Source organism: Cupressus sempervirens, chromosome 1 (assembly GCF_028749045.1).
Source record: "Cupressus sempervirens isolate cs-2001-9-10 chromosome 1, ASM2874904v1, whole genome shotgun sequence".
Taxonomy (NCBI): domain Eukaryota; kingdom Viridiplantae; phylum Streptophyta; class Pinopsida; order Cupressales; family Cupressaceae; genus Cupressus; species Cupressus sempervirens.
The window spans coordinates 439,899,075-439,971,163 of record NC_143118.1 but is presented as its reverse complement, the minus strand read 5'-3'; the positions used below and the strand labels follow the sequence as shown (position 1 = coordinate 439,971,163).

The window sequence follows — 72,089 nt, the reverse complement described above, 5'->3', positions numbered from 1 at the left end:
TCTAATCATATGTATCACTTACGTCCTCGAACTCCTTTCTTGTGTCATCCTCTAACTGATTCTATAATGTATCTCAATTCACAACTCCTTAGCCACCATGAATGCTCTATTTTCAGATGAAAACTTCTCTCTTTTCTCCTTCCACATCCTTTCAATGTTAGGGTTTCTCTTCCTTAAGAAGACTTAGGTGACTTAGGGTTAGGTATGAATCAACAATTATGATTCACCCCTCTTGCCACTTAAAACATCTCTTCAACTAATTGGTTGCATGTACTACATAGGGATCCTCAATATAGATTCATCCTTATTAGCTAGAATTACAAAACAATCCTTAAGTTGGTTGAAAAATGGTTTACATAGAAGTTTGTGCCATTACAAACAACTATGTCCAAAACTATTTACTCAGAACTTGAAGTGTCTGATGCTTGGCACCCACTGTCTCTTCAATGCTATAACTTGGCCTCTAAATGACTCATCATCCATTGATCACTTGACGTCTAAATGATTCAACATCTACTATCTGCTCGACACTTGAGTGACTTGACACTTATTGTATATCTTTATTTTGCATACACTATCTGACATCTTATGCTCAACATACACTACTTATTTGACATGAACTAAGAAAATGACTTAAGTGTATTGTTACTCATATGTCAAAAGCAATCTAAGATTAACACCTCATTCTCTTGGCTACTTTCTATCAACCTTCTTTCTCAACTCTTGTTTGGAACCACTAGTGTTATAAATTCTTGAGCACTTTTGACAAGCTATTCACCTCATTCTATCTTTTTACAAGTGACCATTTTGGCTATAAAAATTTTAACCATAAAAGGCTCTATTTTTTTCTCACTATGCTAAAGGCTTATCCTTACATGCGAATTACAACTAGACTCAAAGTTGATCCAAGAATTTGTCCCTCTTTTACTTTTACACAATTAACTACAACTAGATGTCCTCATAGAAACCTATGAGGAAGATCCTATCCTTGATAGACAGGAAGAAGGTGTTAGAGTTCTTTAGAATAACTAAGAGGGGGGATGAATCAGTTATCTAAGGTCCAATTATGTCCAATCTAAACTTTTTGTCAAATGCTTAATGGCATATAATTGAAATCATCATGCATGCAATTAAACATTAAACAATCATGACAAGTAAACATGCATCACCACATAACATAAAGGATTTTGGTGACCTAGAAACCCTTTAGGAATAGGAGGGTAAAACTAGAGTGGGGATGACACCCACAAAATAATTGAACAATTTATTTCAACCACTTTTGATGGTCTGCCTTATTAAAGGCCTGCCCTGTTAAAGGCTTTACACACTGTAAGATGTGACCCTATTAGGAGTGTGTCCTATTAGAGGACTTAAGAACATTCAACTTGGAATGCCACCCTGTTAAAGGATTTACATAGAGCTATTAGGCCCACCCAAGTCCATGGGATTTATAGTCACCTTGTCAAAAGAATCTTTTATCGCTCTCTAAGGATCTCCTATCCTTCTCTTGAGGATATGTTATCCTTCTCCTAGGGATCTTCTATCCTTTTCCTAAGGCTTATCTACCTAGCTGTTAAGCTAACCTAGCAATGTAGGATTTCAATATCTAATACAATGGTAAGAAAGTATTAGAAAGGTTTTGATCTTATAAAGATTGCAACTTTAACCTTGTAGATTTCAGATGACTCTTTAGTTCCTTTCTTTGCTAGGCTTTTCTTCCTTGCAGTGCTGACAGCTTGTTCACCCTTCAAGATATGTCTCCTTGAGTTCTTCCACTTGTTATGCCAATGTACTCTATGGTCACTAGATCAACTCAAAGTCTTGATGCTTTGTACTTACTCCTCACTGTGTCCTCTTCTTGACACTAGCCTTCTCTTGGCTTCTTCACACAACCACTCTTCTGACCAACTACCTCTCACACATATGCACACTTGATCTCTAACCTATAACTCCTTATAAATAAGTTATGTTCTTCATTTCCTACTCATCAATTTGATTTGATCTTGAGAAAATGGTATTGTTTTCCCTCCAAATTGTTTCTTCCAGAAACTTCATGATAGATCCATCAACATTCACCTTGAATTGGTTTGCATGGTTTACATAAAATTTTGTGACATCTACTCATCATCCTTATCATCCAACTAATTCACAAAATTCAATGTAACAAACTTATTGTCACTAATCTGGTGAATCTTTTGTCTTAAAAAATAATGCAACAACTCGACATCATTGGTTTAATGATGCTTGGCTCCTTCTATGTTACTCAGCTTCAATTGTTGTTTTCCTAGTGCTCAACACCTATAGAATTTATTGTTTTCTTGACACTTGAAGACTTACTCGGCATCCATTACCTTTTTCTGATGCTCGACACTTGAATAATCACTCAGCTCACACTGAAGTTGAACTTGCTTGGCTTCAACTAAGAATCTGCTCGGCTCTAACTAGCTTGCTTGGCTCTCTCAAATGAACTTAGTTAGGCTTTACAAATGACTTAGTTAAACCTTACATCTTTGATGTGTCTTAGTGTGTCCATTCTCTGTGTCTTAGAGTATTTCATCAATATACTATTTTGTCAATGGCTTAGCTGATCCTTATACTTCTTTACAACATCATAACTTCAATCTTTCTCGAGTTGCTCTAGTTACATGTTATTGATTGCCACCTCCTTGTCAATCAACCAATTGATAGTACTTGGATCACTTAAGCAATTGTCATTCCTGCAAGTAGCAAGTTTGACATCAATGACAAAAAAAATGATTGAAAACATTCTTTACTAGTTCCATTATTCTTAATTCATGATCTTTTCAATCATTTCCAATAGAAGGAAACACCACTACTTAGAATAATCCACTTTACCACTTTGATAATTTCTTCAATACCCATTTCAACACTCCTAGAGTTGTTGATAAAATTTCACTCAACATAAATCCTGAAGAGAAGAACTGTTGCTTAGAGGATCTTTTTGCATTTAGAGAAGAACAAACTCAATTGCAAGAGAAAGGCTAGAAAAATCTAGACATATAGCTACCCGAGAAATGTCTCACCCACATGGTAAGACTAAAACTTGCACGCATGAATTTTAAAACCAACATGCTCATGGAAACTACTACAACCATTTATGAACAACCCATATTTTTGCAACAATGGAAATTGTATTGCATAAAAATGTAACCAAAGAATAAAAGCTAAGCAACTAACATCTATTCCTACATGATTATGTAAACCTCAAAATATGTAAGAGAACATGTAACTAAAAATGACATGAAATAAAAATAGCTTAATCTACTAATGCAAACCTCATGAAATCACCAAGTAGAGATGATTTTATTGTTGTGGGATGTGGTTGCTCACTATTCTTGCAGCATAACAATGATGTAGATGGTAGATGTGGAAATGAGGAGAGAGCTCTCCTTTTATAAGAAATGAGATGCAATGGATGGCTAAGATTAAAGGCAAGATGAAGGGCTAGGATCTCTTAGGATTGATGAAGTGTCAATGAGGTGGAGGCCAAGTAGACTCCATGTGGATTAGGGTTTTGACCATTCAAAGGGGGAAATATGCTCACACATGTGTGAGAAATCTTTGATGGTGACATGATCAAGTGGTGTGAGAATAATGGCTTCTCACACACATGTGAGACACCTTGATTCTCATGCAAGAGGACAAGTGTGCAAGAGGTGTGAGAAGGCATGACTTATCACACATGTGTGAGACACCTTGACTCTCATGCAAGAGGACACATATGCAAGAGGCATGGAAGACATGAGGGGTGTGGGAAGTGTGAACATCCATCACACATTTGTGAGGATTTCTCACACATGTGTGAGCACACACTTAGAATTAAAAGGTAGATTAGCAAGGTGATTAGGAAAAGCAAGTGTGATTAAGAAGTAGGTAGGTTTAGGAGGATGGGTTAGGTTAGCCAAGTGAGGTTAGGTGAGGGTTTAAGTTAGGAAACATGTGCTCAAATAGGATTAAATTTAATATTTAATTCGAAGTGGGATTAGCAAAGGATTAATTAAGTAAATAAAGTACTTAATTAAAGTGAATGTGTTAGGATTTAAATAAATCTTAGTTTATTTAAATCAAGGAAAGGCTAGGATTTAGATAAACCTTAGTTTATTTAAATCAAGGCAAGGAAAACATAATTAAACAAATGAAAATTTATTTAATTAAAGGTATGGTAACTAAATAAATAATAAATATTTATTTAATTGGCTACAAAATGGGTTTTGGACAATTTTAGGTTTCTACATTTTTCCCCTCTTTGATATAGCATTAGTAATGTTATATCAAAGAAGAATAAAATATAGTGGCTAGGAGGATAAGACTAGTAGCATGATGCCCCAGTGATGGAAGGATGAGGAATGATGATGAGGTTGGAAAGGTATGCCCCCTCGAGAGGACATGCAGGTTAGGAGAACACAGATGTTCTCTTGAAATGGATGGGAATATGAAAGGGAGGAGAAAAATGACAAGAGTGATAACATTATGCTGCAACATTGTGAACAACCTAAGTTTGATATTGTATTCAACACTATGCACCAAGGTATGAGAAACCAAGATGACAATGTGTCAAGTACATGATAAAAAGGGGTCTAATACAACCATATGCCTTGTGAAACCATGATATGGAAGACCATGATTCCTGGGACAATAGGATGCAAAGACCATGATAAATGCAAAAAATACTAATGCATACAAGTAACAAGAAATCATGCACAAAAACCAAAAAGCAAACCAACATTTTGCCCCTAGTCAAGCTAAAAACCCATGAATGGACTAATTGATGATGATTAATTAAGGATGGCAAAGCTAATGATAAGCATAATGCATATCCAAGGATTGGGAAGGATTCATCCCATGATAATATTTGAATATGGTTAATGGATGATCAGCTGATTGGGTCAAATTGATGAATTGATTAGGGATTGATGTACAAGATTACAAGATTAGATTGATTGAATTAGTATTGATTGCACAGTGATATTTTTAAATTTTTTTTTTTGATTTTATGGCAAATAGATGAAATTGAAATGCAAGTAGAAGAATGAACATGGATAAGATTGGAAGAATGATGTTGATAGGATGAAGAATGATTAAAGTAGAATAGAAATTGATTTGATGTGAAAGGATTAGAAGAAGGGACACTTGATTAAATTAGACAATAAATAAATTTGATTGAAGTGAGTAGAAGAATTAGATTGAATGAAGGTGGGATAGAATGGATAGAATGGATTGGGACGAATGACAAGGGAGAGCCAAGGCATGGTAAATGGAGGAAAAGCAACAAGAGCCAATGGGTGAAAGGAATGGTGAAAGGATGAGTGGCCATATGGTAGTGGAAAAATGGGGAGCCAAGGACCATGTTTTGAAGGAGTCCATATGCCCCATACCAAGGATAAGAAAATGGAAGGAAATATGGTGGCAAAGCATGCATGGAATGGATAGATGGCATGAAAGCTAATGTATGAAGGAAAGGAAGGTATGTATTCTTCCAAAACATATAAGAACCTTTTGTTATTGTGCCTCTAGTATTGATCACAAGCATGAGCATGAAAGGGGAATGAATATGGGATATGGGAGGGAGGGTATGAAAATGGGATAACGATATGAAGGGCATGGATGAAATGTGGGATATGAAATGGATGGGACAGATGGGCTAACCAAGATCAAGGACATATGAAAGAAGGATGAGAGTATATAGGATTATGGATGGAAAATGGATGAATGAACATGACAAGGACTATGGAATGCAAGATATGGATAGGATGTCAAGATCACATATATGGAAGGATTATGGAAGTATATAGCAGAATGTATGGATAAGGTGCAAGGGATATGGAAAGTGCATATGGATGGATCAAAGGAAATTGAAAGTCAAGATCAAAGATAAGAAAGGATGATGAATGGTAGATGGAAGCATGGAAGGTCTATAAGGTAGAGTGGTATGGATGGAGCTTGCCCCAAGTATAGAGTGCAAGTGGAAGAGGAAAAGTGAAAGTGGAAGACATTGGATACATTATAGGAAAATGAAGGGAGGACTCGAGCATCTAGTTACATCAATGGTATCCCTTGATATTTTTATTTTCTTTTTTATTTTCAAGGAATTTTTACTATTTTCTCTTAGATGTTGGTAGGATAGTGAATGGAGGACAATGACTTATGGAAAGGTTTGGATTAAGGGGGTGGAGTGGGTGGGAGGAAGGCATAGTTGATGGATGCTATATTGGAAGACTTGTGAATGAATGGATGAAGGAGGCAGAAAGATCGTCATTGGCACAGACCTTGAAGGGTGATTGAAAGGAGGAAATTGTGGAGGATATGTGTGTTTGGATTTTGGGATATAGGAACCCAAAATGGATGAAGGAGATGATGAATTTAGGATGGTGGATTTGGGTATATAAGGACCCAAAATGGATTTGGAAAATGGAAGCTTGGATGATTTACGAATGAGGGAAGCCTTTGGATTAGCAAAATTGGATGTCATTTTGAATCTTTCTTTGAGATTCATTGCTACATTAAGTAGCTTTGAAATCCACATAATTTTTGCATTTTTGATTTTTAGCCTTTATGGCCTCTTGATTTTGCTTTGGATCAATTTTTTCTTTTCTTGGACATGTCTTTTAGAAGGGAGATGTTGATCCTTGGGATTTTGTGGATTTTTGGCTTGATTCTCTTTTTCTTTGGCATCCAATTTGCTTCCATTGGCCATAGTATGGGTGCATGAAGATAAATGGGGTGGAGAGCGTATGGATGGTGAACATTGGAAGGATTTCAAGGATGTGTGTCTTTGTTGATCTTTACTAGAACTATGAGGGGATGAAGTGGAAAATATGGATATGGTGGATGGATGTATGTAAGGACCTAAAATAAAAGGAAGGGATGAAGGGTTTGACTGTGGAACATAAGGACCTAGAATGGATGGAACTGAGGAAGGAATAGGAATATGGATATAAGGTCCTAAAATGGACTTGAAAGATGGATGATAGAAAGCTTTAGGTTTGGAAGGAGGAATTTTGGATTTGGAAGGAGTGGAAAGCATACCAACATCTTGAGAAATTATTTTGTTAATGGGATATTTATCATTTTCAACACAAGATGTGAGTCCATGTATATGGGGTTCATGAGTGGATTGGATAGGTGTGATAGGGTCATGTAGAGGATTAGGATCACAAGGGGGGTTATGAGGGATAATGGGATCTTGGGATGGGGTGGGATCATGAAATAAAAATGAAGGGGCACTTTGATCTTGACTGAAAAGAGGATCATGTAAAAAAATGAGTGAATCATGAGATGGAATGGAATTATGAGATGTAGTAATTTGATCTTGACATGGAGGAATATTAGTGGATGGAGTGGAAGGAAATTCAGTATGAAGTGAAGGATCTACAGATGCTTACTCATAAGATGGAGTGGAATTGGTAATGTGTGTAGTACATGAAATGCCTTGATATTGATTAGGAAGGCAATCATGACACAGACTAAGAGGGATAAATGAATCTTGAGGGATAAGGCAATTATGGGATGAAGAAATGCTCAGATCTAGAGGAGAAGAGGCATCTATAATGTCATGCTTTGGAGAAAGGTCTTGAGATGGAACTGGGGGTATGACTTTCAGTGATGGGCTCTCTTCATTTTGAATTGTACACTTAGCCAAGAATTTACGTGAGAAAAACCCATTATGAGGTGGGGATGATGTTTTTGGAGGATTAGGATTATGTGAAGGTTGAACTATGGGTAGGGGATTGCATGGAGGGTTGGGGTTAGATGGGACATGAGGACTATGGTCTTTGAAACATGGGGGAAGAGGACACTTGGCATGGAAGCTAGCCTCTTTCTATTGGCTTGCTAAGAGATAATTCTTTAATTGTTCCATTTCCATGGCAAGGGTATTTGTGCCTGAGGAAGTGTGTGGGATATGAATAGAAGCATATGGAGTGTAAGGATAATGAAGTGGATTTCCCTTGTCAAAGGTAGAAGAATAATGAACATGAGATGGATTAGAGTTGGGTATGAAATGTTGAGGATGAATTTGATATGCAGGTTGAATGGGAGGTATAACTCCATGTTGTCTTTGAAGATCATCAACCATTTGATTAAGCCAACTAAGATCCATAGATGTTAGATGAAGAGTGATGAAAGATTTGATGATGGATGGAATATGAACTTGGGACTAGGAGTGATTTCAGACTTTGTGTTGATTTGATTTAAATTGAATTTGACTTGATATTGATTTAATTGAATTTGATTTGATATGATATTGATATTGATGAGGGTTTGATTTTGATTTGATAAAAAACCCTATGATATTGCAAACAAGTGAATGTGAGATTGGGATGAAAGTCCAATGTGTATGACTATGCTCCTATGTCCAAAGTAGAAGATGTGATGCAAAGTTGAATTAGAAGAAGACGTGGATGAAATTAGAAAGATTGATTATGGATGAATATGTAAATGGATTGAATTAAGAATTGATTTGAAATGATTGGATTTGACAAGGGATTAGATTAGAAGGATGATGATGTGGAGGATTGAATTAGGAGTGCATTATGAGATTGGTAGAGGAAATTGAAGCTGGATGATGATGAAGCATGACTAGGATGAAGATTAGGAAGTAGATTGATTGATTAGGAAGACAAAGAAATGATGTGGACAAAGAGCGATGATCAAGGAATGGTTTGAATGATGAAGACAAGAGATGTATGAAGGTGGTGATTTTGATGGAAAGAAGAAGTGCCATGGAATTGATGGAGAGATGACCCTATGACCTACCCATAAAACTTGATTGATGGAGAGATGACCAATGTTTCAATTATTATAGGAATAAGGATCATAATATTGATAATTGCTACAAGCTCAAAGATGCCATTAAAAATCTCATTGATGAGGGAAAAGTTGTCACAAATGGCTTAACTAAAAAATTATGACCATAAGTCTTTTAAACAACCATTGCTCGAATATGAAAAATGAGAGACATATAAACCCAACAAAAAAGGGTAATGACACCAATATTAGCTATGCATAGGCCAACACAAATAATGTGATCAATATGTTGGAACCTATTCGGGATTTCTACATGATGGGTCTCAAATTTGATGGGGAAATTAGTTATGAAATTGATGATAAGAAACCTAAGGTGGTCTTAAGAATGTGAAACTCTCATCAAAATCTCAAAGACACTAGGTCTAGGGTGTCCATTAGGGTTGTGGATTCCTCCTCTTCTCATGGTGAGACCTTGAACACTATCACTATAGGGAAATCTAAGGTTTTTCTCAAAGTGGCTAATAATCCAAAACATGCCTCATTTTCCAAAAAGATTTCTCCACTTGCTATATTTATTTATGACCTTGTGAGTCAATTGCAATAGACTCCCATGAAAATATCCATTTTTGAGTTGCTAGAGTTGTCTCCTTTGCACAAGGAGATTCTAGACAAATCTTTGCACACTGCTAACATTCCTATAGATATTGATGTTGAATGGTTCCAAGCTATGGTAAACCACATTTCCTCACCTCATTATATAATGTTTTCTAAAGAAGATGAAAAATCTCTTAGGCATCCACACAATCTTTCCCTCCATATCAAAGTTCAAATCTATCACACTTGAGTTTGACGAGTTATGATAAACAATGGTATCAAGTGAAATATTGTTTACTTTAGTGTAATTCAACAATTGGGACTGTCAAAATTTATGACTGATCCTAGACATAAATAACCATCAAAGCCTATGATGAATTTGAACAGGTTTCCAAAGGCTTAATTGTGCTTCCTATTTGTGTGGGTCCTATGGAGAAAGATGTGGTCTTCCAAGTTCTAGACATCTCATGTGCTTACAATATTCTTTAGGGTAGACAATGGATCCATGAAATGCAAGTTATACCATCAACATACCATTAGTGTATAAAATTTTTGTTTAATTGTGTAGAAATAGTGATCCTAGGAGATACTTCTATATCTATTAACATGCTTACTATTGTAGAGTCACTAGTGCTACATATTTGACCTCCTAGTGACATTAAATTATCTCTTATAGAATGTGAAAAAAGGATAAATATGATGAGTCTTGGCATCAAGAAGTATACCTTGGACTTCATTATAGTGTTTCTTATTTCATCATGATCCTGTGGGAAAGCCTCTAAAAAGATGAAGCCTTTGGCTTTTTCTATGACTATCTTTAGCACCTTTGTTCGATCCTCAATTTCTATATAGGATGAAAATGAAGGTCAATCTATTAGAAACTATATCCATAAAGAGGAAGAGGATAGTAATGAAGTCATCCTAGCTACCCCTATTTCTCCTAAATGATATGGGAAAGGTTACCAATTTCTGAGAAAAATGCGTTATCATGGTCAAGGACCTTCGAATGACAAAAAGAATGCTCTTGTAGAACCACTATGTCACACCAAGGGATGAAAAACAAAATATACTATAGGTTTAGGGTATGGGGTTGATGATTATTTTCTATTTTTTAACATAGAAGTCCCTATAGCTAGTGATTCTAATGATGAAATTCAACTAAGTACTATTGCTTTAACACACAAAGAGGATTTCACCCCTTCTACCTCCCTCCTTTGGGGAGAGTACATGTTGTTTCATGATAATACCACTAAACCATCCACATCTAGGCATCCCAAATTTTATGAGTCAGATGTTATAAATTCTAATGCAAAGAGAGTCCACAAAAATATTGTTCAACTTGTGGCTCACAATCAAAGTACAAAATCTCAAGAATATTAGTGGGAGTCCCTTTATAATGCTTCTTTTGAATTGGATATAGATGTGATACATTCCTATGTTATCCAACTAAATGTAGTTAATGAGTCTCATGTAGATTCAAATGAATTGGATTCTCAACTTGCCCTAGTGGATAATGCTTATTTCTCTAGGACTCATCTTGATTTGGACTCCTTTGGAGCCTTCTTTATAGGCTTGACCCCTCTTGTCACTAGAGATGATTCCTCTTGCATCAATAATATTGAAGCTTCCACCTCACTACCACTCACACACCCTGATCTCATAGATTGGTCTATTCAAAATCTAAGATTAGAGCCGCCCTCATTTCACAATGATTATGAGATTTCATGTTATCTAAATGTCATTGAACCCATGGTATCATCCACTAGTGAATTGGTAGTCAACATGACTAAAGAAAATATCAAGTACCTCAGTCACAAATTGAAGAGAAAAATGAAAAATAAAAGTTTAGATGGTGCAAAGCACCTTGTGATAATGTTTGAACCAAAGAAAAGTAAAAACAAAGATGTATTTGAAGTTGAAAACATCTTTGAGGTGCCTAAAGATGAGGTATTAGGTAGTCTTCCAAGCTACTTTAAGGATAGATCACCATTTTTGATAGAACCAACATAGCCAATCAACTTGAATACTAAAGAATCTCCCAAGATCATACATGTGGCTAAATCCTTATCAGTAAAAGAAAAAGAACAATTGATGTAGGAACATTCTAGGTTGCATGGTTATCCTAAATGTTTGTTGAGTTCCTTAGTTGTATACTGAGTCATAATACCTTGCATTTTTGAGTTCTCTTTGTTTTCCGAGTTCCTTAGTTGCTGACAAGTTGCAATGCCTTACATTGTTGAGTTCTCTCTAGTTGCTAAGTTCATAGTTGTTGTTGAGTTCTCTTTGGTTATTGAGTTCAATGTGGTTGCTGAGTTCATAATTGTTTCCAAGTCCTCTTTGGTTTTCAAGTCCTCTATAGTTTTATGAGTCTATGTGTGTTCCAAGCTTGTCAAATGAAAATATTAGTTTGGGTGTTCTTTGAGCTAGTTTTATGTATCTAGTTCCAATTTGGGCTGACCTTGCTTATTTAAGTTTGGGATGTGTATTTTTTGAAAGATAACTTTTGGTTGAGTGTGTATTTAATGTAAGGGTTTATTTAGTTGTTATTTTTAATAGGTTGAGTTGTGACAATGTAAGTATTTTAAGGGGTCTTAGGTAGTGATAGTAGAGTAGGAAGAATAGAAGCAAAAATTGAAATATGAAGTTTATCATTGAAGATTGAAATCTGAATTGTAATGTTGGCCATAACCTAGAAGGCCTTATAGTTAGACATGTATATTGATGATTTGATGAATCTATATAGAATCTTGGCTCTTCTATCTCCTTTGGTTACTATTATTTGTGTTATTTTCCATTGTGTTTACTCTCATAGGAAGCTCAGATAGCTGGGTGTTCCTTTGGCCCTAGTCATTTCATAGTCTCCCTATGGCATTAGAGATTAAGGTTCATCCTTGTGGAGATTGGATCATGTATAACCCTAAGTGAATTTGGTTGTATGGTTGAAAATCTATGGATTTGACCTATAACTTGCAAATGGTTATGATCTTGTAGGAACCTAATTGCAAAGATAGCTCAAGGTAGAGGAAATGCTGAAAATGTCATATTGAATACATTGAGACAAATTATAGCTAGATTAGATGTTGTGGAGAAAACCTAGAGAAGAGGAGAACATCTTGATGATGTGAGTGATGATGAAGTAGAAACACCAAACCTAACCTAGAACTTGAAGAAGATTAGGATGAGGCAAGATTGTTGAGAGTACTATCTAGGGAAAATTAAAATAACTACTATATAATTTATTCCTTATGATGGAAAATTGGATACCAATGTTGTATTGGATTGTGTCTCTGAAATGGAGAAGTTCTTTTATGAAAACACTCTTGATAATAGGAAGGTGAAGATTGAAGTTACTAGGTTGAAAGGTCATGCCTCACTATGGTGGGAGCATTTGCAAGCTAATAGACAAAGGAGAGGAAAGGAGAATATAAGGACTTGGACAAAAATGGTTAAAAAGGTAAAGAAAAAGTTCCTTCTTGTTGATTACGAAGTTATATTGTTGAGAAAGATGTAAAATTTGAGACAAAGGGACATGATTGTGAAGGAGTATACTGAAGAATTCTATAGATTGGACATCAGATCTAAACATGTGGATGATCATGTAGAGAAAATTTCAAGGTACATAAATGGATTGAGATCTTAGATTCAAGATGAGATAAGTTTTATGAAATTGGAAAGTGTAGAGGAAGCATATCAATATACCTTGAAAGCTAAGGAGATATTGACAAAGAAGCATGAACAAAGATAAAGAGGTAGAGGTGGTAGATTCTACAGAGGTAGAGGTAGATCTTATGGAAAAGTTGGTAGATATAATGATTCTATGTAGGATAAGGGAAAATATAAATGGAAGAATGATGATAAAGGAAAGACTGAGTGGAAAGGTGGTGATTCTTATTGAGAAGGTACTAGTTCTTACCAAGGAAGAGGTAATTCTAGAGCTAATTTTCATGGTAATTGTTTCAGATGTGGTAAAGCAAGGCACAAATTCTTTGAGTGTAGATCTTCTAAAAGTGGGAAAGGTAGCATAAATTTTGTGATTCAATGAGACACTAAGGGTTCACCAAGTGGACCTATGGCTAGAGACGGTGAGAAGAACCTTACAGAATAAGAGAAGTGATGGGGAAATTGTCCTAAGGAGAAGTCTTTTCAAGACCAAATGTAAGATGGTTGCAAAATGTTGCAAGGTGATCATTGATAGTGGAATTTATACAAATTTGGCATTAGAAGAATTGGTTATAAAAATTCAATTTTAGAGTTTGAAGCATCCTAACCCTATCATGTTTCATGGATCAAAGATGAGCATAAGATATTGGTAAGTGAACAATGTATTATGAAGTTCAAGATTGGACATTATTTTGATGAAGTTCTATATGATATTATGCCTATGGATTGTTGTCATATTCTATTGGGTAGACCTTGGAAATATGATAGATATGCTATACATGATGGAAGATTGACTCACTATACTCTTTGGCTAAATGGGAGAAAGAAAATATTACTACCTTTGATTGAAAGACCTAATGAGGTTAATTGTACTACTATGAGAATTTGCATGGTCAATAGAAAATGATTTGAAAAGGAAAAAAAGAAGGAATAAATCTATTTTTCTATTATTCCTAGGAGACTGAGTGTCAAAAAATAGTGTTAACCAAGTGTCAATCATTAGCGATTGAGTGACAGAAGGTAGTGGTAACCGAGTGACAACAGAAATTGGTAGTATTGACTGAGTGCTAGTGGAAATTACAAAATTATTGAATGAGTATAAATATATTGTTGCAAAAGATATACCTAATGACTTACCTACAATAAGAAGTATAAGTCATTGCATGGATCTAATTCCCGGAGCTAGTTTTTCGAAAAAAAACCATATAGATTGACACCTACTAAAAATGAAGAGCTTAATAGACAAGTGCATGAGTTGTTGAAGAAAGGTTTGATCAGAGAAAGTTTGAGTCCATGAGCTATGATAGCCCTTATTTTCACTATACCAAAATTCTAAAAATCTATGGTGAAAATGTCTTGAATGTGTTGTGCAGTTAGGGTTTGTTATGCATTTATTGTTATTTTTCCAAAAAAAACCCTAACCTAATAAGTTTTTCCCTAAGCATTGGAAATTATAATGTCCTATAAGGTTTATGTCTTTTACCTTATCATTAAGAAAATTCATTAATCCACTGACCTTTACCCTAGGTTTTGTGTTCAATTGGGGGATTGCATGTGATTTTTAATTTCTTCATCTTTTTCCATGATCTTATGATTAGGTTTTCATTGTCTAGCTACAAGTCTAAGTTTTCTTTCTCTTGATGTTACAAAAAAAAGACTTTCTCATGATTGTAAAGGTAAATTTTGGGTCTCCCCATGTTATAATATCTAATGTAATCATAGAATCATGGAAGTGTATTATGAAGGTTTTGATCTTATGATTACCCAAGAATCATATCATCATAACTATCTTGGAGTGAATAAAAAGTGATACAATCTCACGATAAAATGAAGTGTGTATAAGTGTAAAGGATTAAAAGGGAACCCTTGACCATAAGAAAGAAAGGGAATCATGAGATCATAAGACATAAAGTACTAAGGTTATTAAGTTTCATGATATTACAAAGTGGGTCCAAGTGTGCTAGCATAAGGAAATTGAAAGGGTTATGGAAAAGTGAATGTTGGAGTTTCTGAAGCTATGATGAAGAAAGGTCATAGTTAGCATATAATCAGGAGGTAAAAGTAGTGATTAAGAGAAAACTTCCAAAGTTACAAAGAGGCTTAGTTAATTGTGATCAAGAGATTGTAAAGTGAGAAAAGGTGAGGTCCAATGTTACACCAAGTTGTGATCATAAGGGCATAAAGGTTTGTGTCTATTGAAGCAATTCTATGAAAAGGTTTATAAAATTCTAAGCATAAGTTTGTGGCTCTAAAAGAAGATATTGCTTTCAATGTTCCAATCTTAAGATTAGTTGTGGCTCATAAGATCATGAGAAACTTAAAAGGCCTCTTTGAAGATATAAAACATGATCAATCATAAAGGTCAAATTTATTGCCTAAGAGGATACAAAGGGTTTCAAATTCAAAGTGAATTATAAGATTGCAAGCCCTAAAACAAGACATGAAACACCTTTTTTTTCCCTTTTCTGAGCTAAAAAATGACAAAAATTCTCAAACAATGAAATTTAAGGAAAGTAAAGAGAATTCAAAGCTAGATAGTTATGTTGATGCTCCATTGAGGTGATAGAAAAAACTAAGTTTAAGGCTCATGAATGCAAGAATTGAATGCATAGAAATGGTTGGTGAGGTACGTATAGTATAAAAACATTCTCTAAGCCAATAAAAAAATATTATTTGTAGAAAGATGAAGATTTTAAGAAGATTGTAGAGTATTCAGTGTGAAGATTTGTAGAGTTTTCAATACTAGTTACAGAGCTTCCTGAGTTTAATTCAGAGTTAGGATGTTAGATAAAGAGGTGGAAGAGATCTGAGCTACATACATGGAAGTTACTGAGACCTCTACTTCCAGAGTAGGAAAGATCAAGCAATAGAAACCAAATAAATTTGTAGATTAATAGATAAAGTTATTTTTGGACTCCTCACATGACATATTTGCAAATGACCATGATTTTAGAGATCCTGATGCATTCTATAGAGATTCTACTTGCCCCAGTGTTGATGGATATGAATTGTTCAGATATTTTTCCAACAACAAATTTGATAAGATTCCTGTTTGCAATTTGTGGAAGAAGAAATTTATAGATGTTGATCTAGTAAAGGTCTTGATTAAATCCTACAATCCAACCACTAAATCAATCCATAGGCATAATAAGACCATTCTATGCACACTAGACCATGCTTCTTTCATTGAAGCTTTTTGGGTTATATGGTGTAATGAGTGAACCATTGGACCTAGTTGAACTTCAAAAGAAGTTTGAAAGGAATACCAAGGCCTATATTGGGAAAAACATGATGCAAAACACCCTAATGGATGTCAAGATGGTTGGGGATTATCCAAGGAAAGTAGAAAAATGATGACCTAGGGAAAATTCAAAAATTACTTTGTGAAGACTGTGTATGGTGTCCACAAAGTGGTAGGCAAAGATGGGTCTAATGTGGTATATGGGTCAATATACATTGTGGCCAGAGATGTACAAGATGCATTTCATGGTAGAAAATATGATTATGTAGATTATATTTTGGAGAAAATAAAAGATAATATTGAGCTGGCATGGAGTGGAGAACTGGGGAATTTTAGATTCTACCATTATTCATTACTCATGCATTTGATTCTATATAAGAATATGGGAATATTTTCTTAGATTTCATTGATCAAATGTCAGATGCAAATGGGGAGCTACCAATTCAACTGTGGACATGGGTATGGGACAAATTCTATCACTATTATGATTTTATTTCATTTTTTCAATGATTTTAGCTATGTTATTATGAGAAAGTTAGATCCTAAATTCTTTAGGGCTCCTAAGATGTTAATAAGTCTTTTGAGACTATACCATAATTGGGGAGACATTCTTGTTACTAACATTTTCCCTCATGAGAGTTTATGGTTTCCCTTAACCACCCCACATATTCCCCAAATATATCCCTCCTAGACTATCCATCATTGAATTCATATGGCAGTTGTTAATGGCCAATAGGGACTACCTAGGGACTAAAGTGCATAAGGGCACATTTTTATGTAGGTGTTTTAGAATTGGAGACTTTTTAATTGGAAAAGAATCCTTAGACCAAATTCATTATTTCCTCTATCACTATAATTTGTCAAAAAAGTACAAGGGAGTCACTCCATGAGGACTGATTATAAATATTGTGGTTGAGAGAGAAGCAGTAGACAAATTAGCCAAATTTGATGATGTTTTAAGGGTGGAGAATGAAATGAAAAGAGATGATCCAAACTTCAATGGTTTCTACTTGAATGTACCTTTTCCACACAAGATAAGGAAGATGGTGGAGGACTACATAGATATCATGGCACAAATGCGTACAGGGCCAATAGGACAAGGGGAAAGGGTATACCCTGATAGCTATGAGCCAAATGTAACCTTGGAGGTTGAAGAGGAAGATCTTGCTGAAGTATCATGAGTTACCAAGGGTAACAAAAGATAGAAAGTGGTCCATATACTTGAAAAGGTAAAAAAAAGGACATTTCAGCTCATGCCTACAAAAAATTAGTATTTTTCTAATATGAGGCAAAGCTACATACAAGACAGGGTAAGTGCAACAAAGAACTCTCTGATTGACCTTGAGCTAGCTACAACCAAATTGGATGATATTATCATTCAAGATCAACAGTTCATAGAAGAAGATGATGAGTTTATCAAGTCTTCTAAATTCAAGAGTTTCCTATATAAGGTAAAGCAGAGTGAAATTGTCCTAAACAAAGATTACTTTAGCAAAAAATCTTTTCTATTTGGCGACCCTGTCTCAAGGGTCAATCATCATTTGGTGAATTGTGCATGTAACATAGGTTAACCACATTACTAGATATTTATATAATTTGGTTCTAATACCCATGGTAGTCATCTATTTGTTATCACATGATTGGTAAAATATATTAGTCCAATCACCAATATAATATGCATTTTGGATACATTTATTTAAAAAATTTTGCCATCCTTTACATGTTTCTTATTGGACAATGTTCTTTTGCCATTACTTTAACCAATTAATTTTCTCTTGGGTTGGGTGTTACCTACCATTTTATTGACATGTGTCAACCACCAACCTCATTTAGCCAACTATTTCCTATTGTGGGTTTGCATAGGAAGGTGTGTTTTTCCTACATTTGACATTCTTGCTTGTTAATCCTACATAATTTACCAACCTAGATTGGACTATAAGATATTTTTATTCTACATAATTCACTCTTTTCTAGTCTGGAGAGTGGAATTTCTTATTACTGTCAAAGTTTTAGAGTGCTGAGTGCATTTTCTATTGACTCATGGATTGTGGTTTTCATAAAAGTTAAGTGATTTTTAATTTATTTTTTATGTGGTACTAGTACTAGTTATTTTTTATTGTCCAATATCCACTGGTGATTGGACATCTCACATGCTAAGATAGGTTTGTGAATTGTATTGGGTAGTACCATATACTATAGTATCATTGTGGTAGTACCCTTTTTATGAGAATGAATCATATTATTGTTATTATATGTAGTCTAAGTAGTCTACTATCATAGTCTTTGACTCATCACTCTTTGAATTTTTTGTTCAACAACTAGGTTGATTTATTTTTTGTATCCATTATTAGTTTGTAATATAAAATAAGAGGGGTAGTAGGGGTTTTGATAGGATCCTTCAAAGCCAAGAGAGATCACCATTACCAAAATGCAGAACCATATCCACATATTTTGGTGGTGGAAATGTTGGCAACCTACACGATTCATAAATTAGATCTCCAGTGCTTATTGAAAAAGGAGATTCATCACAAGTTGAGGAACCTACTATCTCAATTAAGGATGAATTTGAATATGATTTGGAGGTACTTAGTGTGAGTAGGGAGTTACAAACTAATATAATAGACTCAAAGTTTGTTCTAGACCAATCGGGTGAGAAAACCAAAAGTGATTCCATAGATCATGTTCATGCACATAAGGGGAAAAGAAAATTGGAATAAAAAAGTTCAATCTCATTGGGATCTATCCAAAAGGAATTTTAAATTAGAATGGGTGGAAAATTATTGGTTCATTGAACCAGTGGCTAATCCAATTGATGGTGAACCTTTTGTAGAATACAGATGTAATATTTGCATAGAGATAACAAAGAAGGATAAGAGGTTGTAACTTAAACTTGATACCATATAAAATCATGCTAGTAAAGTTTAAGAAAAGGAAATTATAGATGGATTTGAAAAATCCATGCTAACTTGGAAAACAAAGGACAAATATTTGCATATCAAGAGCACCAAAATATATGAGCTACACAAGCAATTATGGGAGAAGTGTTCTGCAGTAGGTTCCATTGAAGATTTCATTGGGAAAGCAATGAAGTGAAAAATATGGGAAATGTTGCTCAATTAAGTGTGGTCTTTTATATTTTGAGTAGAGGGCATCTTATGATGGAATACCCTTCAATTGCTAGTTTATTGTACTTTTTTAAAGTTTGAAAGTATCTAAATAGTCAATGGTCAATAAACAACGGGTGAGAATGGGCTTGTTGTCTTGCATAAGTTGAAAAAGAAGATCTGAAGGAAAAAATAAAATACTCAAATTTCATTGCATTATCTCTAGATGAATTTACAAAAAATTATAATACTTCTTGTGTGTGCATGCATGTTTATACTATAAATGATCTTTTCCATCAACCCTTTCTACTATCTATTGGTAAATTGAATTGTAGTGCAACAGTCAAAAATTTATATTATTTATTAAAGAGTACTCTAATTGATTGTGGAGTTATGGATAACATGGTGATTTCAAAAAAATTGGTGTGTGTTAGAGTGGATGGAGCTTCAGTTATGCAAGTTCATAAAGGTAGTCTTTGCTAAAAGATCAAGAATGATTTGGCACCCTATGCTATTCCCATTCACTGCATGGCCCATTGAATTAATCTAGCTTTTTTAATTGTTAGTGATTTTGGTTTTGTAAGTAAAGTGAAATCTTTAATCAAAAAAATTTATCAATAATTTTGTAAAAGTCCAAAATGAGTCTAGGAATTTCAACACTTTGTTCAAGGATTTACTAATGGGAGGAAGCTTCTTAAAGATTATGATACTAGATGGATCTCTTTGTATGGACCAATGCATCAAGTATTCTTAGAATATCTGTCATTTCTTGGACTAATCCACTCTGTGCAAGACATATTCCCTCGGCTATATTCAAGTCTAACTAATGTTAAGATACTCTTAACTTTAGAAGTTGCTCTCCCCATTCTACAAGACATGAGAAATATTATGAAAAGGGTTCAAAAAAGAGCTATGTACATTGTAGAATATAATAAGCTATGTAAAATAGCATGTAATAGCCTAGATACTTTGTATCAATTACAATCATTAGATGAATCAAAGTTTGCAAAGTGGATATAAATCATAGATTTGAATAATCCTGGGAATTTTTTACATATTGGTGCAAATGATGAGGTATGTTCTAGGATACATGGAGTTGACATACCAACTATGCCTGCATCGACCCCAACTCCAACCCCAATGAAGTAGGACACAAAGCAAAATCTAAACTAGAGAAGGTACTTTTATGTGTTACAAGTGAAGACTTCAAGAAGATCAAAAAATCTATGGTTGATTTTTTCTAGTGATTTTTCTACAATATTTCATCACAAATTAGATATAGACTCCCTCTAGAGAAACTACTCAAAGAAATGTCTATTTTTTTCCTCAATATTGGTCTCTAAATTATTCGAGTGATTTTTGAAGAAGGATGATGACTTTGATTCAACATTTTTGCAAACCTAAAGTAATCAATAGAATAACCATAAATGGAATTTTAGATGAGTCTTAAATGAGAGATCAATCATATTATTTTGCAAACATAATGATGGAACAATATGATCTTATGGAGAATCCAAATGAAGAGGGAGCAGTAAGAAAGCTTTGGAAAAACCTTTGGCAGAGAAATTAGTTGAGAGAGTCAATGCTAGAATATTTCAAGCTTACCAATTTATGTTTGAGAATGAGATTGGGTTCAGTAGAGGATGAGAAAGTTTTCAATACTTTGGGCTTCTTAAAGTCAAAGGTTAGAAACAAATTAAACAAAAATTTGGATAATTCTTTGAGGATCTATAATTCTAGGTATGAGGTAGATATTTTCCCTTATGACAAAGCTCTCAACATTTGGAGAATTAACAAATATCGAAGAAGAGGGATGGAAAATATTTCAAACCCAAGTGGCAGTGATAGTGGTGGTGGCAGTGGTAGTGGTGGTGGTAGTGGTAGTGGCAGTGTTTCATGTCCTGATATTGGAAGCAATGAAGATGAAGTTGACTTTGACATACATACTAATAGTAAATCTAAAGAAAACACAATGAACATTGAAATTTTATATGCAATAAATGAGGAGGATTCTGATGATAGTGATGCTAGGTTGGTCTAGGTGGAGCAACAAATATAGCAACTTCTCAACTTCAAGTTCTAACTTCTATGTGAGTCAAGTAATAGGCTAGTAGCTCTGGTCTTACCAATTTCAATTCAAATTAATTTATGTGCTCTAGTCTTACCAATGTCTAGGAATCTATCTATTAATTAATTATATTTGTAGAAGTTAATTTATAGCCTTCATTCACTGTCATTTTATAGATGCTTTTTTAAATTTAAAACATGTCGATGTTACAAACTTACATGTTGAGATTTTTATTGAAACTAATTTTTTCTTTTAGAGTCTACACATGTTGAGATTTTCATTGATTCTAGTTTTTATACATGTTGAGATTTTCATTGATTCTAGACCCTAGTTTTAAAATAATAATACATGTTGAACTTGAGACTTTCAATCATTCTAGTTTTTAGACATTTTTAAATTTTCATTGATCCTAGTTTCTTTAAGAAATGGTAAAACAATGCATTTAACAAAATAAGCTTTCTTTAAATTTTTATTATTATAATTTATAATTATAAATCAGCCTACAACATTACAAATAATTAGAACCCTTTGCAAATGGCTCAATGTCAAATGACCATGAATTCCCTTTTACAGATACAAGGAAGCAACAATAGTTGTAGGTCGGTTTGTAATTTATATATAATCAGATTATTACTACATTATGTGTGTATAATCACACTACCACATAGACAATTGTACAATTTTTTCAACTAGGAGTAGGGAAATTTTTTCCATCTACCCTGAGTAGTAATAGTATGCCAGTGCCTAGCTATCAAACTATCTTGATATGTTGGATCTTGATTCCTATAACAATTAACTTTGAACAAATTTGAAATTAAATCCAAGATTTGAAATTAAAGAGAAACAAGTAACAAAGTGATTATAGTACTATCACTTACTAAGTTGTTACTTCTTAGAGCTATCGACTATGAATTTCACTAACAATAATAGTAACAATTTGAGAAGATGACCCAACTCCAATTATGTTCTTTAGGACACTCCATTCTGCATCATTTGGAAGCTCTATTTTCTTGAAGTTGTAGCTAAATAGTTGTAACCTCATCAACAATGAATACTTCAAAGTGATATTTTTATATGAATCAAGGAATTTATCTATAATTGCATTCATTGTTGACAATGGTTTGATGCAACTTGCAATTCTTTCTGGAGTGGTTTCCTCAAGCAAGTTACCTAAATCAGAATTCATGGTGTTGTGCAACTTTTTCATGTAATCTTTTTTACCAATGAATTTACCATAAGAGTAAGTTGGGTTTGGTAATCCAAAATTTCTCAAGTTTAGTATGTTGTGATTCATCTTTATCAAGTCTCTAGAAGCAGATTTTAGAGCTTCATCTATTTCCATTAATTGTTCACAATTGTGACAAACAACAAATGTCATTATAGAGGCATCCAAGTGGTTGTTTATTCCTTGGTTTTCCAAATCCCTGTCACTAGATCTATGTACTTTATTCAAAATTTGTATAGCAAGATTTTTTAAGGAATTGGTGAAGATACTTCTTTTACCCTCAACATCTTTTTTTACATTTTCAAAGACAACTCTAGCCATTCAAACAAACTATCACTATTCTTCATTAGTTTCTCCAAATTTTCTTATTTGATAAGCTTAACTGTATTTATTATAGTATCCTTCACATGATGATCTTCATAAGATGTCATTATATTTTGTGCAATTAAATTCTTCATCTTTTTCTTCATTTCAAACATCTTTATTTCACTCTTTTTCTATATTTATTGTAGTTTCCCTTGTCAAATAGTTGCTCTCTTCCTCTCATCATCCAATATCTTCTTCAAATCTTGGATTATCTTTGCAATAGTTACCTCTTTTTTCTTCTCATCCTTGAGTTTCCTTTTCAAATCATGGATTTTCTTTGTAGTGGACTCCTCTTTTTTCTTTGCATTTTCCAATTCCTTCTTCAAATTATGGATTATTTTAAGTAGAATCCTCTTTCTTCATGCTCTCTAATTGCTTCTTCAAATCAAGGACTTTATTTGCAATTGAATCCTCTTTTTCCTTTGCATTCTCTAATTCCTTCTTCAAATGGTGGATTGTGTTACTATTTGTAGTTGCACTAGACTCCATTTTCTTTGCATTCTCTAATGCCTTCTTCAAATCAAGGATTGTCTTTGTAGTTGAATCCTCTTTTTTCTTCATATTCTCCAATTGCTTCTTCAAATTGTGGATTGTGTTTGCACTAGACTCCTCTTTTTTCTTCTCATTCCCCAATTATCAATTATCCTTGCCTCAGACTCCTCTTTTTTCTTTTCATTCTCCAATGCCATCTTCAAATTATGGATTGTATTTTTAGTATAGGAGTGATTTTTCTTTTTATTCTCCAATTCAATCTTCAAATTATTATTTTCCTTGACAATAGAGTCTAGGTTAGTTTTCAATTTATTGTTGACCTGTGCACTACTCTCTATAGACTTCAACATCTATGTAGTAGAGGCTTCATGCTGAATTCCTTTTTTACACTCATCCAATTCTTTAATTAGATTTTTTAGTTGTTCATTCATCTTTTCTTGCTAGACAATTGGCTTGGTAGAAGAAGAATTCTTTATCCTCTTTCGCAATTCTTTGAACCTATTATCGGTTGCTTTATCTTTAGCCTTCACATTATCAATGCCTGCCTGTAACTTTTCTATTTTCTTTATAAGCCTTTTTTTTTTTCCTCTCCACTTTCAAATGTGTAGAGTAGACCATTTTGTTGCTCTCTTTTGATATATTGATTTTGTCAATATTTTTCACTTTTAAAAAATCCATTTGAAGACTGGTAACTTGTACATCATTACAATTTATTACATTTTCTAGTGGATTATTATCTCTAGCTAGGAGATAGCATCCATGAAGTTCATCATTTTGATGTTTAGATCATATGTTGGAAATATATTGTTAGTAGATTCCTGACACTCAGCAATTGCATCATTTTTAAAAGTCTTCATAATTTGCCTATTTCTTTTTCTTGTTTGATCAAACTTTGATGCAAAATCCTTTAAACTAAAATATGGGTTTGGTGACACAATTGACTATTTGAAAGGTGAATTATCAGTTGTATTTTTGTATGCTCCTTCAACTCTAGTTACACTTACTCCACCTACAATTGTATTTTAAGGATTGCCAACATAATGAAGATGGCCCATTCCAAATCTTGGCATTTTAGTACTATTTTTAGGGTTTTGTAAATAAGCTACTAGTGCATACATTGGTAATGCAACCACTGACATTGCTTGCATTGTAATTGTCATAACTTTTTTCTTTTTTTCACAAGGTTCATCTATGCTAGTGCTAATGCCAGTGGGATCAACTATAACTAGATTTGAAGATTTGACAAATGTTCTATTGGGATGACCTTCAGAAGTAGAAGTATGATGTTTTTTTCCCTTTCTAGATGAATCATCTTTAATCTCATCACAAAGTCCAATGATTGGTTTACTTCCACTTTTGGGTGGGTCTAGTACTGCAACTGGATTCAAAATCCCTTCACCACTTGCACCAATGGGCCCTATACATGTATAACCCATTTTTGTATCATATTTTCTCTTTTATTATACATTTTTTTAATAGAATCACTTATTTGAAGATTAACAATATTCCTTGCCTTGGTTGACCCAAAATTTTAAGTACCTTGAATGTCTCCATCAGACTTGAGGTCCTTCTGTCTTTGACTATCACTATCACTACAAGTGCCCAATTCATATAGTACAGTTGGATGCTCTTTATTCCAATAATTGCTAAAAAAAAATTCCTCCTCAATTTCCTCAAAAATTTCTATGGTCTTTGGTTCACCCAAATTATTCCTCATTTTCCAAAAATTAGACATCTTGGTTTGACACCATAATTCAAATTTGCATGCCTCTTTAATTTCTTTTTGCATAGAACTCTTAGAAGGTTGAGATACTTTCTTGTAGAAATTTAAGTATGTCAGAGGCTTTGATTTGTGTGACTCTGATGTGTGCAATGTAGTAATTTGGGATGATAATTCTTGCATTGAGATATTATTCTCTGTTGCATGTTTCTCCATCTCTTAATCTCATCCCATGAATCCATGTTTTTAACTTTTTTATCAATAGCATCTCCTGATGTTGAGATTTTCTTGTAGAGTTCCCATTGAGAATAAGTCTTATTTTTATTATGTTTAGTGGATCATAATTCCAATGACTGACAAAATTAAAGCCAAATAATTTTACCAATTCATTTGCCACTTTGAAATCCTTTCTCTCAAATGTGAGGCCTCTAATTGTGAAAAGCAAGGAAGGAAATATCATTTTCTTTTGTTGTCTAGTGAAAAGCTCATCTAAAACATCTACCATACATATTCCATTGCAAAATCCCTTTCTATAATATTCATTGGAAGTTTTCATAGTTCAACTGTTGAACCGTAAAACCTTAACATAGTGTAGTCTTCCATGAAGAACTAGTCATGCCAATTGAATTTGACTTCTTAGTTGAATGCAATCTTTACAAGACACACACAATCTAGGCATCAAAGTGTTTATGATTTTTTGGTAAATAGATGCCAAAAATAAATCTACAAAATGGTTATAGTTATTATTGTTAGCAATCATCTTTATCTTATGTGTCCACTCATTTATTGAACTTAGAGTCTTTAATTTCTTTTGGGTTTTCTCATCAAATTTATAGACCTCAATGTCAAGCTTGTTGTTCTCTGTCTCAAATATAGGGTGATGCTTTTCTAAAATAATGTAGCATAAGTGACTTGTGAACCTAAATGTCTTCATCTTGCATGTACTTGTACTTTTTTTAATCATTAGTAATTGTTCTTGCATAGATTCAACAATCTACTCAACAAAATTATATCTTACTTCTACCTTCTCAACTGATTGACATTGACAATGGATATTATTAATCATTTCAAGAACATTTCCACCTAATTCCTTATTACTATCTAATCCCAAAAAAATGATAAAAAAGAAATAGTATTCTAAACCCATGGCACAAAAATATCATATTAGCAAGGAGGCTTATGGTCTATGCCTAGTGTAATAGTAATACTAGTATGATCAATAGATGAATTTGAGTTTATTAAACCCTTAACATATTAATCTTGAAAAACTTTATCTAGTTTTTCATGAGCCTATACAAGTTTATCCAATTCAATACTCTTGTTAAAGCTTTTTGGTTTAAACCCTAGCCCTAGGTTAATAGTTAAAGATTAAAATGTAAGTATTAAGTAATTAATGGTTTTAACTACTTTACTAATACTATGTACAATTTACATGTAAAAACATCAAGACTAAATAATGTACATAATTATAATAATAAAAAGTTCACTGCATTATTTTTTGAAAAATTTTGGGATAGTTTTTTTTTGAATTGCTTGAGGCTCTTGAAGAATCCAGGAAAAATGTCTCCATTTGGAAGAACGTTAATACCACCAATATTGCTCTCATCCCAAAGGTTAATGATCCCCATTCTTTTTTTGATTTCCATCGTATTTCTTTATGTAACATTATCTATAAGATTATCACAAAGGCTATTTACTTGTGTCTTAAGCCCATTATTCGAAAAATTATATCAACAGAACAAGGGGGTTTTGTTCCTAGTCAAGAAACAACTAAGGGAGCTATAATGGCCATGAGACCCTTCATTCTATCAAATAACATAATATTTCATCCTTTATTGTCAAATTAGATATGATGAAGGCTTACGATAAACTGAATTGGTCTTTTCTTCTTCTAGTCCTCCATCAGTTTGGTTTTTCTTCTAGGTGGTGTAAACAGATTAAAGCTTTCATTTCAGGTGCAAATTTTTCTATTCTCATTAATGGTGTCCTAGTAGGTTTCTTTGCCTCTTCCCAAGGAGTTCATCAAGGTGACCCTCTTTCTCCATTCTTGTTTATCATTATATTAGAGGCCCTCAACAGACTTATTAACTCTATTAATCAAAAAGGGTTGTGGAAAGGTATCAATATTATAGGTACATCTTTGTCCATAACACATCCTCTTTTTGCTGATGATACTTTACTTTTTGGATCATCTACATATCAAGAGGCATAGAATATGAAGAAAGCCATTGACCTATATACACAAGTTTTAGGTCAATGTATTAATAGAACTAAATCTAAAATTTATGTTTTTAATACCTCACAATTTTCTTCTCAAAGAATCATCCATCTTCTTGGTTTTCCCCATGATCATTTACCTTCTACTTATCTTGGTGTTCCTTTTTTATGGGATCAAACAAACCCTCTTATTGGAAATCTATGATTGATCGTATCAAGTGTAGAATAAGTGCTTGGAAGGTTTGTTGGTTATCCCTCTTGGGTAGAATTTTTCTTATCAAAACTATTCTTTCTACCATTCCTAACTATTACTTCTCCATTCTACAAGCCCCCAAAGGTATCATCTCTCAATTTGAAATTATAATCCACACCTTTCTTTGGTTAGATAATATGAATGGTTAGAAGAAAATACCACTAATTTATATTCATTCCATGCTAACCTCTTATAGAACATGAGGTGTCAAACTTCCCAACATTAACAATAGGAATAAGGATTTTGGTGCTAAATTTGTTTAGAAAATGTATGAAAAACCTTTTGCTAAATGGTGTCACCTTTTGTAAGAGAAATATTTAGATAACTTGGAATCTTCCAGTGTTCTTACTATGCTAGACCCACCAAAGGGGTTTGTCATTTGGGATTTCATGATGGCTTATCATGAAGTCATTACTTCATTCATATCATGGCAAGTGAACAATGGGGATAGTGTCAATTTTTGGTTTGATTCATGGAATGGTTTCCCCTCTTACCACTATTGATTCTCTAAAGGATTTTTCAAACATAGTGATTCAAGCTTGGGGGACATACTTTTCTACTTATGTCTCAACTATTCATAGGTTCACAGGGCTAGTCATTTGGCAAGACCCCTCATCTCTTCCTATATCTCACAATCAAGTTGCTTCTTTTAAAAAATTACTAGCTAAAAGGAATGTCTTTATATCTTATCATCTAGATTGCCTCTTTTGGGTTCCAACTAAAGATGGTAAATACTCTATTAAACTAGGATACTTGGCTCTCCAACACAACCAACATAATCAGACCACTTATCGTGCTTTTGAATTCTACTAGAATAGCTCAATTTTTCCAAAAGCAAGATTCTTTGCATGGCTTACACTAAAGAACCAAATCTTAACTAGTGACCGCCTTTATAGATTGAACATATCTAATCCCTTTAACTGTGCGCTCTATCTACAAACTATAGAAACAATAGACCACCTCCTCTTAAATTTCCCTTTTTCCCAAGATTGTTCGCATTTTGTCCTTGATAAGCTTAATTTCCATATGCCATTACCTAATTCTCTATGAGATTTATTCCAAGCATGGACAATCTTATATTCTAAATCAATGTTTTCATGTCTTTGGAAGTGCATCCCTTTATCTGTAGTATGGGAAATTTGGTGGGAAAGAAAAAAGAGAATTTTTAGATAGACGTCATCTCCAATACCTCAATTTTTGGAAGGATTAGAGAGATCAATTGTTGAGCTTGTTAATGCTTTGGTAAGTAAATATAAGGGTAATCATGTTTTTTCTCCTTTGGATGGCCATATTATTCAGCAGTGGAAGGGTTTACTTTTCCCTCATCTTCTTGCTCCATTGTGTCCATCCAAGATTCCTCTTATCCATGCTCAAACCAAGTGGATTCCTCCAAGTGAGGGTTATTTCAAACTCAATTTTGATGGGGCTTCTAGAGGAAATCCAGGCAACTCTGGCAATAATCTCTAATGTTCTACTAATATAACTTCTTACAAATTCATCTTCCATTATCTTAGCATCTTGAAATGCACATATCCAATTATGCAATCTAATTCTTGTTGCATATGTATCACCTTCAAAATTAGATTCTAATGCTTTCCAAATTTGATGAGATGTTTTAAGTTATTTTACCTGACCAATTTCATTATATGTATAAGCTAATAGTAGAGATTCTCTAGATCTCATGTTGCACATGAATATATCTCTCTCTTCTTCACTACATCCTTCAAGTTCTTCTTCTTTCACAATCATCTTCGCACTCTTTGTCAAGATCCAATAAAGTAGATCCATGTACAATAGATGACTCTTAATCTTCTCCTTCCAACTATCATACTTGGCTCTATCAAATTTAGGAATATTCTTTTTGAATAGATTTGACATCGATCTACTAAATTGATCTACTAAAGTTGTTAAGCTTATCCTTCAAGGACCTAATGCTTTGATTCCAATTGTTAGAGTATATAGCCCACCAATATAACTAAGAGCGAGGGGGGGGGGGGGGGGGGGGGGGGTAGGGGGGAGGGGGGGCATTGAATTGGTTATCCAAATAATATCATAGTTATCAACCTTATTAAACTTTAACCATATGAGAAATATAATCAGAAACTACAACAAGATACTCATACACAATAATACTAGATATGTTAACTAGGGAAACCCTTGATAAGAGGGAAAACACCAATGGGGATGATGCCCACTAGCTGATGTACTAATATAAATATTCGTTGTTAGAGTATGGACCATGTTAGGATTATATGAATAAATTTAGTACATATGAGTCCTTATTAGGAGACTTTGAATCCTTGTTAGGAGATTCCAACCCAGAGTTGTGGAAGATAGCTAGACCCACTACCCAAATAGCTTCAATGTTAAGACCAATGAATCCATTGTCCAAATGATCTATGTATTATGTCAGAAGTAATAGTTCACCAATATAATTGAGAGAGTGGGGGGGGGGGGGGGGGGGGGGGGGTTGAATTAGTTATGTATCAATCTTAAATAATTCTTACTTTATTAACAAAAGAAAACAACAATCATATAGAAATGTGCATACACACATACACCAAATATGTTGACTAGGAAAACCCTTGATCAAAGGGAAAACCCCAGTGGGAGTGATGCCCATAGAATAATGTACTAATCTGAATATTCCTTGTTAGAGGATAGACCCTATTAGGAGTCTATTAGAATTCTTAGTACAAAGAGTCCTTTTTAGGAGACTTTGAATCCCTGTTAGTAGATTCCAACCCTATTAGGAGTTGAAGAAGGTAGCTAAACCGACTATCCAAATAGTTTTAGGATCAGATCAATGAACCCATTATCCAATTGATCTTGGTACTATTCATTTTAGAATAATATATGTGGAACAATCTATTTTCTCTTCCTTTTTCTAGTACATTGGTCTCCTTCACCTTTAAATCATGCAAATAGATCTGGAACTCATTAGTAACCCTTAAGGTCACTTACACACATTAGCAAATTACTCTGTTCTTCTGCTTCACAATTTGCAAGTCTTCTCTATTTCTCAATCATAATTACAATCTCTAGAACTTGGAAAACAACTTTCCTTTATAACATACTCAATTATTAATCTTTAGAGTCAACTTCATACACTTAAAATTCATTTGAGTTGGCTCCATATTTAATTAAATGAAATGCACATTTAATTAATGTTGATAGCTCATAGTTGTTTCCAAACTTTCACATGTGTGACTTTTGTACTTGCACACTTGTTGACATCACCAGTTTTTAGTGTACTCCCTCTAGTTAACAATGCAACCCTTTATTCCAAACATTGATCATACAATAGAGACTATTTTCCCAATGCTCTATTTCCTTGTGGGTCTCTGTAAATCATTAATATCTTCTATATGTTGTCAATTCAGGTTTTGTGCACTTGACCATATGTCAAATACATGATATAGTGTATGCTATGAGCTATGCATGGGTAGATACACAATGTGATTCCCTAAATACAAAGATCTTAGTCTGCTACTCTATCGGTCTTACTATGTTGTCATCAATGACAAACAAAGTCATAACATTGTTCTACAACATTTTCTCATAGCATCAACGTTCATGCTAACAATCTCCCCCTTTTGCATTGATGGAAACATAGATGAAAAAAATCTAGTTCCAAGAATACCAATGAGTTTTCTTTATCAATCAAATCTTGCTTCATGTAACACTACTCCCCCATAGTGCATGTTCTCTTGTTTTCTCATATCCCTTTCTCTCCCATTATAATGTTTATATCACTCTCTCTCTCTTTCTAATGTTTTTCATATCACTCTCTCTCCCCCATTGACATCAATGTCAAAGATAGTACATAAGTTGGACATATAACAACCTATTAGCATGACCACAAGCCAGTCTATTGCTTTACAATTTTTGCATATGATTGAGTAACACAAGTATCTAAAGATATTTTTGTATACTAATTACCTATTACCAAGAGTCCATGAATGACTCTGTTCATCACAGATACTCCCCCACTGAGGAAGCATTAGCATTCAGTCTAGTCTAACAATGGTTTTGTGTACCCTAGACTGATGCACTTCTACATCTTCTACTCTAAGCTAGGTAGGGGCATAACCCCAAGTAGACCTCTTAGGGATTCAAATGTGTCCTTTGGTAAGGCCTTTGTGAAAATTTCTACAATTTGTTCCTTAGTGTTGATGTATTCCAATATGATTTCTTTCTCTACAACTTTTTCTTTTAGCGCATGATATTTTGTAGCAATGTGCTTAGTCTTAGAATGCAAAAAAAATTCTTAGACATGTTGACTATACTTGTGTTATCACACTAAATGATAATAGGTTTTGTGAATGTGATTCCATTATCCTTCATCATTTTCTTCATCCATATTACTTGATTATAGTTGTTTGCTGCTACAAAATACTCTACCTCTATAGTACTTTGTGAGGCACAATCTTGCTTCTTGCTGAGCCAAGAAACTAATCTTCCTCCAAGGAAAAATACTCCTCCACTCCACTAGTGCTTTTACTATCATCCTTGTCTCCTATCCAATCAACATCTATATAGGTACAGAGAGTAAAGTCACTATTTCTATCATACCAAATACCATAGTCTAATGTTCCTTTTCGATATCTAAATATTATTTTCACTACTGCATAGTGATATTCCTTAGGATTAGCTTGAATTCTTTCCATAATTCCAACTACATTGGCTATATCTGGCCTACTATGAGTTAGATACTAGAATCCTCTAATCATAGATCTATACTTATTTTGCTTAATAGTAGGCATCTCATCTTTGCTAGATAATCTATGACCAGTTACCATAGGAGTTCCAACAGGTTTACAACTTTCTAAACCAAATATTTATAGTAAATCCTTAAAATACTTGGTTTGAGAAATAAAGATACCTTCTTTTTTTCTAAACAATCTGCAATCCCAAGAAAAATTTCATTGCACCCGTCATGCTCATTTTAAACTCATTCTTCATGTCCTCTAAGAATTCGTTACTAGTTTCATCATTTCCACCAAAAATGATGTCATCAACAAATACAATAATTATCAACAAACCATCTTCTATTTTCTTTAAGTATAAGTTACCATCTATTGTTCCTTTAGAAAATCCAAGTTTTGCTAAGTATTTGTCCAACCTTGCATACCAAGTTCTTGGTACTTGTTTTAATCCATACAATGCTGTCTTTAGTCTGTAAACCATATCCTTTTCTTTTGTTAAAGGAAAACCCTTTGGTTGCTCAATGTAGACTTCTTCTTCAAGTTCTCTATTTAAGAATGCTGACTTAACATCCATCTGATATACCTTAAAATTTTTGTTTGATGCATATGATAGGAACATTCTGACTACTTTCATTCTTGCTAAAGGTGCATATGTTTCTTCATAATCAATTCTTTCTTGCTGAGAGTAGCCTTTTCACACAAGTCTTGCCTTGTTTCTTATTACTTCTCCTTGTTCATTCATTTTATTTCTAAATACCCATTTATTGCCAATGCCATTTTTGTCCTTGGGTCTAGGAACTAATTCCCATGTGTTGTTTTCAATTATCTATTGGAGTTCTTCCTTCATTGCTTCTTTCTAATAATTATATTTGATTTCTTCATCTGTGCTTCTTGGTTCTACTTGAGATATTATACATAGTTCTTTATTAATTCTACTCCTTGTCATTACCCCTTTTTCTTTACTTCCTATTATCTGATCAATAAGATGATTTCTTATCATGTTTCTATTTGGAGTAGGAGTTACTACTTTAATTCTTATCTTAGGTACTATGCTTTGTTCTTCTCTCACATCTTCAATTTGCACATTATTCTACAAGCCATTGTTAGTCTTGAGAAATAACTCATTACTTTTGTCAACCTTTCTAGAGTAATCATCTCCATCAGAGTTTTAATCTATTATCTTTTCCTTGGTACCAAAATTTTTATCAACTTTAACATTTGTGCACTCTACTATAGTTTTTTTTCTATAGTTGAAACATCTATAAGCTTTACTTTTCAATGAATAACCAAGAAACATACCTTCATCACTCCTTGGATCAAATTTACCAATATAATCATCTCTTCTAATGTAACATTTGCTTCCAAATATCCTAAATTACTTGACTTATGGTGACTGACCAAAGCATAATTCATAGGGAGTTTTGCCCATACATTTCCTAATCTTCACTCTATTCAGTGTGTATACTATTATATCGATTGCTTCTCTCCAAAAAGTCTTTGGTACATCATTCTCAAATAACATAGCTCTTGCTACTTCAACAATTGATTTGTTTCTTCTTTTAGCAATCTCATTCTACTCAGGTGTATGGGGTGAGGATAGTTGTCTCCTAATACCATGTTCTTCATAATAGATATTGAATTATCTAGAGGTGAATTCTCCTCCTCTATTTGATCTTAAGCTTTTGATCTTAACTCGAGATTCATTTTCAACTTTATTCTTAAATATCTTGAATTTCTCAAATGCTTATAATTTTTCTTTAAGAAAAGCTACCCACATCATTATAGTGAAATCATCAACAAAGTCACAAAGTACCCTTCTCCATAGAATCCTCTTGTTCTTGCAAGACCACTTAGATTTGTGTGTACCAATTATAGCTTTTGTGTAGTACAAAATTTCTTGCTAAGAAATGAAACTCTTTTCTACTTAGCCAAAATACATTCCTTACAAATGGTGTCCATGGGCTTAGAGATCTTGGGAAAATCTCTCACAACAAGTGTATTACTGGCCTTCACAATGTTATCAAAGTTAATGTGACAAAATCTTCTATTCCATAACCAATTGTTGTTAATCTTTGCTACTAAACATTTTATTTTAGTGGAATTTAACTAAAATACATTACCTCTTGTTTTTATGTCAATACCAATTAGTTTCCCTTGTTCTTGATAATGCATGTATCATTACCAAATTGTAGCTGTTTTGTCCATAAGTTTTCCAGCTCTCAATAAGTTATGCTTCAATCCATAAACAAAATAAACATCATCAATATATTTTTTACCATCAAGTGTTATAGATCCAATTCCTGTAATATGATAGGCTACCTTATTACCTAGTCTAACAATTCCTCCATCATAGCTTCTGAATTTGATAAACTTGCTCATATCACCAATCATGTGATGTGAACAACCACTATCAATGATCCAATCTTTCTTTTTAACTTGTGAAATAAACACACTTTCTTCTCTAATTTCTCTATCAAGATCATCCTCTTTTATAGCTACAAATCCTAATTCATCTTCACTTTTTCTTTGATCAAATTCTTCTTCATCTTCTTCTTCATTAGCATATACATAAACAATTTCTAGATCTTCTAGATTTGAATCTACCGTTAAACTCTCTCTCTCTCTCTCTCTCTCTCTCTCTCTCTCTCTCTCTCTCTCTTTGGACATTTAGATGCATAATGACCATATTCATTACAAGTCTAGCATTTAAAGATATTCTTACCATCTTTTTCTCTTTCCACAAGAAGAGCCACTCCTTCTTGGATCTTTTCTTCAATGGATTTGTTGCAAGTAGCAATGTCTCCCTATGTTTTTGTGCTCCTTGCTAAACCAGGTTGATGTTTAATGCACTGAATGTTGTCTCAACTTTTGCCAATTCTCTAAACTATTTCAAATCAAATTCTATAGCTTCCAATCTACCAAGCAATGTCTCTTTGGTGAAAGTAGTAGTGCAAGGTATCATCAGTTGAATCATTTGTGCTACTGACTTGAAAGGTGGTGTCAAGCTTTTCAAGATCTTCCATATCACTTCATCATTAGATTTCTTTCCTTAAAGAGATGTGATTCCTGCAACAATCTTAGATATTCTTCCAACATAGCTTCTTACAGATTCATCTTCCATCATTCTAGCATCTTGAACTGTGCAATACAAATTTTGCAATCTAACTTGTTTTGCATGTGTATCACCTTCATAATTAGCTTCTAAATTTTTTCAAATTTCATGATATGTTTTAAGTAGTTTTACCTGATTGTACTCACTTTCAGGTAATGCTGATAGTATTGCTTCTACTTTCCTTATGTTGCACATAAATACTTCTCTCTGTTCTTTGGTGTAGGTTTCAAGATTGTCTTCTTTTGCAATGTTTTTGGATGTCTTGGTCAGAAGGCAATATCCTAGTCCCATGCATAAGAGACGAGTCTTCATTTTATCCTTCCAGTTGTTATAGTTTGTGCCATCGAATCTAGGACTTTCTTTTTGAAACATATTTTCCATGGATCTCCCAAAGTTGTTAGACTTTCTTTCAAGGACTTGAGGCTCTGATACCAATTGTTATAAGTAATAGTTCACCAATATAACTGAGAGAGGGGGGGGTGAATTATTTATGTATCAATCTAAAACAATTCTTAATTTATTAACTAAAGAAAATAGAAATCATATAGAAATGCACATAGACACATACACCAAATATGTTGACTAGGGAAACCCTTGATCAGAGGGAAAACCTTGATTGGAGTAATGCCCATAGAATAATGTACTAATCTAAATATTCCTTGTTAGAGGACAAAACTTGTTAGGAATTTTTTACAATGCTTAGTACAAAGAGTCCCTATTAGGAGATTTTGAATCCCTGTTAGGATATTCCAACCCTATTAGGAGTTGAAGAAGACAATTGAACCCACTGTCCAAATAGCTTTAGGATTAGAACAATGAACCCACTATCCAATTGATCTTAGTACTATTCCTTTTAGAATAATAGATGTGAAACAATCTCTTTTCTCTTCCTCTATCTAGTACATAAAAATCCCTCACCTTTAGATCATGCAAATAGATCCAGAACTCATTAGTAACCCTTAAAGTCACTTACACACATTAGCAGATTACTCTGCTCTTCTACTTGACAATTCACAAGTCTTCTTTGCTTCTTGATCATAATTACAATCTCTAGAACTTGGAAAACACATTTCCTTTACACCATACTCAATTATTAATATTTAGATTTGGCTTCATACGCTTAACATTCATTTGAGTTGGCTCCATATTTAATTAAATGAAATAAACATTTAATTAATGTTTTCGGTTCAACGTTGTTTCCAAACTTTCAAATGCATGATTTTCATACCTACACACTTGCTAACATCATTATTTGTTAGTGTACTACCTCTAGTTAATTGTGAAACCCTTTATTTGAAACACAATGTGCTTATATGGATCATACAATAGAGACTATTTTCGCAATGCTTTGTTTCCCTGCAAATCTCTGTAAATCATTAATATCTTCTATATGCTATCAATTATGGTTCTAGGCACTTGACCATATGCTAAATACATGTTGTAGTATATGTTGTTAATTGTGCATGGGCAGATATGCAATGTGATTCCCTCAATACATAGATCGTAGTCTACTACTCTGTCAGTCTTACTATGTTGTCATCAATGACAAACAAAGTCATAACATTGTTTTACAATATTTTCTCATAGCATCAACATTCATGAAAAAATATTATTCCTTGTATAATAATAGAGATGAAATTTAATTCCTTTCTCTATCTATGTCCTATAAACTAGACTTATATTCCTTCAAATCTTGTAATTAGATCACAAATATCACATCCAATAATCCCTTGGATCGCTTACAAAAATCCTTAATCACTCTGCTCCATTTTGTACTTTGCACTTCATACAATGATCATGAAACTCATTATCACATTATAAATAAGGAAAATATCTCTCCTTTATACCATATCTTCAAATTAATTCCTTGAGTTGGCCTTAAGGCTTTCCCAATTAATTATAATAAGATAATTGATTAATTACAATTGTAATATCACTATTGGCTCACATTCTATACAAAAATTCACATGTGCAATACTAGAGCTTGTGCACTTTCTAATGTCACCAATTAAATGTCCTCTATCACTTCTTCACTACACATCTTCTCATTACAACTCAGATGCAAGATAGCAAATAAACATTAGGTACTACTTTCTAATGCTTTTTCGGTGAACTACTCTTTGTAAATTAGGTACAACTTTCATATGTCTTTGACTTAGACTCTACACACTAAACCACATCATTAGGAAATTGTGCTAAACATGTCCATGAATGTGCATCACTAGACAATCAAACCATTGCTCATTGACTAAGATCTATCTTCGCTACTTACATAGTTTTTATAGAAACCATATTATGTTGACATCAATGAAAAACATAGTCATGAATGCAACAGGTCAATACTCTCCAATTCTTAGGATACTCCTCCAAAGTAGTATCATCAATATACATGCAAATAATCTAATCTATCCAAGTACTAATTTTTCAAATTACAAGTCTACATCATAAACATGAGAGATAAAACATCTATGAGAGAGATATATCCATGAGGATATAAACATAAACATGAGAATACATACCAAAATCACATGGAAACATAAGGACAAGTGCTGAAATATTCATAAATATCCATAACATGAGCAAGAAAAGAGACAAATATACAATGCCATAATTCAAATCCAATATCTCATATATATAATGATCAATAAAATACAATATAAAATCCAAAAGCTTGAAAGTTATCTCAAAAATATACATTAAAAGTGCCACAAGGGCATTGAAACCTAGACCTAACTCTAGACCTATGATAGCTCCCTCCCTCATGAGTAGCCAGTCGTGGTTGTGGAGTGGATGCCTGTGTACTATCTGGTAGTTTTACTACTCCCTCTAATGATGTAATGTTGGGTAGGTAGCTTGCTTAGTCCTTAGCTTCTCAAGGACTTGCTTAGGTTTTCTCTTATCCTATTAGGGTTCCCTTTGATATCCCATCCTCTAACTGCTCCCTACCTAGATACACCAATGAGATTCCTTCTTACACTCATCGATGTCTCTTCAAGCCACTTTGCCAACTATAATTTTTTATCCTTCTTCACTATTCCCACCACTAGAAGGACTGAGGGGTTCCCTTATGAATTTTTGAACATCACCCCACCTTCTAGATTCAACATCAACAAGTGATCTAACCAATTCTTGCAAAACTATCGTAATTATACTAAATAGGCCTAATTGGATTAGCTTGCATACTTCAATTTTTAGACCATAAATCTAAATTTATCCAAAAAAGGTGGCAAAAAAATTATGGTTTTGAATACCCTTTTGGAAAATCTAAAGTAATTTTTTGGTTTCAAGTCTCCAAGCCATCTATACCCTTGAAAGCAATTTTATGCCTATAAATAAGGGTTTCTCAATATGGATGATAACATTGTCTAGGGTCTAATCATTCCCTTAGAAAAACTTATTTTGGAACTTTCTCCTCTTTTACATAACTTCATGACCCACCACTCTTTGTTCTATAGCTTTTGGTTTTAAGTATTTATCAATTTCAAACCTCATAATGCTTCTTGCCAACATTGCAATTTCTTAACCAAGTATTTGAGACTTGCCTAGGGAATCACTTTAAAAATAAGTATGCATCTTTCTAGGGCTCAAGCATTTATATATGCTATGTACACTAGATCCACTCTCATTTCCCTTAAATCCATCAAGAACTCATGGTAGGAACTCATGGGGGAGCCATTCTTACAAAAGTGGTCAAAACTAGACCAACACATAGAGTATTTACAAATGAATTTGAAAATATACTTAAATGACCACCTAAAAACTTGCTATCTAAATCGAGAATAACTATACAAGTATGAACTCCACTAATTCAAAGCCAAAATCTTATATTTAATTCATTATGATAAGCATGTAATCCAAAAGCACAAAAACTATCAAAACTATGACAAAATTCATGGTTTTCAATGCCCAAACTTCCTCCTTACAATGTCCAACCTTATAAAATGGTCTTATTCAAGGTCATATAAGAATCTCTAGGTTTTGCAATCAGTTATCATAGCCATCCAACCTCTTTTTCCATGCCATGGGACTTTTTGGCATTGTTGTCATGCAACTTTGTAAGAATTGCAAATAATGTCATGATAACATTTTGCATCTTTGAGGAACTCTATCATTTAGGAGTTGGGATCTTCTTATTAGGTTGGATATGGTCCAAGTAGGTCATCTAGGCATGCTTTATACTTTACATCACTAGATTACATGAATGTCCCATTTTGCTCCTCTAGACCAAGTTCACAATATTACAACATTGTTGACAACTTTTATAATTTTAAACAATTATTAACCAAATGGTAACTTATGACCTCTCAATTATGTATTTAGGTGGAAAAACACTCTAAAGACTAGTTTTGATAGTTATTCCAACTTTTCACAAATCCTAGGGCACAAAACCCAAAAATCCTAGTCTAGAGACCTATGATGCTAAACACAACTTGGACCAAAGATACTAACCATGAATTGAGCCTACTCTAATCCATTCACTACCTAACTATAAAGATAAACCTATTAGAATTAAAATAGGAAAGGTAACATCTGAGAGGGAGGGAGGGGGGGTGGGTGGATCAATCAGTGCTTGAAAATTATACCCATAAAACATTCACCATACATCCATCTCACATTTTCAACAAGTAAACTGAAATACCGTACATGTATGTAAACAAGTAAGCATTCACACATGTATGACACAAGAAATGATTACCCAAAAAACCTCCAAATAAAATGTAAAACTAGGGTGGGTATGACACCCACAAATCTTCACTGCTATAGTAATAAAGTGTATCTAATAAAGGTTACAATGTTTGATCATGGAATAATAACTGCCCTGTGAAAAGTTTACATTGTTAAAAGATTACAAAAGATTATTAGGTCTTACCTTGTTAAAGGATTTTCAGCACCCTATTATAAGTGTGCCTAATCAAAGGACTTTAACTCACAATTAAGTAAGCACCTTGTTAGAGGATTTCAATACAACCTATTAGGACTACTATGTTAAGATATTTAACTCATTCACCTTTTAGAATGTATCAACAATGATCTTGTGATTAACACTCTATTGCTTGATGTCAAATCACCTCTATACTAATTTATACTTGGTCCTTTCTAATCATATGTCTCTTTGATGTCCATTGTTTTGTTTCCTCTATTCTCCTTTAACTGATTCTGTTATAAAACTCAAAGCATAATACCTTGATCACCATGAATGTCCTATTTGTGCATGAAAACTCTCCTTCTCTACTCTCCTCTCTCTATAGAACCACTAGTACATTGCACTTTTTTTTACCAAATTATTTGACCAAAGCTATGAATCCTTTTATTTTTTTGTTTCATTCCTGCATTGGTCAAAAAAAGAATTCTATGCCCAATTTGGTCAAAATTTTGACCAACCTATGTTTTTCAAAGTTGAATTTTAACCACAAAAAAAAAATTCTTTCGTTCATGGGTAAAAAATAAAATGGTTCATTCATTCATGGGTAATACTAAAGGTATGAGCATGGGTGAGAGAAAAATTGGGACGTCATTCTCGCAAGGAAAAATTCACCTGTGTACTAGGGCTTTTCCAATTGTGGCTTTGTGTAGATCAGTTGGCATACGTTGAGTCTTGGGTGTGGAGCTAAGCTAGAATTCTATTATTTTAGGTTCTTCAACTTATCTTCCTATGTTATTTTCTTGGGTTCCCTTTTTTTGAGTGTTGATATTGAAGAAAATAAAAATGACTCTAAAAGCTTTATGGGTGGTTTCATTGTTGTTGAGCTTAAATGAGGAGGAGTAGAATCTAACCCTAATTAGTAAGATTCAAAGGACAAAAAGAAAGGATATTGCCTATAGGGTTGTGAAATGGAAGAAAGAGGATTTAGTGGGAAGGAAGGACTTGAGCCACATCAAGTGCTTAAAGTGCTAGTTGGAAGTTTGGGCACTTTGCCGACCGACTTGTCAGTGTCATGTCCATGGGATCATGTGGAGGCCCAACTGGCTGTGAAGCCTAGAAACCATCATACCAAAAGGATTCCTAAATGTGTCAAAGGTATTATATGGGGTTTTCATCTTGTAAAATTTTTCTATGTGTTTCTCTCTCATTGGGATGTCTATAAGCCACTCTTTGATTTCTTTCCATTCAAGTATTTGGATTGATTTCAAAAGGCTTATCATTTTTTTTCAACTTAGATTTCTATAGTTCAATATTCAAAAGATTTTTTTTGGAATCAACAGTTAATAATTTAAATCATATTGACATCTCAAAGTTTTAAGATATAATTTATTGAGTTGAGTCACTCTTTCTATTAAGATATTAGGATATGCTACAGAATAAGTTCTACTATTTTCTTTGCCAAATGTAAATTAAGTTCATCAATACTGAGTTATGGCTCTTCTCAATTTAAATAAAATTAATATAGGACCATGAAGTTGCTACATTTTTAACCTAATGTAAGATCTATCTATGAAAAAATTAGCAATTGGGTCTAAATAAAGATTCCCACTCTTGAAACAAAAAATCATTACATTAAAGTCCATCTTTTTATTATTATTATTTTGTTTAGAAATGAGGTCCATATGCTACCTATCTTTTACACATCACATAAATGTACTATTATTCCTTATCTTAGGTATTGCTTGTCTATCCATTATTATTATTATTATTTCAATGTCAATATTTTTTGAAACACATATTTTGGTGATGGGAGAAACATAGGAAAAGAAGAAAGGTGTGGGAAGAAAGCGTACAATGTAGAAGAGAGCTCTTTTGTATACCATGGTGGGCTTGATGAGCTACTATACGACATCTATAGGAAGACAATATAGGATAGACATGAGGTACACTCTCATTATTATCTTACTAGAAAGTTTAACTTTTAGTTGTAATCATCACATATTAATCACTAATCACTGATTCTTCAGAAGATTAATGTATGCTACTGATAATTGAAATATCAATTTGTTAGTCCCTATTGCCCATAGGCAGGGACTAATGTTTTCACCTAACTTTTTCATTTAAGGATGCCTTGGGAATCACTCAAAAAGGAAAGTAATCCCTTCAAATAACCATCATTTGTCATTTTCTATTAAATATTAGTTTTACTCTCAAATTTGCAGTTGTCTCATTGGTCTAAACTTATTTTCTTGGTAGTCTTTTATTTTTTGGAATACAAAATTCTGCTAAAAACATGTATGCCTAGGTCATGGAAAGAAAACCATGTGTACTTTATACAACCTACTATACATGGATTTGGCATGCGCTCGTCACAATGGTGTCAATATTATTACTATAGCTATGTTTAATTATTTTTCCAAGTGATTTTGCTTTTGAAATGCATAGAATGCAGCTTCGGATCAGTAGGTATGGCTATTGGGATTTTTATCTTTAACGTGATGGTTTTCATTTCTTTCTTGTTTCCACAATAGATAAAATTCACCTATTCCTCCTCTTTTTCAAATGTACTGCAAATATTTTTGTGATCAAATCACTGGTTTGAATGTTTCCCCTTCCACCATTCTTCCTTGGCACCTTTCAAACTTCTCCCATGTGAATTTTACTCCCCCATTCCATAGTGCACAATAAAAAGTTTTACTAAGGGTTTTAAACTAATAAATTACACCTGTTAAATATGTTCACTTACATTGATAAGCCATTCAAAAAAAATTAGTTTGTGTATTCCATGCAATTGTCTCTCTTCATGAGATAGTTTATCTAATGATCAGCCTTATTGTATTGCATGGTTTCTAAATAAGAGAAATCAGCTCCTTCCAACATATGTGTGGCCTTTAAATGCATTTTTCTTTTCTAAAAATTAGATTTTTTTATAGTTTCATATAGGCAGACATAATATGAAATGAAGATCTTAAGGATATAATCTATTTAGTTGAGGATGTAATGATATTTCTATGATTTTGATAGATTGTATTACTTTCTTTGATAAGCTGAAGCATATGGCCTATCATTTTTGCCAACATATTTAAGTAGACTTGCAAACTAAATTTTTGGAATGAGTTTTATTGTTGTCAATTCCACAGCCTTTGAATGCCTCATTTTTTATACACAAGTAGATACCAATTATTGTAAACTTGAGCTTAAGCACTCAGACCTAATGGTTCAAGGATTTTAAGGAGGTTTATGATTCTAACACTCAAGATTGGTTTGTATTTTATAGTTTTATTGTAGTCAATGTAGAGATGTAACTTTATTTATTGTTAGGACTTGATTAATTTTCCATTTGGCTTGGGGATATCCATAAACATGGTCAAACCTTCTGAACCTCTGATCATCCAAGAAATTAAAAAAGCCTCCTTGAGGTTGGTTATTTTTTTTAATGTTTGCACTATGTTATTTTATAATGATTATATATTCACTAACATTCAATATTTATGCAACTTTAATGTTTTGCTGATGTTGGTTTGTTGTTAATTCAAGAATTTAAGATTTATGCAACTCTAATGTATCTCAAATATTGGTTTCTTGTTAATTCAAGAAAATAAAAAGAAGAGTCTAGAAATTCAATACAATTTTCCCATAAGATGTTCATCATTCTATTTATCTAAACATCCAAGTAATGATTCATGTGATTTTGATGATATTGATTGTCTATTCAAGTTTAAAAGACTCTCTCAAAGCAATGACAAGCTTATCCAAAAAGATTGTCCAAATGTCTCAATTGTATATGCAAACTATTCTTTAGCGACATTGAAAATTTTAAGAAACCTTGAGCATTATGATGAGCTATATTTTAAATGATTTTATGTTAACTAGGATGGTATTCATCTTAAATAAACTCTACAGAGTGGTGACATAGATGTTGATTAATGGCAAGATCACCATTCCACCATTGAATTTGGTAAACAAGAACCATAAAAGTCTAAAAAGAATCTAAGTATTTCACTTTCCTTTTTCAATACTTTAAAGTTATTATAATAATAAATGGATTGTCAAAAAGGCCGCATGCCTCTTGTCAAGGTTTCCTAGCTTCTCAAGTCTTGTATTTGTTCTTCGAATTTAAGCAAAACTTCTAGCTAATGGCATAAGATAAACTCTAAGGTAGGTAAAGTATTACATATAACTCTGGAATTTCCTCATAGTTAAACCCAAATCCTAGATCCCAACATCCATCTAGCTAATGTAAATCCACATTTTTAAGAATCTCTATCCTTGTACAAGACTTAGAATTATGATTAGGGGGATTCTCCACACCTTCAAGAAGAGCATGAAGTCCCTTCATGTCATCATTTCCACTAGGTTCATCAACAACACTTCCCTTATCCTAGCCTAGAAGGCCTCTTTGAGGACTCTAGCTCTGACATTGAGTTTTGGCTTCTTAATACTCTAATAAGTAATATTAGTTTGTTGCACTTCCTCATTTCTTTCATCTAATTACATCTCTCTCGGATAAAAATTAGAGTTAGAAACATCATTATACATAGATTCATCATCATGATTATCATCAAAATCAGACACTTCATCTTCTTCACTGCAACATGTAGTTGGGTGAATCAACATTTTTATAGATTTGGGAGTTGAGCAACTAGGTCTCTACAATTGACATTTGTAAACTTTAAGAAACTCCTATACCCTCCTTCCAAATCATCAATCTTACTAATTTGGGTTAATAGGAGCAATAGGATTCAACTTTAACCCCACCTCATTAATGTCCATTTATAATCTTGATCTATCATAAATTCTCTTCATTCTCCTCCACTACTCTCTCATAGTCCTACTTGTTTACAAGCCCATTGAATGCTACATTAACTTTGACAATCTCATCATGGTTTGGAATTTACCATTTGAGTTTTTTTAAAAAGAAGAACCACTTCCAAAGTCATTCACAGATACACCTTAGACCTACCTCACCATAAGCAACTTAGACCTACTCAAGATACGCAGGGACTATAGCTACACACAACCCTTATTGTATAGTGTTCCATTCACATCTCTCTCAAACCTACAATTTTTTTATATTGAAACAAGGTATGCTTTCTAAAGTATAATTTACCTATAAGACATGGTCATGGAGCAGAAGAGAGCTTTTAGTGCTACACACAAAGAGCATAATTGATCTACATTCAGAACACTAAAAAGGAACTGTTGTGTGGCCATGCAACTCCAGATGTGCTAGGTCTCTATTATCAATAGTTCAAAGGAGTTTTTAGACAAATATTAGAGACAATAAATTTGAAAATTTTATTGTGTAATCTTCCATGAGTATGTATTCCAAACTTGAAATATTTTTTAAACAACCATGCTACTTAAAATCTTGTTTATCTATAAGACATTCGCATTCAGCAGAAAGATTTTACTATTGCATGATGGAGTGTGATTCACTTGTATCACATAGCAAAAAACAATATGTTAGTTTCCATAATTTTCAAGCTAATAAATTAAAAGTTGTCAAGAAAAAAGCTTAAAGTTTGTTTCAACAATATAAAGGTAAAATTCAAATAGCCAAAACTCAAAATTCAAATACTCCGTGATTTCACTATTTTGTACATGGGAATAATGGAGGTGACACACAATAAACTTATACCATAAGAATTAAAATGAAAATAATATGTGGAACATGCCCCTCATTAAGATTCATTGGTCACAACCAGCTACATTTTACACCTTTATGTATTGCTTATCTTCCTTGTTGTAGATTTTAAACCTAGATGCTTTTTGGATATTCCTCTGCAATGGCTCATCTAGCACTTTTGTGGATTTTAGACCCAAATATCTTCAGAACATAACTCTACACTCGCTTTGATGTATTTACATGTCCAAATTTCATCAAAAAAAGATGTGGAAATGTTGTTCCAAAATATGCCCCATCAGTATTTGTCTTAGTTGAGGAAATTATATGGGCATATAACACCATTAATCATGCATATTTGTATCTCAAAGTACTGATTTTCTCTCAAAAGGAAAATTGTTAAAATACCTCCACATTATAGATTTAGCCAAAAAAATGAAAATATTATATATGAAATTAAATGAAAATCCTAACATATAGAAATGAACATTTACTCATGCTATAAATGTATGACTTTTTAAAGACTAAAATATATGCAAACATGCTTTATTAAGGATAATGCCTTGATATTTGGACCTTGGATAGTAAACATCTTCACATTTTGGACAATAAATTTTCACTATTCTTGTTCATGGAATATCTGATTGGCCCACTAGGAGACATGGTTGACCTAGATAGTAAACTCTTGGGCACCTTCAAAAATTAGTATTCTTGTACTTCTCCAGCGACACATGTTATATCAAGAGAAAAAAAAGGATCATATTCAACTAGCACAAGCACCTAAATCCTATTTAGGTTCAACTAATTTATGATCACAACATACCATAGCATTCATCCCCTTGCTTGTTAAAATATAATGGACATAGATCAAACCATAAGGCATCTCAGCAGCAGACTCCACCAAACTCATTCTATTCCTCAGTTAATATATCATCTATAAGAAAAAATATAGAAGATTTTAGTCATTTTTTATTTTGATACTTAAAATTAAACAAATACAAAAGGAGGTGCTACATATCATTCATATAACTAATTTCATGTAGTAACTTTGCCAAAACGCAATGAATGAACTTCATAGAAACATCATGAAAAAAAAATGGTATTGAGATTTATTATAATGAAGGAAGATTTAATAGGTTTCCTAGCTCCTACAAAGTTGATGAATATTTGGAGTTGTATCACCTTGATTGGGGTGATCAACAAAATGTGCCAAAAGATCCAAACAAAAAGTAAGCATCAGTAAGCTCCAAACTAAATCCTAGTATTCACCTTTTTGATGGAATTAGTAAACTCCAAACTTGCATATGGATGCACATCTTAAGATGTTGAATAAACTTATTTATATATATATATATAAAATCAATCAACAATTAAGATAAATGATACTTGTTGAGATTTTAAATTGATTCGAAACATCTAATGATATTTTGTATGTGCTAGTGCAAGCTAGATGATGGGAAGAGGATACTTAATCAAGGCAAGCCTAAGAAGAAATAGGCCCAAAATAATGCATGGAGAAAATGTATAGCTTCAATTAGAGTCTAGACAATGATGCGCATGGAACCAATAATTTAAATCAGTTCTTCTTAGTGGTCATTTTTGGAGTTTTATCAACATCTATAGAAATTTCAAGGTTTCTAGGAGGCAAAAATGTGTGTTTGGGGTTCTTTTTGAAGGTAATAATTTAGCACAATCATATAAACTTTTTACTTCATCATTTTTAAAGTTGCCTACATTTGCTACATTATTAGTCTATGCTTAAAATAAAATTAAGTGTTGAACTAGACTTAGATGGGGGTAACCATTATCTAACGAATGCCACAAGAGCCATGGTTAAATGCCACAATAAATTTCATGTTGACTAGTCACAAAAGTATCATTTTCCTCTTCCTCAATTATTTCCAAGGTTGCCTTAAATATTTTATTGGTTTTCTTGGTTGGCACTAAGGGTAGGAAATCTTGCATTTGATAATTTTTATCAGCCAAACATAGAACAATGTGATAATATTTGCACAATATGGAGCTTTTGTTCTTGTGTACAATGGTAGAGAGAGCAACACCAGTAAGGGTGGCAATAACCAGAATTAGGTTTTGTATTCTTACCAACAACAATTATTGCCATTCATATCCATATAAGTTAATGAAAGATGCTACAATGACTTAGATCCAAACCCAAGCTATGTGGTCCATGCAATAGACTCCTGCCAATAGCATAGGCAAACTAGAAGCCGTTTACTAAAATTCTCCAAAACTATAGATATAACTTTGTTTGAAACATCTTTCCTTTTTGTTATCATAGATGGTAAAGTCCCCTCCATATAGATCTTCCTTTTATTATGAGATGCTAGTTTTTAGTTTAGATTCTAGTTTAAATTTTGGTTTGACATTTGCTCAAAAGTTTTTTGGTTTGAGTTTTTCATTCAAGATTTTTGTATATATATAAGCAACTTTTCCTTTGTAAAGGTTTGCACTAAGTTAGGTGATTAAAAAGGCCCTAACACAACACACAAACCCTGATGAAGGCTATTTAATTCTTGATAAACCCTAACCAAGGTTTAACATTCATTACTGTATGGTCACAATACAGTTACAATAGATTGTGCATGCTTCTACAATAATAGTTACTAGTTTTTGCCTTGTTTGGAAGCATATAGCAGTGTGGTTGTGATCTTTTTGGATAGAATAGTTTGTACATTGTTTTTTCTCCATTGTAGCAAATGTTCTTTAGATAATTTGAGTTTAATCTTTGAGGGGAAGGAGTTATAAGCCCTACAAATTGAGAAGGAGGCCTAATTGGGGCTCTTCTAGTAGCCCTATTTGTGAAGAAACTATGTATTCGGGTATGAACCCATCCTTACCATCAGTTTAGACATGCTGAAATTGTTTCAAATAACATCTTAGATCTCATGAAAACCTTGGTTGGACTAGGTAATGTTGTTGAACAAAGTCAAAAAAGCTAGACATTAGTCAAATAACATGTTCTTTATGATGGGATTTTTTTTTCTCGTTTAAAAGATTAGAGATATCAGATGAATTAGAATTATAGTTAATGTATGCTCATAGATAGTCAAGTTATTTTAATGGTTAATTAGGTTTTTTCATTCCTAATTCTAGGTTAACTATTTAGCTTCAAATTACCTTTCCCAACTTTTTTCTAATAGCTTTCACAACTTATTTAGTTAGAGTAGTCGATGCCTGAACCATAGCAAGTTTAGGCTATGGAACTTTCATTGTATCTCAAGCTGGTCAAAGATACTATCTTTGGGTTCTCTTTCAATAACCATGACTTTTATTTTTTGCTGCACTTTTATCATTGTGCATTTGAAATTAAATATTTTGCTAATAAAACTAGAGCCAGGGAGTAATCTATAGCGGTTGAAATACCCTTTTATTACCTCTTAATCAATTCTTCAAAGGAACAAAGAATCTATCCTACAAAAACTGCTAATAAAAACTTCAAATGAGTGTGAATGAATCTGAATATAGAGATAATATACCATGGTTATCTCAAAGTCAGGTCCTGCTAATGGACCATAAAATGTGGTTTTGTATTTTGATTCTCGTATCATCAGTTATTGTGATTTCTTTGTAACATTATAGATTGTGGAATCTTGAAGTGTCTGAGTATTCATTTTCCCAAAATACATCCATATCCTTGCAAATGTCAAATTCTCCATGAGATGGTTCCAATATCATAAACACACTTTTAATCTATACAACATCTCTTAGCACTGGGGTATACTATATATTTTTTCCCCACCTGAATGTGTATGATATTTTATCTGAGTTTTTAAAAAAAATTTCACAAAGGTAATCTTGAGAACACAAGAGAAGAGTGTGTTGTTGATGTTATCTCTCTTTATAGACACACACATAACCTTATAGATATTTGTACTTAGCACATCAAACTTCCATGGAGAGAAGATCCTTTTTAATGCTGGGACATCTTCTATATTTTTCATTTGTGAATAGTTATCAAATGATTTTTTAAAATTCTTCTTGTTTTTATCAAATGATTTAGGTTTTATCTTTTGTTTCACTTTTTTTTATATCTAGTACCCTATACTACATCTGTTAGTCTTTTTTTCTTGATTTTGTAAATTGATGGCTAGTAGGGGTCATGTAGATGCTATAGTTGTAGGAGCAAATAGCATTGCAACAAATGCTATGTAGAATTACAATTAATATCCTACAATTTCTTGGCTATGATATTTGAAATTGATTTTCATCAAATTAAATCTCATTAGATGATTGGCCAACATAATTTTGCCAACAACATTTGTTCTTGTATGTTAAGGCTTGCTAAGTTGGTAATATATTTTCATAGGTGACACAACAAATAAAAGAGGGACATATAATTTGGCACTCTTAGCTTTTGACCATCATATCCCATTTTATATAGCTGCTCCTTTGACCTTAGTGGATCTCTCAATTTTCTCTGGTGAGTATATAATAATTGAAGAGAGGTCACCAAAACAACTAACTCATGCTCTTGGTGGCCAAGGTCAAAAAGTAGCTCCATCTAGGATTTCTGTTTGGAACCCTACTTTTGATATTACCCCTGCAAATCTTATCTCAACCATTATAACTAAAAAGGTGCATTGTCATATCTACTCTTTTTTGGATAAATTATCATTTTGAAAAAAATACAATTTGATCTCAAACTTGATTTTCTTCATTTCATGAATTGTAAAAGTGAAACCATGATATATGTTTTGGCATATAATATTTAAAATGTGTTGTGTAAAATAGGACATCATTACAAAGAAGTATCCAACTTCTATGTTTGATGTAAAGGAGTTCATAGAGAGCGTTTCTTAAGGAGCAGACAAAGGATACATTAGACAAGTGTAACTATGATTTCCATAACAATTTAAAGAAACTAAAGTACTCTTCAGTCATTAAATTCTTAAAAAAAGAAAAATGACTACACAAGTAAACTTCAAAAGTAGTTGGTCCAGTATTGAAGTTCTTGTGCGATAAAATGCATAATTTTCATATAGTGGTGTTCAGTTTAGGATACTTTTCTTCTCCAACTTATGTACTATACTGTACTTACTTTGAAAACCAACTATCATGAATCTAAAATTCCCTTGTTACTTTGATTATATAATATATCATTATTCATAGTTGAAACAATTTTTGTCAACTTTGGCAATATCAAGAGTGCATAATGAGGCATGTTACACTTCAATAGTTCTATTTTTGCTTACATTTTTGGATGCTTTAATTTCAAAGAATACATGTTCATGCTATATATTTATGTTCTTCTTTGTTCCATGCTGTATCAAGCAATTGTTACTTATCCAAACCATTTAATTTGTAACATTTTAAATCTCTACAAAGATAAAGTTGGAGCAGGAGAATTTTTCTTCTCAAAGGTGTCCTTTGATTGTAAAGTGGACTTTACAATCAAAGGACACCTTTGAGAAGAAAAATTCTCCTAGTCCAACTTTATCTTTGTAGAGATTTAAAATGTTGCAAATTAAATGGTTTGGATAAGTAACAATTGCTTGATACAACATAAAATAAAATTTCAACCAAACATTGGTGGAAATTTTAACCAATTCTTGATAGTTTTCTACCAAGAATTGGTTGAAATTTCCACCAATTATATTAAAAAATTTGACCAAACATTGGTTGAAATTTTGACCAATTCTTGATAGTTTTCTACCAAGACTTGTTCAAAATTTCCACCAATTATAAAAATTTTTAACCAAACATGGGTGGAAATTTTGACCAATTCTTGATAGTTTTTTACCAAGAATTGGTCAAAATTTCCACAAATTCTTAAAAAAATTCAACCAAACATTGGTAGAAATTTTAACCAACAACGACAAATCAGAGCTAGCAAAAATTAAATTTTTTTGATGAATGTATTGGTCAAAATTTTGACCAACGTGTAGGTTGGCCAAAATTCTGATGAGAAAAATTACCATGAACTACTTGGTCAAAATTTTGACCAAAATTCATCAAAAATTGAGTTCAAATTTACTAGTGAACATTTAGGGTTTGTCTTCCTTAAGAAGACCTAGGTGACTTAAGATTAGATATGAAAACACAACTATGATTCACCCATATTGTGTCTTAAACCTTCCCTTTTTTTGATTGGATGAATGTGATACATATGGATTCACATTTAAAATTCATCCTTATCAACAAAAGATCATAAATCAATCCTTAAGTTGGCTTAAAATGGTTTACATAGTAGTTTGTGTTAATACAAACAACTATGTCAAAATTGTGTTACTTGACATCTGAAGTCCCTAGTGCTTGGTATTGGCTGTGATTTTAATGCTACCACTTGCAATCTAAATGACTCAACATGCATTGCTTGCTTGGCACCTGAATCACTCAGTATGTACTATTTGCTTAACATCTAAGGGACTTAGCACATGAGCGGCTCGGTACTCACCATTTACTTGGCATTTTCTAACTTATATGTTGTACTCGACATATGTTACTTGTTTGGCATGAAGTAAGTAAATGAATTAAGTGTATAGGCACTCACTTGTCAAAACCAATATGAGATTAATAATCTCCCCCTTTGAGATGAGTGTTAAAAACACTTGGTCATGCATTAATGATCTTATCCTTACAAGCATAACATAGATATCTATTTGGCTTCTATAAAAAAGTTCAAAATATCAAAAATTTGAAATACATGACTTATCAGTCATACCTCAAAATTTCATAACTCCTCCTGAGTTGATTGGTTAGTTTTGTTCTGTACTATGTATCAAAATCATTCTCTTGTTTCTTAGATTTACATAACTGATACTTTATTTTTCTTACAGTTGATATTTTTCACTTACTCCCTTACTCCCCCTTGGGGTTTCTCCTTTTCTCTTCTTGCTTTCTTTCTTGATCCACCATTACTCTTACTCCCCCTTTTTGACACTTATGTCAATGGGTTATACACTAATAGTGTATTTGTCCAAAAATGATTTATGGAGCTCAAGTATGATCTTTAGATTGGCATCCCAATTATCATAAGCTACGTTTAAAGACTTGAGTTGGATGGCCATCTTGAAAGTAAGGTGGACTAAGCCTTCTAGTGTAGAAAGATGAGGATATTTCTTCATAAGATTTTTAGCATAGCCTAGTTCACTGTGCAATATCTCCATGTGTGGAGTTAATGTTGATTGGATGTTGATCAATTTAGCCCTAATATTGGCTTCATCTACTTGTAATGATGCTAATTGACTTTGGGATTGTAAGAGGTATTTGAAGTGTTTCTCACTTAGAGCTAGAGACTTGGGAAAAAGCAACACTAGATGACTGCATATGGATCTCCAAATTCAGGATGTGATTCCTTATTTCTTGTGTGAAGAGTGAAGGATTGCACAATTTGGTGTACAAATAAATTTTTTTCTCTAGTACCTTCTTCACACTTTCTATCTTGGTTGCTAGCTCAACCTATGTTAGTGCAATAGCACTTGATATCCTTTCATTCACCTTATTTTGAAACTTCCTTTCAAACCATTTAAGTAGTTTTACATTTGTATCTAGGTTTGTGTCATTAAGCCTTTCCACTATATTGGTTAATTGCTGAATAATGGGCTTGTTTTCATCTAGAGTTGGTAGATTGAATGCATATAGGAAAATATCTTCGATGTCAATCAAAGCTTGCTTCTTCCTATCCTCCCTTTTGAGTAGTTCTTGATTTTTCTTCTTTTCTAGGGCCTCTTGTAATATGCCCATCTACTCAATTGTGATTGTTGCCAAGTCAAATTTAGGCAATACAATATTTTCATCTAGCCTAACATCACCATATATAGTTACCTCCTTTTCCTTAGATGAGCTAAGATTCGACCTTGAAAATTGCAATGATGTAGCATTTATGCTTGGCCTCTAAAGAGCTTGAGTAGGAGGAGTAGAAGATTCTGATAATGTCACTAGTGCTTGTATTTCTAGTTGCTCCTTTGGCTTGGTGTCAATATTAACTCTTTAGTCTTGTCCTTTCTTCCTTTGTAGTTCTAGCTGCACCTTGATCTTGGGTTGGGGGTGTAGGTGTATCTACTTGACTAGTTTGGCCTTGAGTGCCTTCATTCTCTAATGTCTCTAATTTGTCTTCTCCAATTGTCTAATCCTTATGTTTTTTAGGTTCTTGCACATTTATTGAGATTGGAGCATCTTGCATAAGTGTATTGACATTGGAGCTTGCTGTCTCCTTCCTTTGATATACCACTATAGATTGTGAAGGTTGTACACTTGTGACTTGAGAAGTGACTAAAGGTGTGTCTAGTGTTTTAACTTCCTCCCTTTTAGTTATTGTGTCTATTTTCTGAATTTCATCTACACTCACCAATATAGGATTGTCACATAGTTTGGCCTAGAGAGTGGTCTCAATAAGTATCCTCTTCAAATCATCCTTTGTGAGGGGATTGGTGTTCTAAGAAATAGTTTAGAGACATCCTTAATTTTGAAATTTTCAATATTTGCACCTCTCTGTTATGGAGGGTTGGTACTCAATACTTGTGTATCTTGTACACTCTATTCTATTTGTTATGCTTCTTCAGCTAGAGCATGGGTGTCAATATTCATATATGTACCTCCCTCAGTTGTGCCTTGTTAAGTGTCATCTTCTTCATCCTCACCTACCTCAATAGGTGTCTACTTAACTTCTCTAGATGTTGATAGTCCATATTTCATTTTCCATATTTATTTGAAATTTTGTACAACATCCTCTATGTTATTTTTTAGTATGTTCAATGCCCTATATTTTGGCAAAAATCTTGTAGCATATTTCTGAATGGCTTTAAACATGTTAGCCTTACTAAGTTCTAACATAACTTGAGCAAGAGTTGTCTTGCTACTTTATTTTTTAGTATCTAAACAATAATACCATTTTTTCTCAACTCTATCATATAAACTTTTAGGTATGAAGTTGGAAAGTTCTAGATAAGTCTTTTTGAATATAGCCATCATGGCATATACTGCCTCTTCAACTTGGTTCTTTTCAATCTTCCTAAGATTGTCAAACTCAATATGAGAGAAACTTGATAAATCAAAATTGTCCCTAATATTCTCACATAGATTATCTAAATCTAAAGAAGGACTATGATTCACCACTTGAAATTGGCTATTGTCATCTGAATTATTCTTCTCTTCATCAAATTCAGCTTGAATAACATACTTCCTCCTTGGTCTCTTATGAGCTTCAAATTTCTTCTCCTTAGGCTTGGCTACTTCTTTATCCTTTTGTGCAATGACTCTTGTGCGAGTCCTTGCGGTAGGTGTTGTAGGCTTTGGCTGATTAGGTTTAGTAACCTTCTTTGGTTTGTTCACTTCTTGTGTCTTTTCTTTTCTCTTTTTCTTAGTAGTTGTTGGTGCTTCACTAGCTTCTTCTTTCTTAACACCTTTTGCAATTTCTACTTCCTCTTCTTGTTGATATTCTCCCTAACCTTGTGTTAGTGCCTATGGTTCTTGAGCTTTTGTTTTCTCTTCTTCTTCATCTTCCTCTTCTTCTTTGTTGGCTCCTTGGCCAAATATTTCTTTCAATTTCTTAACAAGTTTATTCTTTGTTCTGACCACTAAAGCAATTTTCAATTCCATTGTAATATTTGATTTGGCCAAGTCATAATTTCAATATTTTGTGGCTTCTTTATCAACTTCTTCTACAAGTAATGACATGATTACTACAGAGGCCTCATCAACATTTATTTCATATCCTAATCACCTTAGCCATCTCACTCCAGGAATTATTGTCTGAACATATGTGAAATTAGTATCAACTTGGAAGTAAGCATCATCAAAATTTTTCTCCACTAGTGAGATTGGTATTCTTAGCCTTTTCTTCCTTGATTGTTTGAAATCTTCAAAATAACTTGTCATGATGGATTCAAACTTATCACCTAGTTGCTCAATAAATTAATCTAGTTGAACTGCAATAGGTCTACTTACTTTCCATTCAACTTTACCAAATGTGGGAAATGTATTATGTACATTAAAGAAAATACATCAAGAATAGATCAGGATTTACATCGTGCACTTTTGGTTTTCCTTATAGCTCCCAAATTCTCAATCAATTGATGTGATTGTAACTTGAAAAGATCATAAGTATGATCCTTCTTCACTATTTTGTAACCCACATCAACTACAATGTAAGGTACACTATTTAATTTGTTGGATTGATAGAACTTGTGTGCTATAATCCTCACTACAAAAGCTATTAGGGGATCTATGATTGTATCAATTGTCATCCCTCTTTTATTCCACACAACCCCTGTGTTTCTTTCAATTACTTCCTTAGCTTCACTTCTCATTATATTGGGATGATCTAGAGTTGGATACCCTATGACTCTATGTACAATCTTCTTGGTGATTTTCACTGGTCCATTCTCTAGCCATATAGAGTTGTCATGATTTTTTCTTAAAATAATTTTTATCTACTCTATCTTTAATAAGTTGGGGAAATCTAGGGCATGAGTAGCCCTTTCTTCTCAACACTTTTAAATTCCTCCTTCAACACTATGTTCTCACATAGTTTTCAATATACCTGCCTAATTTTGTATCATCAAAACTTGTGGTGGTATCATGGGTAATGCACTAGAGGGATCTTCTTTGTAAGCTATAGCTGGGATAGCCCTAAAAGTAGGTTGTTTAGTTTCATTACTTATTAATTGCATATTTAAAAACTCTTTACCCTCTACAACCTTGGCTATTGAAGAACTAGACACCATTACATGAAACTAAGATTTTCAAAATTTAAAACTGCATAGCTTGACACATGATAAATACCCTATGAATCCTAATGGAATGGTGTCAAAAAACCTTTTAAATCACTTTCTAACACTCAGATCAATTTCTCTAGATCACCTTTAGCTTTGTGTACTCTACTTCAAATTCAAATGATGTTAAATGAGTAGAAATCGATCAAATAGCCCTTAAAACACTACATTTAATGCTAAGTTCTTACACAAATATGATCTTGACTTCAATTGAATTTTTGGCACACTCAAAATCCATGTGTTTTTCCATATTCTCAAAAACCACTACAAGCTTGACCTTCACTAACAATTTTGCTAGATTGGCATCCACTGATATTTCACTTGACAACCATATGAAACTTTTCATGCCCAACAGTAAAATGAAAACTAACAAAGCTTAAAGATTCATTCTTGATTCCTATCGACACTTTGCATCTTTATTCATGCATATGCAATATTTTCAAAACATAAATCCTTGGAATACATGTATATTATATCCTTTTAAATATCAGTCCCACATACCTCTTGATTGCTTAATTTGAGGGGATGTGATCACTTGACCCATTGGGTGAAGTGATCTCATCTACACTTGATGTGCTACAATCTTCCTTTCTCTTTCATGTTTTTCTCATCTCATCTCTAACATTCTCAATATTTCCCTTTCCCTTTCCTTTGTTCAAATCACAACTTGGTGGCCTTACCCTTGTTGGACAATTTCTGCTTATGTGACTAGTCTTTAAACAACTAAAACATGTGGTTTGACTCAACCACCTTTTGTAATCACTTTTGAAATGAGTTCTAATAAAATTCTTAGGAATATGTCCATAATCTTGATAGTAGTGACAACTATACCTTGTATTATAATCTCAATTATAAGACTTTCCATTTTTCTTTACCTTTGTCTACTTGGTTGATGATCACTTGAGTTTGGATCTACATTCAAAAGCTCTATGTCCATACTTCTAATAGTTATAGCAATATCCTTCAAATCTTTGAGTGTGCATGGTCTTAGTTCTACATTCATGTGCTTGATGAGCTTGTTCATTATAGTTATGGTAGTGACCCATGTTCTTCTACTTAACATTCAAATTTACAGTCTTGTTCCTACAAACATTAGTAGAATGACCTATCTTACCACAATTATGACAAGTAGGTTTGGAGGTCTTACATTTGTTACTTCTTTCTTCACCACTTTTGGATGATTCTCCTTCTCTAGTACTAGTGTATCCCAATCCAGAAGTATCATTGTTAGATCTATAGATGATCTCATCAATTGTTCAAAGTACTTGATGGCTTCACTAAGTTTATTGAAACTTTTAGCAAAATCCTTTTCCCTTTTCAGATCATTGCGCAACTATTCATTCTTCAACTTTAGTGTTGTGATCTCAATGCATTTTCTATTTATTTCATGATTAGTAATCATGACTTGGTTCATTGTTTCCATTTGCATGTGAGTGATCCTATTTACCTCTGATGATTTCTCTTCCAATATGTCGGTCAAAATTATTTTTTCATCTTCAATCATGACTTTGTCTTCCATAGCTTTCTTTTTCTATTTGGTCACTTCACATAGAAATATGGCTTCTGATTCTTTCTCTACCTTTAGATTTCTAACCTCTTCAGCTAGTTTTCTATTCTTTTCCATTAGATCTATAATTGCTACATCAAATTCATTGGAATTTCCATTTGCAAATAGTTTAGTAGTGTCCATCTCTTGGTATTGTGTGTCATTCTCCTCAATAGCAATTTCCTACCTTCTTCTTACTAATTTTTTTAGATCATCTCTTGCTTCATTCAGCTGATGTAGAATGAATTGTATTTAAATCTCCTAGTTCTCAATAATCTTTCCCAACTTATAGACTTCCATTTTTAAGATCTTTCCTCAAGGCTGCAAAGCTTTACTTTTAGAGGACTTAGCTCTGATACCAATTATTGGAATTACAATAGGAAAGGTAAAATTTGAGTGGGGGTGGGGAAGGGGGGAGGTGAATTATTTCTTCGAACTTATACCCATAAAACATTCACCATACATCCATCTCACAATTTCAACAAGTAATCTAAAATACCATATAAAGCATATACATCTAAAGTATGTACACAAGTAAGCATTTACACATGTATGATAAAAGATATGATTACCTAGAAACCTTGCAAATAGAAGGTAAAATTGGGGTGGGGATGACACCCACAAATATTCACTACTGTAGTAATAAATTGTATCTAATGAAGGTTACAATGTTTGATCATGAAACATGATCTACCCTGTAAAAGGTATGCCCTATTAAAAGATTACAAAAACTACTAGGTATTATCCTATTAAAGAAATTGAACACCCTATTAGAGCTATGCCTAATTAAAGGACTTTAACTCAAAATTAAGTACCTTGTTAGAGGATTTCAGTATAGCCTATTATTACTACTATGTTAAGAGATTTAACTGATTCACCTCTTAGAATGTTTTAGCAATGATCCTATGATTAGCACTTTGTTGATTGATGTCAGATCACCTCTATATTGATGTATACATGATATTTTGTAATTAGATGTCCCTCTACTATCCACTATTTCCTTTCCTTTATTCTCCTTTAACTGATTCTATAATGAAACTCAAATCATAATAACTTGCTCACCATGAATGTCCTATTTTTACATGTGAACTCTCCTTCTCTACTCCTCTCTCTATAGAACATTTAGTGTTTTTCTTCCTTAAGAAGACCTAGGTGACTTAGGATTAGGTATGAATCAATGCCTATGATTCACCCATATTGCTACTTAAACCTTCCTTTTTTCTAATTGGATGCATGTAATACATAAGGATTAACACTTAAGATTCATCCTTATCAACAAAATATCATAAATTAATCCCTAAGTCAGCTTTAAAATGGTTTAAATAGTAGTTTGTGCCAATACAAACAACTATGTCAAAATTATGTTACTCAACATCTGAAGTCCCTAGTGCTTCACACTAGTTGTGACTTCAATGTTGTCACTCACCATTTGAATGACTTGACATGCACTACTTTCTTGGCAGCTAAATTAATCAACATATACTATCTACTTGACATCTGAATGACTCGACACATGAGTGGGTTGACACTCACTAATTACTCAGCATGCTCTAACTTATATGTTGTACTTTGTATATTTTTCTTTTTTGACATGAACTAAGTAAATGACTTAAGTGTATAGACAATAACTTGTCAAAACCAATATGAGATTAACAAAACCAAGGTCCAGACACAAAACAAATACTAGAGTCTAAACAATCCAAAAACCAAAATAGAGAACTAGACCTAGGGAGTTTGATTAAGGTGCTCCTAAACCATACTCCCCCACACAAAAAGAAGCTAGTCCATCGTTAGATTAGGTAAAGTGGAATCAATACCCAACCTCTTTAAGTATATCTCTCTAATCCAAGTAGAATTGGAATCATAATTGCTAATCCATTTGACAAAATGTTCCAAGTAGCCATTCTTCCTATTCTATTTGTAGACGTGTGAATCTAATATCCTCTCTACTTCTAGAGGTTGAGTAGGGGCTATTGTAGGTATGCTACATCTTATGTTACCTCTTGAAGACTCTGATCAACATCTTGGATAGGTCCTTTGTAGGAAATCAAATCTACAGCTTTGAAGATGGGTGATAGTCCAATGTCTTCAAGAAGTGCCACCTTGTAGGAATTGTTTCCATACTAGGAAAGTATTTTTTGAGGACCCAACCTTCTCATTTGGATCTTGTATGATACTCCTTTTTGCAATCTTTTTCTATTCAGGTGCAACATCACAACATCCCCTATCTTAAATTGCACCTCTATCTTTGAGGCATCCACCTTTTGCTTCAATTTGTCACTATTTTTAGTATCTTCCTTACACTTCCATAGACTTTACTCATTGATTGGGGAAAGTCATAAACATATCCACTACCTTGTACTCCATCATTGAACTCTCTTAATTAAAACATTCCTCTAGGATGCAAACCATAAACTATCTCAAATGGACTCTTAGCAGTTGATCTATTCACTATATCATTATAGGAATATTTAGCCTGCCTAGTGAGTTCATCCCATGCTTGACCATACTCCTTTTTGAGACACCTAAACAAGTTTCCAAGACTCTTATTAATCACCTATGTTTGGCCATCTATTTGTGGGTGATAGGAAAATCAAAAACAAAGGTTTGTTCCAAGCTTTTTCCATAATGTCTTCCAAAAGTGGTTGATGAATTTTCTGTCCTTGTCTAAAATAATTCTCATAGGTATGAAATGTATCCTAACTACCTCTCTAAAAAATAAGTGAGCAATCTGAAAAGCATTAGGTATAGACTTGCAAGGTACAAAATGGGCCATCTTACTAAATCTGTCCACAATCATATAAATGTTGTCATACCTCTACCTTGTCTTTGGTAGAAAACCTAGAAAATCCATAGAAATGCATTCCTATGGTCTAATAGGGATTGGAAGTGGTTGATAAAGACCAACAATAGTTAATTTTCCCTTTGGCTTTTGACATACTATACAACTCTCCACATATTATTTGATATCTCTAATCATCCTAGGCCAAAAATAGAAACTAGTGACTAACTCTTGAGTCTTATTGACTCAAAAAAAACCACTAAGTGCCGGGTAAAAGCACAAACCTGTGTCACCTTTTGTGATATCTTGTACCATTTTGGCCGGAACACTTTCGGCCATAACGGTTTCGGCCATAATCGATCCAGCCGTACACACATGGCGGTTTCGTGCGCCTACGTGGCGTGTACCATTCCGGCCAAAACTGGTTCAGCCGAAAGTGTTATGGCCGAAACCCAAAAAGGGAATAAAACTCTGCACAAACCTCTAGTGGCTATCATTGTTACTGTTGCAGTTTATGAATGTTTGGAGAGCGGATTAAGGGTTTCGGCCGTAACTGGTTGGTGGCTTTTCCCTCCCTATTTTTTAATAGTTTTTAAACATATTTTTTGATTAGTAGATGTTAATCGTACTTAAAATAGTTGTTTTTTACGTATTTTGTGAGTGGAATTCTTTAAATTATTTATTTTTTAATATGTTTAAATTATTTAAATTATTTTAGATTATTTAAGAATGGTATTTAAATTAATTTGTTAGCAAAAATGTAGTTAAACATGATATAAAAACGTAGAAAAACATTAATTAAAAGTGTAGAAAAATATTAGGAAAAACATTAGAGTAAAATATAGAAAAACATTAGTTAAAAGTGTAGAAAACTATTAGGTTAAAATATACAAAAACATTAGGTTAAAATATACAAAAATATACCTTCTAACATAACCTTATATTAACTACAATCATAACCCATACCACATTCTAACCATAACATAAGCCCTCTACTAACCGAATGAACCACACTTAGATATTGATGATGTTCATTTTAAAAACTAGTTATTGTTAGGTAATAATGATTCTTACATTACCAAATGACACATAACGACCTCATGATACATTTCTAAGTATTTTTATCCATATATATGTTAAGGGGCCTAGGGACTCCTACTAGGTCATTACATCTGTTATAGGTTGTAATAGGTATTCATATGTTTACTAGCACATAATAGGTATTGTCAGGTAATAATGAGTCTTACATTACCAAACAACACATTACTTGATCACTTATGTCAACTTCATTTTTCAATACCTTATCCATACATGTGTGTCTTAAGGGGACATAGGAGTCGTAATAGGTCATACTATTTTTTATAGGTTAGATAATAAATCTTAATATGTATTATTAGGATATAATAGGTCTTATTAGGTAATGATGATTCTTACATTACCATATGACACATAACGACCTCATGATACATTTTTAGGTATTTTTATCCATATATATGTTAAGGGGACCTAGGGACTCCTACTAGGTCATTACGTCTGTTATAGGTTGTAATAGGTATTCATATGTTTACTAGCACATAATAGGTATTGTCAGGTAATAATGAGTCTTACATTACCAAACAACACATTACTTGATCACTTATGTCAACTGCATTTTTCAATACGTTATCCATACATGTGTGTCTTAAGGGGACATAGGAGTCGTAATAGGTCATACTATTTTTTATAGGTTAGATAATAAATCTTAATATGTATTATTAGTATATAATAGGTCTTATTAGGTAATGATTATTCTTACATTACCATATGACACATAACGACCTCATGATACATTTTTAGGTATTTTTATCCATATATATGTTAAGGGGACCTAGGGACTCCTACTAGGTCATTACGTCTGTTATAGGTTGTAATAGGTACATTCATATGTTTACGAGCACATAATAGGTATTGTGATGTGAATATCAAGATTTAACTGTGTGATTTTGAGTCAAACTCGATGACCCATGTTTCATGAGTAGTGATTCAACATGAATCTATCTCTCATGAGAATAAATGGAACACTTAGCACTCATTGGATCTAGGTGATGCTCACAAGGGTGAAGCACCGGGACTTCTCGGGAGGTCACCCATCCCAGTACTACTCCAGCTTGAGCGCGCTTAACTACGGAGTTTCCTCCATAGTGAAGCGCACTCAGGCTGGAGTAGTGCTGGGATGGGTGACCTCCCGGGAAGTCCCGGTGCTTCACCCCTGTGAGCATCACCTAGATCCAATGAGTGCTAAGTGTTCCATTTATTCTCATGAGAGATAGATTCATGTTGAATCACTACTCATGAAACATGGGTCATCGAGTTTGACTCAAAATCACACAGTTAAATCCTGATATTCACATCACAATTTGACTAGCTGTGGAAATCATCTCCTACTTAATAATAGGTATTGTCAGGTAATAATAAGTCTTATATTACCAAACAACACATTACTTGATCACTTATGTCAACTGCATTTTTCAATACCTTATCCATACATGTGTGTCTTAAGGGGACATAGGAGTCGTAATAGGTCATACTATTTTTTATAAGTTCTAATAAATCTTAATATGTATTATTAGGATATAATAGGTCTTATTAGGTAATGATGATTCTTACATTACCAAATGACACATAACGACCTCATGACACATTTTTAGGTATTTTTATCCATATATATGTTAAGAGGACCTAGGGACTCCTACTAGGTCATTACATCTGTTATAGGTTGTAATAGGTACATTCATATGTTTACGAGAACATAATAGGTATTGTCAGGTGATAATAAGTCTTACATTACCAAACAACACATTACTTGATCACTTATGTCAACTGCATTTTTCAATACCTTATCCATACATGTGTGTCTTAAGGGGACATAGGAGTCGTAATAGGTCATACTATTTTTTATAGGTTCTAATAAATCGTAATATGTATTATTAGGATATAATAGGTCTTATTAGGTAATGATGATTCTTACATTACCAATTGACACATAACGACCTCATGATACATTTTTAGGTATTTTTATCCATATATATGTTAAGGGGACCTAGGGACTCCTACTAGGTCATTACGTCTGTTATAGGTTGTAATAGGTACATTCATATGTTTACGAGCACATAATAGGTATTGTCAGGTAATAATAAGTCTTACATTACCAAACAACACATTACTTGATCACTTATGTCAACTGTGTTTTTCAATACCTTATCCATACATGTGTGTCTTAAGGGGACATAGGAGTCATAATAGGTCATACTATTTTTTATAGGTTCTAATAAATCTTAATATGTATTATTAGGATATAATAGGTCTTATTAGGTAATGATGATTCTTACATTACCAAATGACACATAACGACCTCATGATACATTTTTAGGTATTTTTATCCATATATATGTTAAGGGGACCTAGGGACTCCTACTAGGTCATTACATCTGTTATAGGTTGTAATAGGTATTCATATGTTTACTAGCACATAATAGGTATTCTCAAGTAATGATGAGTCTTACATTACCAAACAACACATTACTTGATCACTTACGTCAACTGCATTTTTCAATACGTTATCGATACATGTGTGTCTTAAGGGGACATAGGAGTCGTAATAGGACCTCATGATACATTTCTAGGTATTTTTATCCATATATATGTTTTAAGGGGACCTAGGGACTCCTACTAGGTCATTACATCTGTTATAGGTTGTAATAGGTATTCATATGTTTAAACTAGCACATAATAGACTGACCTTACTATCAACCTTAATAAAACTATATCCCATTTAATTTATTAACATTCTTAACTCTAATTCAAACTAGTAAATTAAGTCATGAGTTCTAAATTGTAAATTAACATTTGCTAACTAAACTCATTTACTTATCTAGTAACAAATTTTTCTATCCCTATGTCCTAACTGTCATCTACACTCTGGGTCATAATCATCAAAGCATTTACATCAAAATTTAGATTTTAGTCAAGAATTATATTTTTTTATTGCATGTATGTACATGTGTGCACTTAGTTATCATTTAATCAAGAAATTTTATTTTATTTTTATTGCATATACATGTACATGTATGAATATTTATTTTTCACATTTGCATGAGCACGTTACAATGTAGATTAGATATGGTCTCTAAGATAATTTATTTTAAAATACATATGTATGTTACATGATTGTTCATTTAGCACCATACATTTAATGTTGTGTATTTATATGTACATGTGTTTCAAATTAAATTTAACTTTTAATTATTTTAATTTAAATAGACTTGTATGTTTATATTTGTATATATATTGCATGTGCAGATCTCTAGATATTTATCACTCAGATTGTAGCTTCACATTCATATTCTCATATTTATTTTCATATATACACTATGGCATCTAGTTCTGTGGATCATGCTCCTGCATCCTCAGGAGATGCCAGTGTTTGTGGTGGGGGTCAGAGTGTTGAGTCTGGTACAACACGTAGAGTGACCTCCACCCATGATAGACAACAGTTATTTAGAGATACAGTGGTGAGATTATCTCATGCTATGCAGGTTTTGGATAGCTTGCTTTCCTCTTCTACCACCCTCCCTAATAGGGAGAAGGTTATAGCGATGCAAGAGGAGTTATTTTGTATGATTTAGACAGTTGAATCATACAACCCTTTTGATGATATGAGCATTGAGACATTTTATTCTTCTTTATCTCGCAGTGTCACTGGCACTGTGAAGTACACACAGATTGATAGTGAGGTTTCCACCAACATGGTGAAAACCATGTTTCCATCTTATGCACATCATCACAGAGTCAGAGGCTACTCTATAATAAAGTGTACTGATCCACTCTTTGCACCATTGATGTATCCTCGTTGGCTGGCTACTCATCATAGATGGCCACAGAAGGATGAGTTCCCCCTATATTTTTGCAAACAATTGTTTGCAAAATTTCATTTACACTATGATGTTGACTATACAGATTATCCACAGCATGTTGGGCAGGGTTAGGGGAGAATTTCTGATAGATTTAGCCCATGGACACTCCTGTGCCCGTTAATAAATGGGCAATGGTGGGTCCAAACCTTTTGGTTATGCCGAGAGGTCCACAGATGGCTACTGTAGGTGAGAGTGTTCCTGATGACACAATTAGGACACGAATTTTTTCGAGCATCGCCACCGTCACCACACAGTTACACGAGATTTCTTCTGATTGATGTAGTCAATATATGCTATGGTCTCAAGGTACTGCTCCCATAGCTACATCATCTAGCACACCTGTTGATGATGATTATGGAGTTGCAGACATACCTTCTCCTGTAGACATTTCTGCAGTCTTAGAGGTGGATGCATTGCATCGTTTGGCATCATATTTAGCATCTGATCTTTTAGATGCATATCAAGCATTATCTACACTCTTAGGGATTCCACTTCATGACATGAGCTCTCAAATTAGACATATTTTGTCATGTACAGTAGTCCCAGAGGATTCACAGAGGCAGGAGGACATTCCTGCACCTTCTACTACTCCTACTGCTACACAGGCCTAGGCTACAGCACCAGCCCCAGCTACTCAGGACCCTATAGCACCCCCCCCTACTCAGGATCTCAATGGCACCATACAACCTGGTCTATTTACTTCCATGCTTTTAGATCAGGGCCGCACTATTGACTTGGATGCTGATACTATTTTTTCATTACATGATTTAGATATCAGTCAGATTGACAGAGCATTACATAATGCTACGGTAAATATCTCTATATGTTTAGATTTATTTTTATTATAGTAAATAATATGCCTATATGTTTAAATTAATGTATATGTGTGTGTTTGTGTATGTGTTATAGGGTTTGACTGATAGTATGTTACATTTTGCTGATCTGCAGACTGTGCCAACAGATCCTACACGTCGTGAGTCCCAAGTATACATTACAATTTATATATATATATATATTTGATTTATATACATGTAGATCTTGATATAATTTTTTTGTACACATAATTAAATGGCTCACTTGTTATCATTTGACACAGGGTTCAGATGCAGGTGATAGACCCTTTTGGGGACAAGGCCCAGGATCAGGAGGGGGGATGTAGCTGATTAGATCATATGTGGCCTTTTATTTTACTACACACATGTTATGTCTAGATACATATTTATATGGACGGTTTGATGTTTTATATGTTATTTCCATATGCATACATTTTATATCCAGACACTTTGATGTCTTATATGTTATTTTCAGATACATGGTTTATATGGACACTTTGATGTTTTATATGTTATTTCTAGATACGTGTTTATATCATGGACACTAAATTATGTTTTATATGTTATTTCAAGATACATGCTTATATGGATATTTTGATGTTTTATATATGTTATTTCTAGACATTTGATCTACATGATCTATTTTTATACATTTAATATGTGTACATTATATTCTCCAGATATATGCACATGTATGTTATTGATCTTTTAATGTAGACGTCTATTTTATTGATCTTTTGATGTCTTCATCTTTTATGTAACTTATGTATGTGTTATGCACATGTTTCTATATATGTTATTCATATTTTCAATATTCAAGTTTACATGTATATGTATAGTTATTCATCTTAATGCCTTAATCTAAGTGTAATTAACTATATAATTTTAATGGTCAATGTACATAACAATATAACATATATTTAATGACATGTCTTAATTAACTATATTTAGTCTAATTATATTTAATGTAGATCATGTATTAACTATATTTAACCTTTAAGTCTATTTAATGACTTAATTAACTCTATTTAATGACATGCCTTAATTAACTATAATTAACTATATTTAACCTAATTAACTATAACTAACTATATTTAATCCTATTAACTATATTTAATCTAATTATATTTAATATCTTACTAATTAACTCTATTTAATGACTTAATTAGTTACTCTATTTAATGACTTAATTAACTCCATTTAATGACATGCACCTTAATTAACTATATTTAATCTAATTATATTTAATGTCTTAATAATTAACACTATTTAATAACTTAATTAATATATTTAATGGCATACATTCTTAATTAACTATAATTAACAACATTTAATTAATAAAATATAATGTACATGTAATTATATGTAACATAGTTCATATAACATATACATGTAATCTTAACATAACGATTATATACAAACATAAAGAATGTATCATATAAGAACATATAAAGATTATATGTACACATACAAATACTAAAAAGGTTGTCTTAAGGGGAGGTCCTAAGAGACCTAGTCTTAAATGAGATATCCATGTCGAATTTAAATAAAAATAACAATACATGTCTAATTTTGCATATGCAAGATAAATGATCCAATGTACAAAAAATTATATAAAACAAATATCCTATCAATATTAAATATGAAAGTATAAGAGCTATACAGGCATAACTCAACTAGAGCTCCACAATAAGTACATAGGTAAACTAGAGCTCCACAAACAATGTATTGTTAGGATCCTCTCTACTTTTTATTATCTCTAGAAGTTTTTCATGTTCTTCAATAGGCAATTTCCACTTTTGATTTCCACGACGTCCTTTTCTTTGTACTGCTTCAAATTGTAATTTGGTTGCTATAACATGGTTGCTATAGTGTAAAACCTTTTCTCCAGGCTTGTATTCAATAAATTCAATACCACTACCAATTACCCTTGTTTGTTGATAATATGTTCCTTCAATAACAACTGATCCAATTGGATATGACTATTCATCAGCATCTATAGTTCCTTCTAGCAACTTGTGTTTTTCTTTTGTGCATCTTAAAAGATAATAGTCCACATTTTCTGCATTATCTGCTAAGGCTTGAACTGCAAAAATATCTCCTGCATGTATATAAAAAGAGAAATATAAATTAATTTAAAAAAAAATATACATGTATATTAATTTATATATATGTATATATGCACACAAACCTGCCACAACTAAATCAGAAATGTGCTCATAATCAGCTGAATATACAGGATCATGAATGTCAATGTCAATGTCAACATCTTCAAAAGGAGGCTTTCTAACTATCTCCTTCAAATCCCAATGTGAAACATATCCATTCTCAATATTTTCACATGCACTCACTACATTGTCCTTAATGCAATCATCACAAAAACATGTTTTCTCTCTTACTTTAAGTACTGGAGGTTTATGGTTTCCTGTAGTCATCACTTGATGTAAACTTCTAATTCCAGGAATCATTTGACAATTGTAAGGATTAGATCGATCTATATCTGTTACAAATACAAAAACTAATTGTCATATTTCAAAATAAATATTTAATTAAAAACTCAACTTGATTTGAAAAAGACATTAAAAATAAATATAATTTAGTTCACCTTTCACCTCCCAAAAGTAACGCTTATTGTATTCAGTATCTCGAGTAGCAAAATGAACTTTGCACCATTCAACAATATGATTTGCGCTCTCTATCCTATTCCCTGTATGTACATAAAATATGCATGTATATATAAAATTTAAAACATATACTATTAGAGTATTAAACATGTACATTTAAAAAATGCATATATTTACCTGCAAGTTCATGTTGTCGAAGTGCACATTTTATACATGCTCCTGCTCCATCATGCTCCCCTTTTTCGTGTCCACTTTCAAAGAAATTCCATAAAAACTTAACATTGGTTCTAGCATGTTGCATTGCTAACCAATTAAATGCTTTTGTAGATTTGAATTGTCCTGTGAATGTGAAACATGATAAGTATCTACAATTATCCAAGTACATATATTAAATAGAAATAGACATGTCCAAATAAATACAAGTTAAAATAAAGTTAAATAAATGTGTAATTATTTGGTGTATACTAACCTGCACATCCATCAGACCAAATCCAGTGCTCTGAAACATTTATTCCACGATTTCTGAGATCTTCAGAGAACATTGCAAAACAATGAGCCACATAACTCCTGTCATGAACTTTATCATCACTAATATAGAAATGAACCTCTTTGATGATGATGCGTTCATTTTCATCCAATCTTTCTATCTGATCCACCTCAAATTGTGCATGTCTATAGGTCACTTGCACAAATATTGCAACTTGTTCAGAATGATAATACTAGCTTTGGAGCTCTGTATGAGGTGCAAATGTATAATTCTCAGAAAAATCTACAATTGAAAGTATACAACCAGGTGAAAAACAATTTTTGGAATCACGAAACTATTTAGCTTTCCATCGTGCACCATGACAATGTTGGATATGTGGATATATCAATGGACGGAACTTGGCCATGAAATCATCATAATGCAATTCACTCTCCTTCAATACAATTTTTCTAGATTCATCCCCTCTATTATTTTGGTATGTCTCATATTCATATCTCATCCATGAAACTGGTGTGGATTCATTAATATTCTCAACTTGCATAATTTGAGAAAATTTGTGTAAATCTACACAAACTTCACACTGATTTTTGATGCATTGCACTTTGAATTCATCTGAATCTTCTAATTTATCACATAATATGGACCTCACAAATTGTGTTGTACTGCTAGGGATGACCAAATTAGGATCAAGTATTGCCATAACTTTTTTAAATGATTGCAAGTGTAGACCAAATTCAACATGATTTCTACAACAACAAGTTTCTCGCATCTTATTTATGCATACAAAGGAAGGACGTAAACTCTCAAACATTCTTTGACATATTTTGACATTTGAAAATTCTTGTTTGAATGCTTCAAAAAGTTCACTTTGAGTTATATCTATGAAATGTTTTGGATGTTCAATTTTGTTCCCTGTTTCTTGATCTTTAATTTGTATAGTATCACGCCTGTTGGAAGAAACATGAGAATGTGTGGTCCAAAATTCAATAACTTGTCTTTTTACTTCTTCAGAAATCCTGTCTTTTCGAGGAACTCTACAAATAGTCACCCAGTTATTCTCAATGTTATCATCTAGCATATTTCTCCTCTTGATGTATCTCTAGACAGTTCTTCTACATATATGTAGTAAATCAGAAATTGCACGTACATGTTTTCTATGTGTTAATTTTCTACTAGATATAGTAGTCATCAATGCTCTACGTGCATTACTCAAATCACCTCTCGAGTTGTGTTGTCAATTTTGTTATAATCATTTTGCAAATTTTCAACTATTGTTTTATTAATATTATGAGCATGGCTTTTCCTGTTATCAACACCCAACAACTCTAAGACAGGTCTCATATCTCTTCTCCTAAATAACTTGACAAATAATTGTGCTTGTCCAAATATACTTTTATCCTTGAAATATTCATCCCACATGTTTTGACAATGCTTTTTGATAGTGTTATCATTTATCATATCTTTAGATGGAATTTGGTTAAAAAGTAGTTCTTCATCCAAATCCATCAAATTTTTTATGCTTTCTAATTTGTCTCTATCAATAGAACTGCCAATTTCTTCCTCTTCATTACTTTCATTTTATTCATGAATCTCATCATGTTCAGGAATTTCAGTAGGTTGGTTTTGAGCATGTTTTGTATGGCCTTTCATTTTGTCATCTCTTTTTCTATCATATTTCCTTGATCTTTTCCTTTTACTACCCATTGAATAATTTAACCTATAGAAAAAAATATTAAAAAATTAGATTTTACTAAATATCAGCTAATGGTTCAATATATAATACATAAAAATAAAAATAATTAGAAGAGAAAAAAAGAACCTTCAAATTATTCGATCTTTTGCAATATTGATTAAATCCACAAAACAATTGTTGAAGATTGCTTCAAAATTAATTGTTTTTTGCAAATCTTCTTTCAATTTTTGCTATCCCTGTATATTTAATTATTTAAAAAAGATAAAACAATATTTTTTTATATCAAAAAGTCACACTAACCGCTAGTGGTTTCTCAAGCCGACTAGGGGTTTCGGTCGTAACTATTCTGGCCAAAACTGTTACGGCCGAAACAGTTTCGGCCGTAATTGTCTATGTGGCAACCTATGTGGCAACCAAATAAG

The 72,089-nt window shown here is 33.0% G+C and overlaps 1 pseudogene; it reads right to left on the bottom strand.

Annotated features, from left to right (window-relative positions):
- Positions 1–46,185: 46,185 nt before the first annotated feature.
- Positions 46,186–61,432, bottom strand: LOC149578169 (casein kinase II subunit beta-1-like; annotated as a pseudogene).
- Positions 61,433–72,089: the final 10,657 nt, after the last annotated feature.